The 53,940-nt window shown below is 35.4% G+C and overlaps 2 protein-coding genes across 4 annotated transcripts; both read left to right on the top strand.

The window, feature by feature from the left end:
* The first annotated feature begins 11,243 nt into the window (after positions 1–11,243).
* On the top strand, positions 11,244–17,945 carry LOC127427929 (VIP peptides-like). Its single transcript, XM_051675875.1, has 7 exons — positions 11,244–11,338; positions 11,779–11,891; positions 13,436–13,540; positions 14,050–14,154; positions 16,795–16,926; positions 17,033–17,066; positions 17,669–17,945. The coding sequence occupies exons 2-6, from the start codon at positions 11,785–11,787 to the stop codon at positions 17,034–17,036; spliced, it is 453 nt and encodes a 150-aa protein (XP_051531835.1). The 5' UTR covers positions 11,244–11,338; positions 11,779–11,784; the 3' UTR covers positions 17,037–17,066; positions 17,669–17,945.
* Positions 17,946–19,803: 1,858 nt separating this feature from the next.
* On the top strand, positions 19,804–53,151 carry LOC127427888 (equilibrative nucleoside transporter 1-like). Of its 3 annotated transcripts, none has more exons than XM_051675797.1 (13): positions 19,804–19,874; positions 42,915–42,992; positions 43,514–43,595; positions 43,728–43,903; positions 44,052–44,191; positions 45,710–45,844; positions 46,361–46,458; positions 46,547–46,628; positions 46,720–46,793; positions 47,791–47,899; positions 49,584–49,669; positions 50,233–50,432; positions 52,590–53,151. In XM_051675797.1, the coding sequence occupies exons 2-13, from the start codon at positions 42,967–42,969 to the stop codon at positions 52,699–52,701; spliced, it is 1,320 nt and encodes a 439-aa protein (XP_051531757.1). In that variant the 5' UTR covers positions 19,804–19,874; positions 42,915–42,966; the 3' UTR covers positions 52,702–53,151. The 3 variants fall into 3 exon arrangements, with proteins under 3 accessions (XP_051531757.1, XP_051531758.1, XP_051531756.1); XM_051675796.1 differs by lacking the exon at positions 19,804–19,874 and adding an exon at positions 42,255–42,381; XM_051675798.1 differs by lacking the exons at positions 19,804–19,874; positions 52,590–53,151 and adding an exon at positions 42,254–42,381 and having other exon boundaries at positions 49,648–49,669; positions 50,233–50,426.
* Positions 53,152–53,940: the final 789 nt, after the last annotated feature.

Below are 53,940 nucleotides of genomic sequence, written 5' to 3'. Positions count from 1 at the left end.
GAGTGAAAGTGTCAATGTGGCTTTGCATGGCAATACAGACTACCAGCTTCTGTGTATTATTGTATTCCATTTATTGTAAGTCAAATAAACATTTCTGTTAAACTGTACTTTAACTAAAATAGACATAAAAACCTAACAATAATGTATTAAATGTGACATACTGAATATGCAGTGAGTGAATCTAAACCTTTACTTTCAAATTGTTTACGATTTCCTCAATTGCACTACTTTACACTGATCAGCCACAACATTGAAACCACCTGCTTAATATCGTGTAGGTCCCCCTTGTGCCACCAAAACAGCTCTGACCCATTGAGGCATGGACTCCACAAAACCTCTGAAGGTGTCCTGCGGTATCTGGCACCAATGCATTAGTAGCAGATCCTTTTAAGTCCTGTAAGTTGAGAGGTGGGGCCTCCATGGATCGGACTTGTTGGTCCAGCACATCCCATAGATGCTCAATCGGATTGAGATCTGGGGAATTTGGAGGCCAAGTCAACACCTTGAACTCTTTGTCATGTTCCTCAAACCATTCCTGAACAATTTTTGCAGTGTGTCAGGGCACATTATCCTGTTGAAAGAGGCCACTGCCATCAGGAATACCGCTGCCATGAAGGGGTGTACGTGGTCTGCAACAATCTTTAGGTAGGTGGTACATGTCAAAGTAACATCCACATGCCAGAACCCATGGTTCCCCAGCAGAACATTGCCCAGAGCATCACACTGCCTCTGCTGGCCTGCCTTCTTCCCATATTGCATCCTGCTGCCATCTTTTCCCCAGGTAAACAACGCACACGCACCCAGCCGTCCACATGATCTAAAAGAAAACGTGATTCATCAGACCAGGCCACCTTCTTCCATTGCTCCATGGTCCAGTTCTGATGCTCACGTGCCCATTGTAGGCGCTTTCGGCAGTGGACAGGGGTCAGCATGGGCATTCTGATCAGTCTGCGGATACGCAGTCACACACGCAGCAAGCTGCAATGCACTGTGTGTTCTGACACCTTTCCATCATGGCCGGCATTACGTTTTTCAGCAGTTTGTGCTACAGTAGCTCTTCTGTGGGATCGGAACAGATGGGCTAGCCTTCGCTCCCCATGCGCATCAGTGAGCCTTGGGCACCCATGACCCTGTTGCCGGTTCACCGGTCCTTCCTTTAACCACTTTTGGTAGGTACTAACCACTGCATACCGGTAACACCCCACAAAACCTGCCGTTTTAGAGATGCTCTGACCCAGTCGACTAGCTGTCACAATTTGGCCCTTGTTAAAGTCACTCAGATCCTTACGCTTGCCCATTTTTCCTGCTTCCAACACATGAAATTCAAGAACTGACTGTTCACTTGCTGCCTAATATATCCCACCCCTTGACAGGTGCCATTGTAATGAGATAATCAAAGTTATTCACTTCACCTCTCAGTGGTTTTAATGTTGTGGCTGATCAGTGTATTCCATTAATTGTAAGTTAAGTAAGCATTTCTGCTTACTTCTGCCTGTAAGAATAAATTTATTGTTTGTTTGTTTTGTTTTTTGTGCAAAAACAACACCAAACCATTCAACTGTGGTAATATTGAGAGAAGTATTTTTACAGTTGCTTCAGTGTATCATTCATGTAACTAATGACTAAAGCATTTCTAAAAAGACTTGGAGGCCGTTCAGACCAGACACTTTCTTGCATAAAAAACAAAACAAAACAAAAAACAAGACACGTTTCTTTCTGAAAGTTCTTTTTAACAAAATATATTTTTGATGCTAAAAAGACAGCGATATGCAGTGCAATGGTCAAAGATGTCCACCAAGCACATGTTAGCATAGGAATACAACTGAAAAAGAGCATGGGCAGATGCAAAAACACTTTCGGTGTGAACGGCCCCGTATTCCCATGACAGCATCAGTTGTAGTTTCTCAAATTTACCTCTCAAAAAAGTGGCCTTTTGTTTTAAATGATTGTAGGTAAATATCCAATTAATCCAGCAGAGTGTTCTTCGAGATCTCAATACTGTTTTAGCGTGCTTTCACACTAGCATTTTTGGTGCACACCAGGGTTCATTTAATGTCAGAGTTCGGTTCAATTGGAACGCTGTTTTCTGAATTCGGGCGCACACCAGTGAATCACACCCAAATCACCGGTTCTTTCGCAATCATCCTAAATTGATAAAGTGAACCCCTGTTGATGGTGTATAATTTGTGCATTTACATGCTGCCGATCGCAATTATTATGGTATAATAATTTTTCATGACCAGCGGGTGCAGGGGGAGTTAAAAACCAGGGTTCGGAACAAGCAATCAAACCAAGTGTGAAAGTACCCTTTCTGAGTGAGAAACCGCTGCGAATGATTCAGTGAGATAGTGGTCTGAATGAATCGGACTGAGCTGCTTTCACGATTTTTTCTTCAATAAGAAAGTACACACATTTATACCTCAAACTTACATTTTGAAACCGTTGTGTGCTTTGAAGTTGCTATCACAATATGCTAGCACAATAAACCGTTTAATTATGTACAACAGTCAGATCAAATAATGAATCAAGAAAGAGATGTTAAAAATCACGCCTGACATAACTTCCAGTTCATTCCTCGAATGAGTGCATTGCACTGAATACCATATTCCATGCAGTGTGCTTTCTTGTATACTGTATATTTCAGCAAAAGTTGTACTAGGACATTCATCAATGTGCTCACTGTGCAAAATACACATACTGCAAAAATAGTATGAGTAGTACTGTAGTAGAGATAGACACGTCAAGAGTAGTCTATCATTCCTTGAACTGAATCTAAGCAACAGCTGTAATGTTGTAAGTGGTATGTCTCAGCTCTGAAATCTAATGAAGTGTAATTACAGCACAGTGTTGATCCGAACAGCAGGAGATGACCGCTACATGAACAGCACATCCTGGAACTGGTACTGATACACAGCGTTTTTTCTTGTCACAACATGACAATCAGTTAGGAAATGCAGAAAAATGCTAATATGTGACCAAGAAGAGAAAGACATATTTCAAACTGTTATTGAATCCAATTTTAGACTAATGCCATGGCACAATGCACAACAACAGAATATTTACTGTAGTGAATAAATGTAGGAAATGCATTGGTTATATATTATCCATCCATCTGATTGCTCTCAAAACACAACAGTCCTCTGAGTAAGTATGCCTGAAAGTTCACTGATTCTTGAGATAAGGGCAAAACATGTTTTAAATCTTAGTTTTTGTTATTATTTTATTTTTAAATACTAAATTAATTTGAAATGGATATATTTGTAGACAAAGGTCTCATATAACGAACCATGTAAGGGAACAGGTTTTTAAAAAACCTAAACTAAAATAACAAAATGATTACATAATTCTTGACAGAAATCTTTACAATGGGATGACTGATTTGACATGTTGAAGCTGTGACCGCAGAGACTTCAACAATGTTTGTTTGAAATATAAAAAAAATATCAAACTTACCAGACCACGTGTCCTACTGTTGCATCCACCATGAGCAGGAAGTGGGAAAGGGGTACTCAGAGTAATAGCTGACCATGACATTGTCTAATTTTTTCAGGATTATAAAAAAATCTGACGGAGTTGACGACACAACCTTGATAGGCAGCGTTTTATAGAAAGTATAATTTAAAGTTTACTTAATGTATTGTTTGATATCTTACAGATCTCTACCTTTCATTTGATATTTATATTTATTTTAAAACATTTTGCTTGGCAGTTTAACATCCTCTCACTGAGGACAGGTTAAGTTACATGAACTTCCAAGTATAGAGCATGCATTTTAAAAAATCTAATTAAATTATTCAAAAAATATAAGTAATAAATGCCCTGAGTATACATATTTCCTTTAGATTTAACTTTTTGTCGGGAATAAGAGAGGCTCAGGACCCAAACGCAGAGTTAAAATAAATGAATTTTTAATACAAACAAGAAGGGCAAAAAACAAACTAAAACTCCCACAGTGGGGAAACAAACATAAACAACCCCGTAGGAGAAAACGAATGAACCAAGGCGGGGGCAGAAGGCGGCAGGAAACAGGACCGGCCGCACTGGGTTAGGAGCAGGATAAAAATGAGACAGGAAACTGACAGGCAAGACCAACTGGAATAAATGAGGACACAAGACTGGAAACAAGACGGACTGGCACTGGACAGCAAACACGAGGAGACTAAAATAGGGAGAGAAATCACACGGGTTAATAGGGGACAGGTATGGCAAATTAACAAATAATAAGCAAACAAGGAGGCGGGGTATGACCGAAGACAGAGAGACACGCGGCGATACAGAAACAAAACAAAGCCATGTGCTCTCACAAAACAACAAAACACCTGATTGCATGAGCACACATCGTCAAGACAATGAGGCAATATACGCCCATGCAACCCAACAAACAAGGCAAGAGAATGCGTAGCAATGCCAAACAAAGCGATGCCACGCATTCTCACACTAAATGAAACCTGAGTGTACATCGCGAGGCAAACACCACGCGATGCACACAACAGGTAACAAAAACAAGACAGGACACCTGTGTGAGAGTTTGGCCACACACACACACACCCGACACCTTAGACCGAAGTGACCAAACCTCAGCACAATATGAATACAGACTGCGACCCGGGCGTGCAATGCAACACGAGGCGCACCTGTGTTCACGAGAGACAGACAAACTATTGACATGAGTGCAAGCTGCGAAGATGACATAAGCGAGATGCACCCATGTCAATAACATACAGACATGGAGCATGAGTGTCCGGATTCTGACACCGACCGAAACCGAACCAGACAGGAAGTCAGGACCCAGACACCATGCTCCCAACATGAAACAAGACAGACCGAAGAGCGCACGGCAGGGAATACAACCGAAACCGTGCACCCACACAAAGACAGACAACGAAACACAAGACAGACATGGAACGATAATGCCACGGTCAGACAAAACCTAGACTGACAGAGTGACAGGACCGTGACACTTTTTGAGTATTTTTATTATCATTATTGAATTTCTTGATTTTGTTTTTAACATAAATAGGACTTCTGTATGTATTACATGATTGGTCCCTTATCTCAAGAACTAATGAGTTACTGATGGAGAATATTTGAAGAGATCTTCAATTAATGCATGAGAAACACTTCCACTAATTCAGATTATGGTCCTGATTCATCAGTGATACGTGAGAGAAGTTCCCGTAATGAACAACAAGCTTGCCTCGTCATACTGAGGTCAGAGTCTCTCCATATGCATTGATAAAGACCAGCAGATCTCACTATCATCATCTGCAGAGGACCTGATTGAAATAGGAAATTTGGGAAATTGCATGAGGTTCAATGTGGGAAAAACAAATAGGCACCAAAATGTTTTGTTAGGCCTTGTCTTTCTTCTATATATCAAACTGTTGCCATTTATTTCATACCAATTGAGTGCACTTCAGAGAAATCTGCTGGTACTTCAAAGGAAGCAGCTTAGCTATTAACAGAGGCACAGGTTCAAATGTCACATGAACTGCCCTTTTCACAACCACTCAGGACCGATTTAGGATTGAACCACTTGCTGTCTGTTTGTGACATATAGCGAGACAAGCGATTATTGTGTAATTTATCACACAGTTCAGCCTTAAAGCAGGGAGGAAACTGAACATGTCAAATCTAAAATGCAGCCTGCAAACAGCAACAGAGATTCTGAAAACTAAGAGATAAAAGATTTGGATTCCTTATGGAGGTTGTAAGTGTTTGCTAAGGCAATTATCAATATTATTATTGTTAATAATTAGAACAAAGCCCTAACCATTGGCAGTAAATAGGATCTTTTGGCCCCAGTACAAAAACACTTGATGGGGCCACACAGAAACTTTGAAGTTATTCATAACTTAGTAGTAGTTAAATTACAGTCATGCTACTCTTTTGGAAAGTAGTTACCACACTTCACGCTACTAACAAAAAGTAGCAGGCAACACTGAAGCTATTTAAAGAACATAATTTTAGATGTGTAACAATTGGATTGGATCAGAAGATCTGATTGCAGAATTTGATAATATCACCTAAAATGTATATACTGTATATAAGTGACACTCCCTTATGAAAATTAACCATGGTTTTACTACAGGAACTAGTGGTAGACCGATGTATCGGTTTTACCGATTAACCGGTGCCGATATTTGCTTTTTGGAACTATCGTTATTGGCAAAAATCTGTGCTGATAGTTTTTTAATAATTTCAAAATAAGAGTCCCTGGTGTATTTCAGGCATGTTTATACTTAAGAGTCCCATGTTATGCACCAAATCTTCATTTGTTTTTCAGGTTATTTCTGGTATTTTGGTTTAACAATAAACTGCATCTGAGATTTTATTCATTTTGGACTCTTTGTCTGTGCCTGTCATAGTAAGGAAAGAAGAAGATTTATTTTATTTTATTTATTTATTTTGTAATTTATTTTTTGACATTCTAATAATCCATTAAAAAAAATTATCGGCCGATTAATGGGTTATCGACCTTTCCCACCACCTTGGTTAATGGTATCTGCAAAATACGTTATTGGTTGATCTCTAACAGGAACCATAGTTTAACTATGTTTTTTTTAGCAAAGCCATAGTAACCACAAAATGAACCATGGTTACTACAGTCATGGTTACAACAATATTACTATAGTAAAATCATATTTTTTTAAGGGTTAAACAAATAGGGTGGCAAAATTAAATTTAACATAAATTTGTACTTAATTTACACTAATAAAATGGAAAACACTGTATTTTATATAACTTAATTGAAATATAGTGATAAACAGCAGCTATTTATGAAATAATTTGCTTCAATAAAGAAGGTCCTTTTAAGGCTTCAAGGGACCCAGTGATGAGTGAATCATTTATATGAACTAGTTCATTTACATGAACTGTGTGAAAGAACCAACTCACTAAAATGAATTGCCATTCTCAATGCTAAATCTAAGCAAACTGTTCATTCAATCTTTTACATGAACTGTCTGAAAGAACCAATTTACTTAAAAGATTAGAATTTCCCAGTGCTCCATGAGAGAGAGAGAGAGAGAGAGAGAGAGAGAGAGAGAGAGAGAGAGAGGACCATTCAGGAGAGCGTGTTTGATTTCTCCCTCGGCTGCATTGCTACATTCACAATACAGTGACAAACATAGCATTATTTGATACTACAGCACTGCTCGATGAAAAATTTAGCTTGTTACAAGAAAAGCTAAACTACTGTGAAAATCCTGAGCTACTGTCATGCTACTGACACCTTGGGGGTGGGGGGGTGGTTGTATTTGCTTGTTTTGATTATTGGGGGGGTTACCTCCCCCAACCCACCCCCCCCCATAACCCTATTTTCTTAGTGTAAAAATTTACAATATGCAACAAATGGTTGCTGATACACGTAAATGTATATGACCAAAACAACAAGTGCTAACAATAAGCTGTATTTAGAAAAAATAATCATTCACTACAGAAACAGTAATCTCCTCCACCATGTTGAAAGTTTACGACTCCTCTCAACTCGGAAACTCGTGTATTAAAGTTATCTCACAGTTTTCCTGTCGTTATCCTTAAAGGGTCGTTCATGTGCAATTTCCAAATAGGAAACTCGTATTTAAGATAATTCCGATAACACATGAATGCAGCATTAGCTTTGCTACTTTTAGCAAACTACTCCCCAACACTGCAGACCAGAATATCACAGAGATGGGGTGGGCTTTTTTGACCAGCGCCAGTAAGTGACCACCTAGCAACCATCTCTAACACCCTAACAACCACCTAGCAATGTCCTAGTAATCACCTAGAACATCTTAGCATTGTGGCAGCAAGTTTTTCACAGGCAAACAACACTCACATTTGTTTCATGAGAAAATGTAGTTATCAAATCTAGTTTCAGAAAACTATGATTATGACTACAGCTTAAAGGAATAGTTCGCTAAAACATGAAAATTCTCTCACTATTTACTCACCCCAATGCCATCCCAGATGTGTATGACTTTCTTTCTTCTGCAGAACACAAATGAAGATTTTTAGAAGAATATCTCTGCTCTGTAGGTCCATACAATGCAAGTGAATGGTGGCCAGAACTTTGAAGCTCAAAAAAAGCATACAAAGGCAGCATAAAAGTAATACGTGATAATCCAGTGGTTAAATCCATGTCTTCTGAAGTGATTCAATCAAGCCTGGGTGAAAACAGACCAAAATACAACACCTTTTTACTTATACATCTTGACATCAGCAGTTTCCTTGCCGATCACGATTTCAAGCTCGATTACACCTCCTATAGCGCCATCTAGCCCTGTGCGCATGCATCAAGCACTAAGAAGTGTAATCGAGCTTGAAATCCTGATCATGCCGACTGCAATGGGAAGATGTACAGTGAAAAAGGAGTTATATTTTGGTCTGTTCTCACCCAAAACCGATTGGATCTCTTCAGAAGACATGGATTAAACCACTGGAGTCTTATAGCTATAAGATATTCTTCTAAAAATCTTAATTTGTGCCCAGCAGAAGAAAGAAAGTCATACACATCTGGGATGGCATGAGGGTGAGTAAATGGTGAGAGGATTTTCATTTTCAGGTGAACTATTCCTTTAAGGGTATCGCATTATTAGGACAAAATCAGGCATAAAAACAAAAAACAAAAAGCACCTTCTTAATTAGTGGCTAACTTCCATATCTGGTTTTTCGATCGCTGTAATCCAGAGATCTGATCTGACTGTCCCTTTGATGCAGCCGCAGGAAATGAGGTCCTCAGGGGGTCATTGCAAACTTGCAGGCCATCGTAATAGCAGTCAGTCTGCTACAAGATACCAAACACAGTTCAGACCACCACTCACATACTGATGACGATTTACACCTGTCTATCCATTCCACACCTGTTTCCGATGGATACTTGAGTCAGTTATTACATCATATTGCAGTGTTTCAAAAAGTAACCATATAATAACACAAAACCAACTGATTGTTGATAGTGATCATCACTATTACTATTGCTCACTCAGGGTTAGTGATTTGAACAAACACCTAACCTTTAGTATAAAAAGTAGGTTTGTAAATTTTTCCGCAGCATCTCGAGTCATTTGGTTTGTTGAGGAATGTTGTGCTAGTAGTTTTCTAAGCAATCTAGCAAACGATAAAATATTTACACTGTACGATCGTTCGCATAGAGACATTTTCCAAGACCATGTCATGCGATTTTTATTTTTGTTTTTGTTTTAGTTTAATTAGTCTATAAAAGCAATCAAATCTACTTAAATACCCTCAAGTGCCAATTCACTCATGTGCCATCTGTCTGAAGAAAGATATCCCTCTATCATCATTCTTTTGTCTTTATTCTGCACATTAAAGGTGCAATATGTAATGTTTTTACTGTACTAAAGCATCAAATGATCATAATATGTTATCAGAGATTTAGGAAACTTGCTAAGTTGAAATACTGGCGTCACCGAAAATAATGCTTCAGCCAGTATATTCTACTTTGAAATGTCAGTTCTGGGCCAGAAATTCTGTTTGTGTTTTGGCCTGTGTGATCCCGTCCACTGCCCATTTCCCAATAGTATTTTGACACCCCTAGCTAACGTTGACAGAGTTATAAAAAATCCACATGAGCTGGTTTATAATTTGCAAACAATCAAAACATTGCAAACATATACATTAGCAAATCAATTACAGTGTAAGTCTCGTCGTTTACCATTGTCAGTTTGCTGGTTCCTGTTGCGTGTCCTCAATCTGTTAACCCGCGTGAGCTTAGAGTCTGAGGAAGAGGGGGCGGGGGAGACAACTCTCTCCAATATTTTGAATTTGGACTGCAGTACACATTTTAAATGCTTGATGTCAATGTTACATATTGTTCCTTAAACACTTTTAAACACTCAACTTTTCAATAGTATCAGTGTCATCATAAATCACAATAACAGAGTGTAATCGGTGCATATTATGGCCACATATAGCATGGTAGCGCATTAGCATCATTCATTCAGAATTTAAACAAGACAAATTAAACATTTTCTACTCCAAATATACTATTTCAAATCATCATCGAGTGGTTAAAACAGCTTCTTTTACTGACCTCGTATGAATTCTACTCATAGAATGAGGAATAAAGTCATTGATAATGCATTTTAATGTCACATTAGTTAAGGTTTTACTGAGCATGCACATATTTAAAAGTTCTTCTAAATGCAGTCCCACAGCGGTTGTGGGTGACTAAATGTTTGGAAATAGTATACCGTTGCTCAGCTGTTTAGAAATTATTTTTACCCCTGAAAAAAAGAAAGAAGAAGAACTTCTCTGAAAGTATATCAAGGCCTTAACAGCCACCCAGGAGAGACAAAAATCTGTGGTGTCTATATTGGTTGTATACTTAGGTTATTAAAGGTTTAGTTCCCTCCAAAATTAAAGGAGATGTTAGGCAGTATGATTTTTAGTCTCAATCACAATCACTTTCATTGTATTGAAAAAAGAGGCAATAAAATGTGAGGCTATAATTCGGCCTAACACCTCCTTTTGTATTCCACAGAAAAAAGAAGTTCATATGGGTTTTTCCAAGTACAGCATCAGCTATTCAGTTCATTCCAGACTTTTATAAGCTATTTCTACTTGAAGTAAATTACCTTTCATACTGTCAATTGACCTGGATACAGTGTGTTGAGAGAATTATTCGGCAGTAATATTAGATTAGCAGACCTGCAGAATCCTCTAATATGATTGACTGATGCTTCCATAATGACCATGATACAACACTCATCACGTCATACCTCTCTCAATCTAATGAAGATGCTGAATTACCATCAGAGACTGTCCTGAACTCTGAAATATGACAATATGCATTCAACATTTTTCAACCATCAACACATAGTACCTGAATTAAGTGACTTTTTCCAACAAATTATGCAAAACAAGAACATTACAGACTCTTTCATAAAGCTAAAATCACTAACTAGATGTTAATAAAGTGCATGCCCATGCAAAAGTCACCGCTACAATGGAGTGTAGGGTTAGGGGTTGTTCCAACATGTATGCACATGTTTAAAGGCTTAAGCATTAGCAATAAAAATTGTTAATATAATAATAACGCCTGAGTCTAATGAGTCAGCATCATTCTCAACTATACATTATTCCATGAAATTCAATTTAAGTTTGACCACCAGATCACCCAGTGCATGTATTCTGCTGGGACCATTATGACGCAAGACAGACGTTGAGCGATCTTCAGTAAAGTGAATAATCAGGTGTATAAAAGCAAGAGGCCTGGAGAGAGAGAGACAGAGGAACACAGACAGACAGGAGGTGCAGGAAAACTAGTCTTCATTTGTACAGGTATCAGCGCCGTGGACGGAGCACGTATACTAAAAAAAACATCTCAACCGTGAGTACTGTTGTTCTTGAATGTTAATAGTACTATATAATATATAAATCCATGCTTTTTGAAAACATCTGGGTAAAAAATGTGTTTTACTTTTGTATAACTTGTGTTTTTTTACTTTATATTTGGGAGTCTACATGGAATATTTACAATTTTAAGTCATTTGTCACACTGTGAGACCATTTAATAAGTGAACAGGTAGAAAAGCCTAAAGGTTATTAAAAACGTGAAAAAATTAATAGTGACCTTAAAATATATATTTTCCCATTATCCATTCATACAAATTTAAACCTAAAATCTTGATGTTGAAAAAGAAGGTTCATGTCCATGTTATTTGTCAACTAATGATTTGCAGCAAGGATGAACATTCTTGACAAGAGAAAACCAAACATACATTGAACGTTAAATCTAACTTCATATTTTTGTTCCGCACTGGTCAACAGACAGCAATGACTTCACTAAGCAGTTGTCAGATGCTCCTCTTGACTGCGATCTGCAGCATGTTCTGCTGCAGGACTTTTGCACTACCTGCGATCTCGCCATATCCTGACATGAGGTGAGAGATACAGATATTATCTATCATGGTGGTAATACTTTACAGTGAGGTTCCATTTGTTAACATTAATTAATGCATGAGGTACCATGAGCAACCAATGAACAATACAGTATTTTTTACAGTATTTATTCATCTTAGTTAATGTTAGTTAATAAAAATACAATTGGTTATTGTTAGTTCTTAATGCATTAACTGATGTTAACATATACAACTTTTGATTTAAAAATGCATTAGCAAATGTTGAAATTAACATTTAATGAATTCTGTAAAAGTATTGTTTCATTGTTCACATTAGAGAACATTGAAATGAGTTCACATTAGTTAACAATTCATTGTTAGCTAATGTTAACAAATGGAACCTTATTGTAAAGTGTTACCATCATGTTTATCAATAAATAGCTAAAAATGAACTAGCTACTTTTTAATCTTTACACTCAAAGGTGCCTTTAATTGCATTAATAGATCAATGTGGATCCATATCTATATCACTTTTTGTGTTAGTTTGATGTAATTTACATTTGCACTCTCAAAACAGTAATAAATATTTTGCAAACAAAGATAATTTATCTTTGTTGCAGTGTTTTTTCATAAGTGTATATTAAAGTTTATTTATATTTTAACATATATAGTTTATATTTGTAATATTACTACAGTGATAACACTTTACACTTATGTTAAATAAAGATTTAATTTTATTTAAAAAAAAACACTTTAAATAAAGTTGTTTTATACGGTAACATTAATGGAATGGTTAACATGAACTAAATATGAACAATCATTTTACAGCATTTATTCATTATTAATGTTAATTCCTCCATATAATTTTAACATTAAAATTTGTATACATTATTATTAGATAATGCATTATAAACTAACATGAAATAAGAACAATAGTATAATTATAAAATAACATTAATGAAAATGAATAAATTCTGCAAAAAATGTGGTCATTGTTAGTTAATGAAACCTAAAACATTAACTAGTATGTTAACTCATTGTAAACTGTTACTTAAAGAACCACATTTCCCAATGGTGTATCTGACATCCAATGTTTTGCTCTTTTATAATTTAGAAGAAACTTTAATAAATAAACTTTTTATAATTTTAACACTTTACAATAAGGTTATATTCATTTTTTAGTTAACTACATTATTTAAAAAGAAATAACAATGGACAATACTTTTACATCAGTTTTTAATCTTGGTTCATTTTAACATATACTAAACTTTTTCCCCATAAAAAATGGTATATGTTTGCATAACAATGAACAATTGTATTTATAAATTACACAAATTTAAACTGTCAAAAATATTGTTTATTGTTAGTTCATGATATCTAATGCATTAATTAATGTTAATGAATAGAACATTATTGTGAAGTGTTACCATTAGTATAAAAATATAAACTATATACTGTAAGCTAATTTAGAAATTAGACTTCCTGTACATATAAACATCTGAAAACATCTGCAACATGATACATTTTTGGAATGATCCTGATTTGTTTATGTAATGTTCACGATTTGTCCCTTTAATTCTTTTTAGATCAGGTCTTGATGAAGATGTGGAAGATGACTGGAGCAGAGACCCGTCACTACAAGATCTAGACGCATATAAACTCCTGTATGACATCGCAAACACAGTTGAGAGGTACATGAAAATATAACATGGTATTAGTACCAGCATCCGGAACATTTACTCTAAAATATAATAGATCCATTTTGCCAACTAAAGGCAAAAATAGAAAACATTTCTAGGATTTAACAGTAATTTCTTTCAATAAAATACTGCATTCAGATTTTTACTGTAAAAGCAATGCAGGTTAGGTCATTTTCTGTCATAACACAACAAATTACTGCGAAAAAGAAACAACAATATTGTACTATAATATGGGATAATAGTGTTTCATTTGAAGTCACCATTATGGTGTTTAGTGTTCCCACTGGATGGGAACTTTGACTTATGATAATTTATTTGTTTCTAATTACATTTCTTCCAGCTGGTGCAACTGTGTTTAAAAACACAATTTGTTGCGCTGTAATGTATGGAGAGAATTATTTCAATTACTAACAAGTTATTACAAATAACTTACAAGGGAGTGATGATTAACCATCTCACAATATAATAAAACACAGATTTTATCTATATATTCCTCCTAGACCATCGAGGCATGCTGATGGACTGTTCACCAGTGGATACAGCAAACTTCTCGGACAACTTTCTGCGAAAGAATATCTGGAGTCATTGCTTGCAAAGAGAGTCAGGTAAGGAGAATGAATGACAAATTCTAATTTACGTAATAATGCATCCAGATGTTTTACTTTTTTGGTAACACATTACAATAAGGTTGTATTTGTTAACATTACATAACATGAACTATGAACAATACTTTGAAGTAGGGATGGGCGGATCGATCCTAAAGCAGCGATACTTTCAATACTGATGTTGTATCTAAAATATCGATTCTATTTATTTATTTTTAACTAGTGATATTATTATTTGGTTACCATGATCATGAACAATAATCATAAGCTTCAAAGTGAAATAAAATGGATTAGGCTATATTAGCAAACATTTGTGCAGGATGGGAACTATTTCTTCTTCCGCTCATCTTAACATGCATAAATGCTGAAAGACACAAGCAGACAAGCGCTTGCACCGTCACAAGACTCGTTCAAACAAGAGGGATCAGTGCCTTGTAGAGATAATGATAGAAAATCAGAGAAACAGCTTCTGGAGGAAATACACAATAATATAACAACATATCTAAAGGAGAAATTTCTTATAACGTGTTTGTGGGTAATTGTTGTTAATAAATAATTAAATAAAATAGTTAACCATGGTTTTAATAAAGTAATATTGTAGTAACCATGTTTTGTTTTGTTTTTTTTTTTGGGCTGAAACCATAGTTTTACTACAGTAATATTGTAGTAGTAACCATGGTTAATTGTGTGGTAACTATGGTTTAACGAAATACCATGGTTTAACTATAGTTACTGTAGTGAATCCATGGTTAATTTTTGTAAGGGAAAACAAAACAGAAGTCTAATAATTTTCTCACAAATGTAAATAATAAAAAAAATGACTTGAATTATGACTAAATATTATATTTTAAATTACCCATTTTATCCCAATAAATAAAAAATAAATAAAAAATTATAGACTTAAACAGTATCAGTATCGACGATACTGGACTTGAAATTATTGGTATTGGATCGAAAAGAAAATATGTGTTATCGCCCATCCCTATTTTGCAGCACTTATTTATCTTGGTTAATATTGATTTCAAAATATACTAATACATTATTACAATTCATTTAAAATTAATAAAATAATTAAATTATTAATAAATAATATAATAAACTTTTTAAAATATCTTGCTCATATAATAGGCCTAGATGTTTAAAGTTGTCTATGTTAACACAAGCTAATGCATTATGGACTAACATAAGTAAACAATGAACAATTTGAACATATGAACAAAATTAACATTTTTATTAATTAGGGAACATTTACCATGATTAATGAATGCAGTTAATATTTATTGTTCACATAAACTAATATGTTTACTTACAGTTTTCTTAAAGGTGTATCTAACAACTAATTTCTTGCTCTTTCATGTTTTAGAAGAAGCTTAAAATAGATAAACTTTATATGAAAATCTATTTATTGAGTTACATGTTATCACTTTACAATAAGGTTGTATTCTTTTATATTAGTTAACTACATTAGTTAATTACAAATTAATAATATAGTTAAATGATTCAATAAATAATATTTTTTTTACAGTCTCGCTCATATATAAGATGTTCAAAGTTGCATATGTTAACATTAGCTAATTCATTATGAACCAAGGGCGTAGCCAGAAAATGGGCCTCAATAAAAATGGATGGACCAACTTTTTGCCCAGTTTGTTTTTAACAAAATTTTCCTTAACAACAGAGAAGGGCCGCATTCAAACAGTTCTTTCACACTTTCAGAAATCAGAATTTATGCATTTTTAAAACTATTTTATAAATATATATTTGAAGTCATAGAATAATCTTTAATATTATGGGTGGCGTAGCCAAGGGTGGGCCGGGCCTACCCAAATTAGACCCAGGCCCACCCCAGCCCACCCTTGGCTATGCCACTGTTATGAACTAACATGAATAAACAATTACAATTTTTAATTCATATTAACAGATTAATAAATGCTGTAAATAATTTTTGTTCTTTGTTAGTTCATGATACTTAATGCATTAACTAATATGTTAACTGAAACACATTTTAAACAAATTCTATTTAGAACCAATTTTCTCAAAGGTGTATCTATAACAACAAATAAGAAGAAACTTAAAATAGATTAGCTTTATTTGAAAATCCCTTTTATACTACAACCATTAAGTTATATGGTAACACTTTACAATAAGGTTTTATTCATTAGTACATTTAAATTTAACAATATAATTAAATTATTGAATAATGTAAAAAATAAAAAGTATTAGTATATGTTAAAATCAACATATAATGTATTTAATGTAGTTAACTAATGATAACAAACACAAACTTATTGTAAAGTGTTACTAATAGAATTAACCTTAGAGAGAGAATTTTTAATTAGGAGGGCGGTGCTTATTTGCCATTAAAATAATGTCACAATACAAATTATCTACTACGAAAAGAAGGTGGACATGTTCTTGACAGGTTTCCTGAGATTCACAGTTATACTGTGACGCTGTTGACGCAGCATGTCCTGCTCATATAGACGATTAAATAGTTCTTTGTAAATTGTCAGTTTACTGAATACCACGAGGTAATGTGGAATCTGTTGTGACGTCTGATTCAATTAAGCTTTTAACAGTGAGTTCCCAAAAAGCTCTATTAACAGCGAGATGATGTCATTTCCTGTATATGTGCTATAGTGATGACTTGGGTGTGGAGCAGATGCCAATTAAACGTCACTCAGACGCAGTCTTCACAGACAACTACAGCCGATACCGTAAACAGATGGCGGCCAAGAAATATCTCAACTCCGTTTTAGCAGGAAAAAGGAGGTAGGACTCTGCCACCTTTAAAACCCATTGTGGTCCGATTGAACAATGTGGTCTTTTCAGTATTCAAAGCAATGTCTGATTTTTGTGTATTTGATCTCTTCTACAGGTGATGCACTCATACTGGCTATACTATTTAACATGTAAGTATTTGTATACTATAGTAAAGTACTGTGTACTTCAACCATTCCTAATCCATTCAGAGCTGATATTTGACATCAACATTAACTGTTAATACAACCTGCAACCATCTTACATAATGGCCTGTTCAACATCCTATTGAGCTGCCTTCAAAGCCACCATACTACCAATTGCACCCTTTTAAGTTACAAATTTGGAACGCCCTATATAGGCAGCATCTATGCATCATACAAATAGCACTCCTCACATGAAGCGCAATGGAGAATCGACTCACAAATGATTCCAACAGAGTTCTGAATTAGGATGTTACTTTGTATGTTCCTTAAAATGCTGCCTAAGTAGGCAGCTCACTAGGCTTTGGAAGAGAGCTAAAATGTCTCTTAATTAGCATGTAGTCTACAACTACAATTACCATAGTAATCCTTAGAAAAACTACTGTGCTACTGCCATTAGTATAGCTTTTTTTAAATACTTTAAGTTCATACATTGTGATAAGAATTAAGAATTAAAGTCTGGTATACTTAACCACAGAGAATCTGCACATTTTATGAGTAGTAATGTCATATCAAATGAAATGCTTTCTGTTGTTTTTCCGATTCTATAGGTGATATGGACTGCAGTACGACATACAGTCAACTCTTTCTCTATATTCATATTGTATATTCGAGCTTATCTTTCATGGGCTGAAACACAATTCACTAACACAACACAAACTGATTTAAATGACTATAATCAGACTCTTGAGTATTGGTGTAACAAATACAGTTTGCTAAATAACATTTTCCGGTCTTTTTTGTGTGCGTGTGTGTTGTTGACAAAGCTGTTAAATCTATCGAGATCTATTCCTTATAAATAAATTCAGAATGAAACAATAAAGATGAATGGTTAATAAAAAATTATTTTGTCTATCCCTGTCATTTCTACAGCTAAAAATATTCTGTGATCAGCTTTACAATATTTTGAGATCAAGGTCATAAAATCCATTAAAAAAAGAACAATTTTTTTTTTATGTGTTAAATATTGTTCTGAAAAATACTTCTGATTATTTTATTTTGATTGTACTGTTTAATACTTTTTTTAATTTGACAAGTATATTAATTCATTTGTAAATAATATTTTTTTTCACAAGGGCTGTTAATCGATTCAAATTTTTAATCAAACTAATTACATGTATGCCAATTAATTAATTGAATTAATCACATATTTAAATATTTGGTGAGAAAGCCCCTTAAATAACTAAAATTAAATATATAATTATTAAATAATTATAAATAGTTACTGTATGTTTTAGTATATATAAAAAATAATAACTCATAAATAAAAAGCATTACATTATTGTGGCAGATGACTAAAACATTGATAAGACAATTCAAAAAAAGGCATATAAACATAAACCAATCACTGGCCTACAATCCACAGCAATCCATTGTGCAACTGAATTTGTCAATCAGTCCGAGGTAGAGTTATTAGAAGAGCTTTTCTAAGGACGCATCAATTTACACATGCATCAGATGGAATTGGTTATTATTTAAATTATTTTATCTTTTAAGTTTTTGCAATATGTTTACTTTATTTTTTTTTGTTTTTTTTTAGAATACAGTACTTAAAAAAAAATTAAGTTATTCATTTGAAAGTTTTTTATTTTATTTATTGTTTAAAGTTCAATTACATTTGTTTTTGTATTAGGGTTATTTGTATTAGTACTTGTTTGAAAGCCCTTCTTTTCCTAACATCACAATGATCTTTTTTTTTTTTTTTTTGTGAAGCTAAAGCATTTTTTTATAAGTCGCACTGGATACGATTGCTTGCTAAATGGTTTATAAAATATATAATTAATTGAAAAAACAAAATCAGCCACTGAAAAGCCATATCAGTCGACCACAAATCTGACATTTGGGCAATAGATATACTGTATAACATGACACAAATTACTGTCAAGTGTTTGAATGTCACTCACAAACTGTGAGATATGGGAGCTGTGTTGAATAAATCATATCTTGAAATCTCCTGTAATGATGATTTTCAAAGTAATTTAGTTTTAAATGCCTTGGCATCTATTGTTACTGTGACATGGAACAAATATACTATTATTTCAATAATGTAACCTTTTGACATTTTCAAATTAAATCCTGCAGTCTGCTGTCTTGCTGTACCTTGTTACACCTGCTATCAAGCAGTTTGATCACAAAATAGCACTGGTACCAGTATATTTTATTCATTCTTTTGTCATGTATCAGCATGATGACAGCAGAGGGAGCCATTTTCAGCAAATATCTGAAAGTCTCCTACATGTGTCCTATTGCAGTGGTTCTCAACCAGAGGGCCACAAGTTGACTTAAAATGTATTTAAAATAAATCAATCAGGGCTGCATTTCCCAAAAGCATTGTAAGCTTAAGTTTATCGTAGAGACCATTGGCGCCAATGGCTTCTATGATCTACTTAGGTTTACGACGCTTTTGGGAAATGTAGCCCTGGATGTCACTAAAATCTCACATTTTTAATGCTTCAGATAAATTTGCTTATCTAGTTACATATTTTTAAGCTCTGCGGCCCAACTACAGGTCATTCTGATTGTCTTGTGTCTATGGGAGAGTGGACAAAACGAAGGACATCCTCTCAACACACATTGACCTTTGACCCTCCAGTGATTAGTGTTCTTAAAAACATAAATGAGCTCATGATTGTGGTCAGCGTTCACTTGTGAGCATTCCTGCAGGAGAATATCTACAGATAAAACCCTGATGGTCTTTGAACTTCAGCTGTTGTCATAGACCAGAACAGAGTTCATACACACGTACATTAGTCGCAGGTAGGGCTTTTACTCTTTTGCACTCCTGTATTTGCTTACTCTTACCCGGGACTAATTATTTATATGCTTTCTGTTCTTTTCCAATTCATGTTTTAATGATGTTGATAAAATGTTTGTTAGAGATCTCCCTATATTTTGCTTTAGTGTGTTTTAGTTTTTACCAATACCGATTATTTTTATGTTTAAGTGTCTGATAACTGAAATGCAGAACCGACCTTTAATTGTTTTGTTTCTACTTTATGACACAATAATAAACAATCATTAGTCAACAACAATAAAAAATATCACGTACATATTTTTTAAAAAAAGTAATGATTATTATTATGCCATTTTATCTATGCCCAGTTGTGCTAAATGTTCACAGATTTACTTTCGCCTGTATTTTGGGCTTTTTTTAATGTTTAACGAGAATGAATGGCAATTAATACATTTAACACATTAAGTATGTTACTTTACATTGTGCACAGTAATACCATTGTTTAGCTGTATCTTTAGAGAGAACAACCAAATGGTGCAATTATCGGTAGACATGATACCAAGTAGAAAAATGTAAACATGGTAACAAACACTATCAATCAAACCGATTAAAGGGTTAGTTCACCCAAAAATTAAAATTCAGTCATTGTTTACTCACCCCTGTGTTGTTATAACCCCATATAAATTTCTTTTTTTTTTCTTAACACAGAGGGAGAAATTGTGAAAAAATATTGTGCTCAGTGATGTCATATAATGGTGGTTTATGCTGACCACCTCTTCAAGATTCAAAAGCACACAAAAGTATAATTCAGAAATTGTAAATAAATTATTCCATTAGACTCATGATTGTTATGAAAGCATACGATAAGGTTTGGTGAGAAACAAACCGAAATCGAATGTATTATTTAGTGAAACTGTTGACCGACCGTTCCCCTACCTGCGTTCATGAGACTGCACAAGAGCAAGTTTAAGCAGCTCCAGCTCGCGAAATGGGGCTTTCAAGCGACAACTAGTTTTGTTTATCTAAAAACAGGTCCACGGCAGCGATAGAAACAACAAAACACAACACAGCTGCACACAAACCAGAGAACCGAACTTACTAAATATGTTTGATGAGTTTGTAGTCAGAGAATAGATGCATTTCTATGCCCAGCCTTATTTGTTTGAAACAGAGTACGCAAACAAACAGAGAGATAGAGGAGGCGGGAATGTCTGTCACCTCTTCCCCATGCTGAACCAGTGAGTAGTTGTGACAGACCTCCGACTGAAGAGAGCGATACCCAAGCGAACACATTCTTGGTCAAAACCAAGTAGTTTTTAACCGGTTCATGAAATGTTGGTTTCAATATAATATTATGAGAAAGTGCTTATGACCAAGCGATTGACACAATGTCCTGTTGCTCATCACGGCTGCTTAGGACAAAAACTCTGAATAACATAAGATACCTTTTATCGCGTGTCGTTTGCCGTCAGGTTAGAACACGGTTTGACTGTAGCTGCCTTCAGCCGCCTCTGTCTATTAGTGATGGGTCGTTCATGAACGATTCGTTCATTCTGAACAAATCTTTTATGTGACTCAGAATAACGAGTAATCTTGTTAATTTTGTGTTGCAATGCATGCGCATTGCGCAACCTCTGTTCATTTGTTATGTGAAAACCGCATAGGCGCTGTACAGGAAACAGAAATTATTAGTTCGCCTTTTAACTCTTTTGGTCCGAGTCATTCGTTCTTTTGTCACGTGACAGCCGTATACGCTATGCATTGCTCACACAGGAAACAGAAATTATTAGTTCACCTCTCGAGTCATCTGGTCCGAGTCGTTTGTTCTTTTGTCATGTGACAGCTGTATATGACAAGAAGATTTCAGAGGTGAACTAATCTTTCTGTTTTTCATAATTTGTCCTTGGCTGCATTATCAATTTTTCCTTATTGGGACTATAATCAAAGTTTGCATTTTGCAAACTTTTTCAGTTTAATTCTGCTCAAATGAACGAAATGAATGAAATGACTTGAATAAAGATTCGTTCATTTTGCTGAATGAGACTCAAAGATCCAAGTCAGTAAAATGATCCGATCTTCCCATCACTACTGTCTCTCTCTCTCAGTTTGCTTGAGAACTCAAATAAATAAGGCTGGGCATAGAAATGCATCTATTCTCAGACAACAAGTCATCTCATCAGACATATTTAAAAAGTTCTACTCTCTGGTTTGTGTGCAGCTGTGTTGTGTTCTGTTGTTAATATTGCTGTGGCGACAGTTTCACTAAATAATTAATTAGATTTCAGTTTGTTTCTCACCAAACCTCATCGTATGCTTTCATAACAGTTGTAAAACTAATGGAATAATTTATTAGACCTCTGAATTATACTTTTGCATGCTTTTGAAGCTTGAAGAGGTGGTCACCATAAATTGCCACTAAATGACATCACTGAGCACAAAATTTGTGTTAAGAAAAAGAAAGAAGGCTAAATGAGATTATAACAGCACAGGGGTGACTAAATAATGAATAATGAATTTTCATTTTGGGATGAACTATCCCTTTAATCTGTAAATTTTGGAGCACATTGCTGTTGAGGATTGTTTTGACAGAGTAGAGGATGTTTGATCAGCAAATTTCAAAACAGAACAGTTCAAATGACAGTGAATTCTAACGAATAAACATAGGCCTAATAATTAGTATTCCGTTAATATATTTATGCAAAAAAATTATTATTTTTTTTCTGCAATATAAATGGTTTCAATTTAATTTTCTTCTTTAATTTGGGCTATGTCTAATAAGAATGAATGGTTGTTATTCAATCAATATGGGTTTTTCAAAGGATGATACTGGTATAGAGAGAATGATGGCCAATATAAATGCTAATAAACATAATACAATTTAACAACAGCAAATCAGATGAAACAAACACTTATTTTATGCAACATTTACTCAAATTTGCTTAAACTTGAAAAGGAAAAACCTTGAAAATGGAGAGTGTTGACTATCTATTGACAAATCTTTTGGTAGATTTTAGAAGTTAACACTTCTGTTAATCAGCCATGCAAACATGGTTATCCGATGTACTGATAGCAACACATTTTTTTTTACATAACTAGTGATAGACTGATATATCAGCCAGGCCAGTTATTTGGTCGATATTTAGCCATTTTGCAATTAATTGGCCTGGCCGTTATATTGGTCTATCACTAATTGTTATGTTAATTTTTTTGCAATCAATACATTAAATAAGTACGTTACTTGACTACCACCCCTGGAGTCGCGAGTTCGAATCCAGGACGTGCTGAGTGACTCCAGCCAGGTCTCCTAAGCAACCAAATTGGCCCGGTTGCTAGGGAGGGAAGAGTCACATGGGGTAACATCCTCGTGGTCACTATAATGTGTGGTTCTCACTCTCGGTGGGGAGCATGATGAGTTGTGCATGGATGCCGCGGAAAATAGCGTGGGCCTCAACACGCGCTATGTCTTCACGGTAACGCGCTCAACAAGCCACGTGATAAAATGCACGGACTGGTGGTCTTAGACGTGGAGGCAACTGAGATTCGTCCTCCGCCACCCAGATTGAGGCGAGTCACTACGCCACCATGAGGACTTAGAGCACATTGGGAACTGGGCATTCCAATTTGGGGAGAAAAATAAAAATAAAAAATAAGTACGTTACTGTACGTTGCTATCTGTAATAATCCACAACACAAATAAGGTTTCAAAATTAGAGATTATCAAACCGATTATCAGTCAAATCAATTATCAGTCCAACCGATAATCTTTAAGCAGATTGCCATTGTGGATTGTTTCGACAAAGTAGATGATGTTTGATCAGGATATTCCAAAACAGAGTAGACCAAATGAGGGTGAACCGTAATTTATAAAGGTAAATTATCATAACTGATGAATCGATACGAGGAATCGACTGATAACACTATGTAACGCAATTTTTGTTCCTGGGTTGTAAGTGTTATTTCCTAATTGCTTATGCCTCAAAAGTATATAAAATGGCTATTATTCCCCACAAACTTTGATTTTGTGACCAGGACAGTGATATTTTGAAATTGACCTATTTCTAATGAGAAAACGGGCGAATTTGTGTCTTTTCGTTCACATAAAGTCAGAAAAAAACAACATGAATCAAAATTATATGTATTTATACTAAAGTAATACAAAAATGACTACAAAAGATTTAGAAGTGAGTAGTTTTTCGAGCTTTATGATTATACTGTAAATCACTTTCACGAATCAGCCCCCAAACGTAGTCTCCCATCATGTTCTCGTTACACTGTCCTTGGTAGCGGCGTTCAAAGTCCAGTATATCCTGATGGAAGTGCTCACCTTTCTCCTCCGAGTATGCTCCCATGTTCTCCTTCAATTTATCATGATGAGCATCAAAGATATGGACTTTGAGGGACATCCTACAGCCCATTGTGCCATAGTTCTTCACCAGAGTCTCAACCAGCTCCACATAGTTTTCAGCCTGGTGATTGCCCAGGAAGCCCTGAACCACTGCGACAAAGCTGTTCCAAGCTGCTTTCTCCTTACTAGTGAGCTTCTTGGGGAATTCATTGCACTCCAGGATCTTCTTTATCTGTGGTTTGACGAAGACACTGGCTTTGACCGTTGCCTCAGACAGCTTAGGGAAGAAGTCATGAAGGTACTTGAAGGCTGCCGACTCCTTATCTAGAGCTCTGACTAATTGTTTCATAAGGCCCAATTTGATGTGCAGTGGTGGCATCAGCACCTTCCGGGGGTCCAACAGTGGCTCCCACTTGACGTTGTTCCTCCTCACAGAGAACTCAGTCCGCTGTGGCCAGTCCCGCCTGTGGTAGTGCGCCTTGGTGTCCCTGCTGTCCCAGAGGCAAATATAGCAGGGAAACTTGGTAAAACCGCCTTGGAGACCCATCAGGAATGCCACCATTTGGAAGTCTCCTATGACCTCCCAGCCGTACTCATCATACTTCAAGGCATCCAGCAAGATCTTGATATGTATCCACTTAGGCAGCTGGAACTAAACTGAACTGGTGGGCTTAAGGCCCCTGTATTTATACTACTATTTATATTACTGGAAAGTTCTAGAAAGTTCTAGAAGTTACTCCAAGTTTACTCAGCACTGAATCTATCTCGAATGTTCTGGAAAATAGGTAAATTTCAAAATATCACTGTCCTGGTCACAAAAGCAAAGTTTGTGGGGAATAATAGCCATTTTCTATAATTTTGAGGCATAAGCTATTAGGAAATAACACTTACTACACAGGAACCAATAAATAAATAAATTTGTTACACGGTGTAATTGCACCCAGAATCTTAATGTGAGGTTAATGATTCTCTAAACTATCAGTTTGACAAGCAGCATTGCATCACGTCCCAAAGGTAGAAAGCACTCTGTGTATTTTATTGATTTATTTATTTGCATTTTTTTTCTTTAAGTGAAACCTTTCCTTTTTCCTCATAACAGCATTGTGAAGTATTGTGATTCTACAGTGTCAGTCTATAGTAATTTTGTTGGGAAGTTATTTGAGATTGCAGGCTGTTTTTTGAAAACTTTAAGACTATATTATGCATTTAGTTCATAAAGTTAATGTTAAAACTACTTTTGTGGGCTGTTCACAGTAGCCAAACGGAATATGGCTGGTTTGTGTTAACACATCAACTGCTAACATCTTGTGGAGAGAAGCAAAAATTTGGCATCATATAGCAGCATAAAACATTGCGTAATAGTGAAAATGAAGAGCAAGCTGCACGTTTAGTGTGAGACATCTGCATGAAGACTCAGCAACTAGTTGAAGAAAACACTTAAGGTTGGTGTATGAAGCAAGTAAGAGATCCTAGTGAGTAAATCATAAAATACCAGTCAAAAGTTTGGACACAATTGACTGGATTTATATTTCTTGTGATCTTAAAGATCTTTTGATCTAAAGACTAATGCTTTAAATTTGTTTTGAAGAAGTATGAATATGAAGAGTGTATGAATTTCTCTGCAAAACTAAAATGTTAATTTCTAAAAGTTTTTTTGAAATGTATGAGTAAGAGTGGATACTGGATAGTGAAGAAACAGGTGTCCAGCATACATGTGAACTGCTTCAATACTGTTCACTACATAATTCTCATACTCCCATTTGTTATTTCATAGTTAAAGTACTATTATTCTAAAATTTGGAAAATAATAATAAAGAATGAGCGGGTATGTCCATACTTTTGACTGGTACTGTGGTATATTTTGCTACTGTTTAATAAAAAACCAATCACTTGATGTTTCTTGATGAATGCAGAAATGTCAGTTAAAGCAATATTCTAGGTTCAACATGTTAAGCGCAATCAAGAGCATTTGTGACATAGATTTGATTACCACAAAAAATAATTTAGACTCATCCCTCGTTCATTTAAAAAAAATTAAAAAAAAGCAAAAATTGTTGTTACAGTGAGGCACTTACAATGTATAGTAGAAGGTGCCATTAAAATACAAACTGTTTCAAAAGTATAGCCACAATATGTAAACATTATATGCTCTAACAAGATTTTAATGTGATAAAACCACTTACCAGGATAACAGGGTTTCCCAGTGTATGTTACATCATGACAACAAAGTTATATTGGATATAACATTACACAGAAAAGGTTAGCAAGCGATTTTATCACACTAAAATCATTATAGCACGTATTATGTTTACGTGTTGTGGCTATACTTTTGAAACAGAGTATTTTTTATATTTTTTTATTCCCATTTTGGAATGCCCAATTCCCCCTCCCTAGGTCTTCATGGTGGCACAGTTACTCACCTCAATCCGGGTGGCAGAGGACAAGTCTCAGTTGCCTCCGCATCTGAGACAGTCAATCCACGCATCTTATCACGTGGCTCGTCGTGCATGACACCGCGGAGACTCACAGCATGTGGAGGCTCATGCTACTCTCCGCGATCCACGCACAACTTACCACACGCCCCATTAAGAGCGAGAACCACTAATCACGACCACGAGGAGGTTACCCCATGTGACCCTACCCTCCCTAGCAACCGGGCCAATTTGGTTGCTTAGGAGACCTGGCTGGAGTCACTCAGTACACCCTGGATTCAAACTCGTGACTCCAGGGTTGGTAGTCAGCGTCAATACTCGCTGAGATACCCAGGCCCCCTGAAACAAAGTATTTAAATATTTATGGACTGGCCCAATTCACTTCCATTGTGTGTCTTATTGTAACCATAATTATTATTATTATTATTAAATAAAGAGCTAATTTTGTCCTGCAAAATAAAGGTATATAACATATATTTTTGTTTCTGATTTACATAAAATAAATAATAATTTAAAAAAAACTTTGTTTAATGACAGATTAACATATCGACAAGGCCGATTAAAGGAATATTCCGGGTTCAATACAAGCTCAATCAACAGCATTTGTGGCATAATGTTGATTAACACAAAAATACATTTCATCTCGTCCCTGAACCCGGAACATTCCTTTAATCGACTGACATTTGGCCATTTCACATATATAGACATCAGCTACTTGTGTCAGTTCCAAAATCTACCAACAGCCTTGTCAATGTAAAATTAACACTTACTTTTTACAGTTTTAAAGTGAATAATTGGGAAAATATTGTATAAACGAAGTTGTAATACCAGCCTAAGCCTATAAATACTGTATACTGTACTTGTAGATTTTACTTACAGTTTATCAAAAAACAAAATTATACAAATGAGAAGTATATTAACATTTAATAAGCTTTTTTAATATTGTAAAAATATGCACATAATACGAGACCAATGGTCTCTTACAATTACTGATAAACCGATATATCGGCACGGTTGAATAATCGGCCGATATTTGGCCATTTTATGATTATCGGCATCGGCCGATAACATTGCTCGCTTGGCCGTTTAGCAGAAGTGTTACCAACTCTTTGTGTCAGTTCCAAAATCTAGCCTATCAATAGATTTGCCAATGGATACTCAAAATGTATGTTTTCAAAAAAAGTTTTTGTGAATATGAGTAAACATTGTATATTTTACATTGTATTCGTTTCTCTTTAAAAATATTGTACATCTGATTTGCTGTTGTCAAATTGTTTTATGTATATCTACATTTATATTGGTTATCCTGCTCTCTAGATATCGATCTCGAACACTGAAAAACCTACATCGGTCGACTACTAATTACAATACAGTCCAATCTTAAAAGTAGACAAAAAACATTATGTAAATCAAGGCAAATACAAATATCTATATATAACTTTATAAACATATATATTGTCCATTTTCTAAAATTAAATCTTAATTGATCTGATAATTTTTCTAAAGATAAATTTAAGGGATATTTTCCCACACAAAAGGTGATGTTAGGAAGCAAGTGATCCTTAATCACCATTCACTTTCATTGCTTTTTTTTCTCCATACAATTAAAGTGAAAGGTGACTGAGGCAATCCTCCTGTTTAACATTTCCTTTTGATGAAAGTCATTTTTGTAACATGATGGTGAGTAAATGATTACAGAATATTTATTTTCTATCCCTTTATAGTTCAAAAGCTTAAATCTAAAATAATCTGAAAAAGTATTTTGCATCAGCATTGTCGTAAATTATATGGATCAACATTGGACATTGAAAAAAAAACATATCAGTCAACAATTACTTGTGTGCAGTTTTTGTCAAGAGTTGACTGAGATCAGTGACACTGTCAACACTTGTGTTTTGGGAAGCTGCTTTATTTCCTCTGTACATTTAGCTGAAAGTGTTTCCAGTGTTATTTTGGGGGGGTATTTACACAAGGTTACACTGATCTGATAATGCAGACCTTGTCGAGATAAGTCATTGACAGCGTCTCCTCATGTTTTGATATTCGACTGTGGAATTACAGACGAAAATGTGAAATTCCTGACTGGACATTGAGTGCGTTAAAGAATCACTTCAGTTTGTGTTGAAGCGGCTATCTTACATTTACACACTTCCTAAAAGTCAATCTCACTCAACAAACCGACAATGTCAAGACTCAAGCTTTGTTTTCACTGGCACGTTAGTTAACAAATATATTGTCTTCCTGTAGAATGGCACAAAAGAAGTGTGCCAGGTTTTCGAAGTATTTGCAGAGGTTGCTCTTTCATAGCTCAGGAGATTTCATAGAGTTCTCACTCGTATTTCATTTAAAGAAATAGTACACACAAAAATTAAAATTCTGTCATAACTCACTCACCTTAATGTTGTTCCAAACCCGTATCAATTTCTTTCTGTGTTACATAAGAGAAAAAAGAAAAAAATGTGTATATATATATATATATATATATATATATATATATATATATATATATATTCCGGACCATCTTTTTAATACAATGGCAGTTGATATTGAGTTACTTTAAAGCTTAAAAAAGGACGTAAATGTATCATAAAAGTAGTCCATGCGACTCATGCATCACATTTCAAGTCTTCTGAAGGCATACGATAAGTTTTGGTAAGAATCAACTCAATATTTAAGTTATTTTTCCTTGTAAATCTTGACGTCCGTTGTGTGTTGATGATATTACGTCCACATTAATCTGGATAAATTTGAAAACATCTTTTTCGCTACATTTTGGCCTTCCATTCACACTTTGAAAAACACTCTCCCAAGTCCCACTCTCACTCTCTCAAAACGCCGTATTCACATTGTTGTGTTCACTGGGAAAATGGGAAAAACAAAGAAGTCATGTGATACATCCAACCAAAAACAGTCAAGATGGTGGCCAACATTGTAGCTGTGTTGTTGTGCCAGCTATCCATTTTGATAGCGTTGTTAAAGATCAATGTTACTTTGTACAACCTTCACATTGCATTTCTTCAAAAACAATGAGAAGTTTACTTAGAATTGCGTTTCAGGGCCACGCTTCTTAAAGGAATATTCTGGGTTTAATACAAGTTAAGATTGATTGGCAGCATTGATGGCATAATATTAATTACCACAAAAATGTATTTCCAATCATCCCTACTTTTCTTTGAAAAAAAGCAAAAATATGGGTTCCAGTGAAGCACTTACAATGGAAGTGAATGGGGCCAATCTGTAAATGTTAAAATATTCACTGTTTCAAAGGTTTAGCCACAAGACATAAAGGATATTCGTGTTAACATGATTTGAGTGTGATAAAATCACTTAACCTTTTCTGTGTAACGTTATAGCCAATTTTACAACTTTGTTGTCATGACAATGTAATGTCAACAAGACCTAAAACCCTAAAACGACTGTAAAAATGACAACTTAAAGTGCTTTTATAAAATTATAAGCTCCACACTGCAGTCTTTAAACCCTCCAAAAATTGGCCCATATTTACTTCCATTGTAAGTGTCTCATTGTAGGAGGGATGAGTCAATTTTAATTTTGTTGTGGTCAACAATATGCCACAAATGCTGTCAATTGAGCTTAACTTGTGCTGAACCTTGAATATTCCTTATAACAGGGCTACTCAACTTCAGAAAGTTCAGGGGCAGCAAAGCTGGATCCCTGATCCCTCGAGGGCTGCACTCTTAATTTTTATGATATATATACTGTATCTTGGGTAGGCCTAGCCCACCTTTGTCAATCAGCCTATGCAGCTTACTGAAATGTAATCTGGAACATTTACCATTCCAAATGAAGGACTTCACTATGCTATAATTTCTTGAAATAAGAGAAGGGGACATCTAGAGGGAGATACTGTAGCAGGTAGTTGAATTTTGGAATACTGTTCATTTTAATAACATTAACATTCCCAATCATAGATAAACGTAATGAAGCCCACCAGCCCACATCGTTCGAAAACCTTTTTATTAAAGGGTCAAAATTAACTCTAACTAAATCACACAAATTTGCTGGGAATAAAATACCCAAATACTTAATGTCCTGTTTGGACCACTGAAAGGCACCTGGCTGAAAAGCCGTTACCGGGGGGTACGCTGTCAGAGCCAAAGCTTCGGATTGAGACCAATTAACTCTGTATCCTGAGAACTTAGAAAATGAGTTAATAATTCTGTGGAGGCAAGGCATAGATCTAGTGGGGTCAGAGACGAATAATAAAATATAATCTTCGTAAAGCAAAAGCTTATGCGCCATACCTCCCGCCACAACCCCTGGAAAATCATCTTCCTTTCTTATTGCGGCTGCTAATGGTTCCAGGGAAAGACAGAACAATAAAGGGGAAAGAGGGCAACCCTGTCGAGTGCCCCTATCCAGAGTAAAATAATCTGAAATTAATCCATTTGTTTGTACCACCGCTACCGGGTGTCTATAAAGTAACTTAATCCATCCAATAAAAGTATTCCCAAAGTATTTCCAAAATCTTAAAAAGATATTCCCATTCTACCATATCAAATGCCTTTTCAGCATCGTGAGATGGCAGCGACCGGAGACTGATCATTCGCACTGCCCACATGATATTGATGAAATGCCTAATGTTATCAGAAGAGCTGCGGCCCTGAATAAACCCCACCTGATCTATATGTATAAGAGATGTCATAACTTTACTTAATCGGTTAGCCAACATTTTTGACAATATATTAATGTCTAGCTGGATCAGGGAAATTGGATGGTAACTCTTATACTCACTTGTCCTTTTTAAGAATCAGAGTGATACGGGCTTGTGTCATGGTTGGCGGAAGCTTTCCATTCTTTAATGATTCCGTATAAACTTCTAGCAGTGGAGCCAGTTCTGCAGCATAAGATCTAAAAAATTCAGCGGCAAAACCGTCTGGCCCCGGAGCTTTGCCTGTAGGCAAGGCCTTAATTACCTCGCGAAGCTCCTCCAATGTTATCTCAGAATCAAGAGAATTTTTTTTGCTGCTCCGTCATCAGTTTAGGGAGTTCTAATGGTTCCACAAAGTTTCTAATATCTTCATCAGTAGACGAAGATGTGGAATTATAGTGATCAAAATAGAATTTCTTAAAAGCATTATTTATATCATTGGCCGAGGTAAAAATTTCACCACCAGCAGATTTCACTGAGGGAATAGTAGAAAAAGATTCTCTCTGCTTTATATATCTAGCCAGAAGTTTTCCAGCTTTGTCCCCCGACTGTCTTGCCCTGAATAGCCAAAACTCCACCTTCCGCAACAAAATAGTGTTATATCTGTAATTCAATTGGGTAAATTCTCTGAGGCCATCAGACGATGTTCGACGCTTCAGCTCTGCCTCTGCACTTTTAATAACCCTTCCAACTCCACGAGTTCTCGTGCTTTGGACTTTTTGATGAATGAGGCATACTGTATGATCCGGCCCCTAAGGACTGCCTTAAGTGCCTCCCAAGCCACGCCTACAGAGGATAATGAGAACCAGTTGGTCTCCATATAAACATTGATTTCAGCCTATAACATTTGTTGGAATTCAGGATTTTGCAAAAGGGATACATTAAAGTGCCAACTATACGATTTATTTTTCTCCGTATGTGGCAACACCTCTAAACACATCAGGGCGTGATCTAAGACTAAGATGTTTCCAATTGAGCAATCCACAACAGATGAAATGAGAGACTAAGATATATATATATATATATATATAAAAAATCTAAAAAATTCTAGAATAAATCTTGTGGACTGCTGAAAAATTTGTTATAGTCCATACCAGATGGGTTCAAAAGTCTCCAAATATCTGTAAGACAAGATTTTTACACATCCTGTGAAGCGTCAATGTTGCTCTAGGGGGCTTACACACTTTTGCTTCACTATGATCAAGGACTGAGTCCATCAAAAGATTAAAGTCTCCTCCCAGTATTATATCATGAGGGGTGCCAGCGGCTTGCAGCATCCCTTCAAGATCTATAAAAAAGCCCTGATCATCAGCATTAGGTGTGTAAATATTAGCCAAAATAAGACTTTGCCCCTGAATTTCTGCTAAAACAATAATGACTCTACTAAATTTATCTTTGCTCTGTTTGAGACATTTGAATTGTAGATGCTTACTTATCAATGTAATGAATCCCCTGCTCTTACTTGAGCCAGCACTAAACAAAACATGTCCACCCCATATCTTCCCAAATTTTTCAGCTTCCTGTGGGGAAAGATGCATTTCTTGAAGAAATACTATATCATATTTCTTACGTTTAAGAAAAGAAATAACCTTCCTTCTTTTTATGGGGTGTCCCAACCCATTCACATTCCATGTGGAGAGAGACAATCCACTCATATTAACATTTGACATTTTGACATATGAGAAAAAATAGATTGTGTGTCAAAAGTCAAATTATAAAGACCACATTCCAACATTGGTGCAACAATCAACCCCCGAACATCCCCCAAAACAAAGAAAAACAAAAACGTGCACATTTACCCAGCGCACTGGCGTCCATCCTTCTAAACTCAAACAGTCCATGTATGCCTTCGAGAGTCCCCATGACAACTCTGCAGTCGGATTGCTCAAGTCCGGTGATTCTATACAAATTTTGTGAGACAGAATTACATCAAATAATCTATAAAACAAACTCCAGCCAATAGGTCGGAATAAGCATAAAGAACGTATAGATTTATGGTGTGTTCCTCCACAAAACAATCTCCAGCCACTAGCGGAACCAGCACAAAAAAATAAAAAATAAAGTTCAGTTTCCTCGGGCAGTCAAACGAATGATCAGTGAGTCGGCCCATTTGGCTTTTACATGACTGTAACAAATGCCCTAATCACTCTAATGATTTACAAGAAATATTCCACAAAACAAACTCCATCCAATAGGAGGCATAAGCACAAAGAATGTGCAGATTTATCCACAACACTGTCCCGAAGGAGTGTTATTCCACAAAACAAACTCCAGCCGCTAGGCAGAACCAGCACAAAAAGAAACAAAAAAGGCACTCAGTTTCCTCGGATGGTCAAGTGAATGTTCAGTGAGTCAGGCCCACTCGGCTGTAACATGAGAACCACAGATAACTTACTCAGTCATTGACTTTATGAAGGACATCGCTTGTTGTGGGCATGTAAATATTTTGCGGCCATCCTTTGTATCTATTCTCAATTTGACTGGGAACATCGGTGCAAAAGCGACCTTCCGTTGATGTAAGAGTTTCTTGCATTCCTTGAATCGATCACGTTTCTCTCGTCGAATTCGCAAAGTCTGGGAACAAGAAAATGCTGTGGTTCTTCCAAGAAAGCCTTCCTTTACTCCTCGCTTCGCTTTACACAAGATCTTTATTGGATGATCTCAGAAATTTGGCCAGAATTTGGCCTGTCTCCCTCAGCGGATCTCTGAGCTCGCTCAATTTCCAGCTTATGGCCTGTTATGTCGAGCAGACTCGGGAGGAGCTTGTCTAGGAATTTCACCATATCTCGGCCTTCTTCGTCTTCAGGAATTACAACAGTTTGGATGTTGTTTTGCCGGTTACAATTCTCAAGGTCTTCCAACTTTTCCCATACGCACTCCAAGTCCGTTTTGGTTGCTAGCGGGTTAGCAGCTAATTCCCTCTCCGATGACTCCAGATAATCGATCCGTTTTTCAACATCCAACACTCTTGTAACCTACTCAGTGAATTTCATCTGCATGGCAGTGATCGATCGACATATTACAGCAAGATCCTCCAAGTCAGCAACGACCTTCTTCAGCATTGCTGTCATGTTCGACAGTTGATGCTGAATCTTTTCCACCTCACCGGCCAAATTGCTCAGGGGCCTCAGCTTGAGCACATAAGTGTCTTTTAATGTGTCCAGAGCCCGAGGATTTTAAATTCTTTGACATATTGTCTTCATAAAACAGCTATGGAACAGGGTGTATCAAATCTCACCGGTTTATGAAACAAAAAGTATTAAAAACTTGCAAAGTGCACAGAGCTCGCTGTTCACACGTCTGAACCTCGCATGGCGCCACATGACCACCCAAGAAAATTTCAATATTTATATAAAAGAAGGGACAAGGCAAAGTTATTTTTGTGGTTATCAACATTACGTCACAAATTCTGTTGATTGAGCTTAACTTGTAATTATTTTTTTATAATTATATACGGTTTGATAACAGCAATATGACTTAAATTTCGCTTAATAAGTATTTAATAAGTAGGCCTATATATAATGTTTTCTAAATAAGGGGTGTGAATAACCAGATTGTTATATCATTAAGAATAGTGATGGATGTAGAAGAAAAACTATATTATATATATATATATTTTTTAACAAATATATAAAATCTTATAAAAATATAACATATTACATTTTAAACGTTTTGTTTTATCATTAGCATAATCAGGGTTGGGATTGTTACTTATTTGATGTAATACATTACAGATTACTGATTACTTCACAATAAATGTAATCAGTAATGTAATACAATTGCAGAAATATTAAGTACTTTTAAATACTTTTGGATCACCACAAGGGCACATATGTAAATAAAGTCAAGATAAAATCAATATGAAATTTAAATTATGCCTTGAATGCAAACAGAACATGTTTGAGTAATATTATGAGTACTGTTGTAGATGTTATTATATCTAAGGAAAAGAAATATGTACACTGCACCTACCAAGAGAACAAAAAGTGAGCTGTTAACGTAGAACAACTCAGTATTTTTAAAGAAATCAGATAAGCTCTCTGTCTGCTACAGAAAAAGAACATTTCTCATAAAGCAAATAGAATCAGAACAGATGCACTGAATTATGCCTTGGTTAACATTAAACTAAATCTGACAGGATATAAATCAGATTCAAAAATACTGTAAAGTTTAATTCTACCATGCATTGCAGTTATTGTGTAGGCAGTTGTGTATCGGCCCTTTGGCATCGAAAGGAGGAGGCAGAGAGGTTCCTACAGATGCCTTTGTTTATTCAGCTTTGATTGCAATAAACTTTAACGTTAAAGAATGCTTTGGTTTGAATTCAATAATTTCCATGCAACACATTCCTCTGCAGCACTGTAATGAACACAGTGATTCGCTGTATATCGTATCACAGCAACTCAAAGCACCGTAAAACTATACAGAAAGACAAATAAAGAATAAACAAATGTAAATACATATTCACAATGTGAAATTAAGCGTTCACAGCATAAGAAACATATGTTATTAGCAGGCCGAGAATCATTAACATGTGCAGAGTTTTATTAAAAATATTATGCTCAAAATAAGAAATCAAATAACTATGAAATTATCATGAAGTAAAACGCAAAACATAACATACCTCGCTCTGCTTTCCAAAGGGTTACTAAAACAAAAAATATTCTCATCTTTAATGATATTTAGGGTATGTTTACACGACAACGATGTACTAAAAATGGAAAAGTTTTTCCTTTGCGTTTTTGAAAAGTTTTGCGTACAGACGACAATGTTGTCAAAACGATCCCCGTTCACATGGATCCGCGAAAACGACTAAAAACGCTGTATTATGCATGCCAGGCCAGTAGTTGGCGATGTCACTTTGTAAAGAAACACTGCACACATAAGCATTCTTCCACAGAGCGGTGAATACAAACAATGAAGATGGCGATCGCTGGTCGTAGTAGTGATGCAGTAAATCTACACTTTGCTGGAGAAGTGTCAATAAACTCAAAATCTTGAGCAACACAAACACAATCCTGTAGTCCGCCATTGTAGTTTTGAATGTCTCGCGCGTTATTTTGAAGTACTCGTGCGCATGCCTATAGACTGAACACGTAATATGCGTGCGCATGACGTCATCATTTTCACAAATTCGTGTTTTTGTATGTTTACATGGAGACGATAACGGCATCGTTTTCAAAAACTTGCTTTTTCCGGCCCCAAAACGCCGTTGTCATGTAAACGAACAGCCAAAACGCATGAAAAGTTTTCCGTATTTGGTTGAAAACATTGTCGTGTAAACGGCCCCTTAGAGTTCCTTTTTGTGAGCTTGTGTAACACACGTGAACTCTCTTCTGTGTTGCAAAGATCCCTTACGTCCTTTACGCCCTCTAGTGGAGACGTAAAGCAAAAACAAATTAAAGGGGGTGGTCATTGCAAGTTGTAAATTGCACTATTCATTAACTTCAGACTGTATTCAATAGGTAGATCACGTTATCATCATCATCATTACTGTCATAAATAAATGCTGGAGAGTGTCTTTCCTCTGCTTGCTCATGATCCAAAGTCAAACATCACCAGCTAACAGTTTATTGCTAATTTCTATACCATACCAGCAATGATGCGCAAATTGTATCAGTATTGGCAGCTATTCCTGGTCCCGCCAAATGATGAGGGCCACGGACTTGTGGTGCTTTTCCACTGCACGGTACAGCTCGACTCGATGTGGATAGTACCTGGTACCTGGTACTTTTTTTAGTACCACCTCGGTCGAGGTTCCAAGCAAGCCGAGCTGATACTAAATGTGATGTCAAAACCCTGCAGATCACTGATTGGTCAGAGAGAATCGTCACTACCAGCGTCACTGGATTTGCGACACGGGACATCAACCCACTAGTTTTAAAGTTAGCAACGGCGATAGCAGTATCATTTGTTCACGTGACTTTCGAATTGTAAAAAGAAATGGCTGTGTGCAAAACCACGCCGTGGTCAATAAATGAGGTGCAGATGTTCCTCTCGTTAGCGACGAACGAAACGACGCAAAACAAAAAAGTCTTTCAGGAAGTGTCTCAGCTGTTGGCCACACACGGCTACCACCGGACATACCAACAGTGTAGGGAAAAGTTAAAAAAAAACTTAAAATTGACTACAGAACCATCAAAGATTACAACAGCTGGTGTGGTTCAAACAGAAGAAAATGGGAGTGGTTCGACCAAATGGACGCTACTTATGGCAATAGACTGGCGAGCAATGGCAGGGAGAGTGCCCTGGACTCGGCCACGGTGCTGTTGGAGTCCACGATGGAGGATGGTACGTTTTGTTACGTTTACTCTATATTCTGCTTGAAAGCTTCATTTTATTTAGTTGACCAGCTACTGGAAAGCTTGCTTCTAAAACAACCAGGCTAATTTAACTGTTACACTTGTGTAAAATCACCATGCAACAACTGCTTTATGCAGCACAATGAGCTAGTAGCTAACAGCTAGCAGTCGTATTATTGTTTATGGCTAGTAAAGTTTGTGTCGCATTTAAAATGATGTCACGGCAGTAGAGGCAGCGCAACTATGATGCTCAGCCTATAATCCCACCCACGTTGAGGCGGCACTAAACTGCAGTGGAAAAGTAAGCTCAGAAAAGTAAAGGGAGCAGAGTCGAGTCGAGTCGAACCGTAACATGCAGTGGAAAAGTGCCATTAGTATGGTTCTCTTGGCTAGTATTTGGTTATCTAGGTTACTAAGTGACACTTACGTAGCTACTAGCTTGGCCATCTGAAATTATATTAATTTAATCTCTCCCATGTGTAAAACTTCTATCTATCCCGAAATATATTCTGAGAGAGCAGTTTATTAAAATAAATGTGACCAGATTACAGTCTACCATGGAACAGCAACCACTGAACCTTCTTTTTTGTTATTATTATATGACATATTATTTTCTTTAATAAACATGTTATTTAGTCCACCTTCTTTAGAGTGTACTCTCCTATTTTTTCGACAGCCTTGTATATTATAAATATTATGAATATTATAAATATTGCCTCAATTAACATTCTTTTCTTGATAATAAATTAGAAAAACTGTTTATGTTTGCATTTCAAAGCTGTGGGGTATCTTGAAATGTTCAGTATGCTGTTTTTATGACGTTTATGCATTCTACCACAGCCCTTCTGGCAAAATTGACTCAAGACAAGAAATGTAAGAAAAGGAAAAGAGGCTAATTATGTCTCCTGTCATAGTTTTGGGTAAATTAAACGTTCAGTTTGATGAAACTGAAGTTCACCAATAGTGGCTCTTCCAGCAGCAATGACATATTAACATGTAGAGACAGTGCTCAGAGTCACTCACCCAAACACTAAACATCATCAGGGTAACACATGTGAAATTGAAATAATACAGTAAACATTAACTAAACTACATCACATATAACACAGAACACCCCAATGTACGTAACTGATATAAAAAATAAGAAGAAACACAACTATTCCCATAAAATATAATGAAATATGATGGGTCATGCAGGGAATTGTGGGAATGCCCGATTATTATTTTTTACCATAATTTAAACAATAATTTATTGTAAAAAGTACATGTACTCTCTTGTTAAACAATGTAAATTTTTACCATTAATTATACAGGTAAATCATAATTTTTACATCTAAAAATTTTAATTTTTACAACAATTTATTGTATAAACTACTATACTGTCTTTTAAAATATATAAAACAATTTTACTGTATATTTTACAGTTAATACTTGCTAATCTATTAATGTGTTATTTCTGTAGCATTTTTACAGTCTTTTACTGTTAAAAATCACAGAATTTTTTTTTACAGTGTAAACAAACAGCGGTCTGTATCACTATGTCAGGAAAATTCAATATTTCTTTTGTCAGAAATTAAAATTTATAATCCTGACAGTAATTCCAATTTTTTGAAAATGTAACTGTAATCTAATTATGATGGTTTTTATGTAACTGTAATGGATTAGTTACCTATTTTTTGTATCCTGATTACCGAACACCATTACAAGTAATCCGTTACTCCTCAAGCCTGATCATACTATTATATGGTTACATTAATAGCACAGTATTACTTTTACATGATATCAATTATATATTAATATTATCATATTGACTGCATTTCCAAACATTTTGTCACAGAAAAGCCCAGGAGGACAATATCTTTAAAACTAACCTTGACTTGGTCTCAGAGATAATAACACAAATATATTAAAAACAAACAAACAAATAAACGGGTGGGTATATCTATATCTTTCAGGAGAATATATCTTTAAGGTCCCAGAGATATTAAAAAAAGATATGAAAAACAGACAAAAAAAAAAAAAAAAAAAGAGAAATGGAAATCTCAGAGATATTAACAAAAATAAATTAAAAAAAAACAAACAAACAGACAAACAAATAAAAATAAATAAATGGGTGGGACTCAAGAGAATATATAATATATATATATATATATATATATAGTGTGTGTGTGTGTGTGTGTGTGTGTGTGTGTGTGTGTGTCTCAAAACCTCTCCATCCAATACAGGGTGTGGTAGCGCTCTTTAGAGTAATTTACTTTTACATAGAATGGATTTGCCAAATTATATTTCTGTCAACTCTTGTCTGTAAGAATTTCTGTGGGGAAATCATTCCTTGACTGGACTGGGTCCATCACACATTACTTATCTTACCAAAACTTGGGATGTGTTGTTGGCCAATCAAAGATCTCCATTTCATCGAGCAGTAAAGAGCATTGCAGGTCATAATTCACATATAATATGAAAATATTTGCCAGTTTGTTGGCTCACAGCCTGTGTATTGTGGAATTTGGGCTGCTGAAGCTTCTGTCTCTGGTATGTTCCTCCCTGGTACAGCAGAGAGCCGCCAGGCCCATCAGAAGTTCAGCTGTAGTGCTGATGTGTCTTTGAGTTGAACCAGAGTCCTCGGGTCGTGCTGTAAAACACACGTGGGCTGTTAACTAAACCCACTTCATGCTACAGAGATTTAAGCTGAACTCCAAAAGACTTACATTTTGTTCATGACATACGAAAAAAAGGCCACTCCCTGTTTTTTGACACATATCTCGTGGTTAATCTTGTGTGGTTCAGCATTTTTAAAATGCAACTTACAGGTTTTGTTCTCAATGAGGCCTGGATTTTCAGAGACGGAGTTAAAATACATTTAAAAGCTTAGTGATGCAGGTTTGGAAGATTGGAACAATATGAGGGTGAGTTAAAGGACACAAAATGATGAAAACTGGGGAAAACTAAGGTTGCTGCTGGAAGAGGTATTAGGGAGGCCAGCAGGAGGTGCTCACCTTGCATTCTGTGTGGGTGCTAATACCCCAGTATAGTGATGGGGACACTGTATTGTAAAAAGACACAGTCTTTCGGATGAGACGTTAAACCGAGGTCCTGACTCTCTGTGGTCATTAAAAATCCCAGGGCACTTCTTGTAAAGAGTACAGGTATAACCCCAGTGTCCTGGCCAAATTACCCCCCATTGGCCCTTCTTAATTATGGTCTCCTAATAATCCCCATCCATTAAATGGCTGTATCACTCTACTCTCTCCTCTCCACCAATAGCTGGTGTGTGGTGAGTGTACTGGTGCACTATGGCCGCTGTCGCATCATCCATGTGGATGCTGCACACTGGTGGTGGTTGAGGAGTGTCCCCTGTTCACTGTGTAAAGCGGTTTGAGTGTAGTGTCGGAAAAGAGCTATTTAAATGGAACATTCATTCATTCATTCATTCATTCATTCATTCATACAGCATTTGCTTACATCTGACTTATGATTTACAGTAGAAATTGTGTAGAATCTTAAATATTTATTTTTCATTTTACATATATTTCTTTCTTTCCCTTTTATCAAAATCCCACAGCTTTTCATTTATTTCCAGGTTTAAATAAATTTTCAATCTCAGACTTTTGGACCCCGCTAAAGGACAACTTTAACTAAATGTTTGGCCAAATTTATCTTGTGGCACAAAGTTCAACGTGAAAAGTCAAAGTCGTTTATTTGTGACAACTATTGTACATATAGTACATAGACAGTCAAATGCTTTTTCTGCAAGTTAGCTTTACTGAGCACTTCTACTTTAACTAAACTTAACTAGAAAATAAGTACTATAATAAAGTTAAAATAACAGAAGGCTTTGTTTCTTCTTAAACATATTTCCTTGTATAACTATTTTTTATATATTCGGAACTGCAACTAAATATTCATATTTATAAATATATATATTCAGATTTACAATGTGATATTTTATATTCGGGTTTACAATTGCATTCATGGATTTATAAATATATATATTGAGATTTACCATTACATATTCAGATTTTCAATAATATAATATACATTCAGAATTTGCAACTATATATTCGAATTTACAATTATATGCAAGTTACGATTATATAGTTAGATTTATAATTATATATAATAAAATTAGATTTACAACTATACATTTTATATCCGGATTTACCATCATAAATATTTAAATGTTTGGCTTCTCGTAATATGAAATAATTGTATAAAAAATTATATTATTTAAATAATGATATTACATAAATAATTATAAGAACTAATAATATAAAATATGAATAATTCTAAATCTGAATATGTAGTTATATACAGAATATATATATATATATATATATATATATATATATATATATATATATATAAACTATATACAGTAGTACAGTATATAATTGTAACTATATATTCAGATTTTAAATTACAGTTTACACTATAGGTCCTATATGTAAGTGTGCAATGTGCAAATGTGGCGAGTTGTCCTAGTTTTGATGCGGTGCAATGTTTCAGTTTTTTTCTTGCTGGAATATGTGCGTTTATGCACAAAAATAAGGTCTGTTCTTGATAAGCAACACTATCAGTCCAAAGAAACTGGCAGACTTCATTGCATATGCATGAGGGGGTGGAGTCAGATATGTAAAGTGCAAGATCACTCACATAGAGTCTTGTAAAGGGGTCTTCTAGTTGGACGGGGTGTGACTCCAGCTGGAGAAAACAGATGTAGTGTGAAAGTTACTTTAATGCTCTGTGTAAATGTTGTTGAAGAGCTGCATACAAGTGTCAGTAAGTAGTTTCTCATTATTTGTTGATTTTAATAGCTAGTAACTTGTTTTTAAAGCCTGTCTTTGTATGCGTACAGTGTATAGGATATTCTAATTATCTCAAATATGTGTATATTAACATCATTCATTTAAAAAAACTCATTTTGGTCTGTTAAGAACTTAGTTTTTTTTCTTTTACTTCTACACTGGAAAGGTTCTTGAAAGTTTGGCTGGAGTTTATGTACATTTATTATTATACATGTATATTATTGCAAGATAATTTTATTCATTAATTATTTGGTGTTCATTATTTTAATTATAACTTTCTTCATCACATTGTAGTCATGTTTTCATAAGCACTGATTGTCATTATGAACTATCAATATTCTTTCACTGAAACTTTCTCACTTTTTCCGACTTTCTCAACTTTTAGAATTTACAGTTAGGTCATTTATATTTACATCACAATTTATATATATAGAAAACACTTTTATCTAAAAAGAATAATGTGTGCAAAAATGAAAGAAAAAATGAAGTTTTGTGTCTGTTTTCTAGGGGAGTTGTGTGTTAGAAATCCTAGGGTCATTATTCTGAATCTTCGATAGCAATGGACCCTCAGGTGCCCAAAGACAAGTAAGTTTAAAAACAACCTTTTTTAAAAACACTTAAACATTAGTTAAAAGGTATCAGGGTCACAGCTCTGTTCTGCCAGCTGCATTGACTTAGACCTGGGGAAATCAGATAACAAAAACTGTTTTTTCCCTTCTGTAACCCAAAATGAATTGAGGCGGAAACTTCGCTGAAGAGTTAAAGATTTCACATCAGGTGTGCAATGGCAAGTTGCAGTCAAATTAACACTCTTAAAAATAAATGTTCAAGAGTTTTAAAGCCTGATGCCATAGGAGAAAATGTGTATATTCTTTGGTTCTTTTAAACGCTATCTATATAGTGGTGCTTCAAAGAACCGAGAAACCAATACTGATATAAAGAACATAGAATGTAACAACAAAACATTGTCTTTTGGCCATGGCTGGGTCTTAAGTGGGGTTAGATTTTCCTTTTGCACCCTCGCCACCCTAAAAATATGAACATCTGAAGACCAGACAGGCAGATGTGTGGGAGCCCTCATGTTCTTTTGTGTTTTCTCTTGACAGATATAATGGCGTGTGGTTGATTTTCTTCATGTTGGGGTTAGGCACTCTTCTGCCATGGAACTTCTTCATGACTGCAACCATGGTAACCAATTTGCATTGAAATTCTTCAATCTTGGTTTGTTTTTTGCCCTATAAGACCAGAAATGATGACTAAGTGTTGCGATACAGCAACCGACCATTCTCCTTTTTTATCAGATTGTTTTCTGTCTTGTAGTATTTCACTAGTCGCCTCGCAGACCCTCAGCCTTTGAATGAAGGAAACTTCTCGGCCAGTCAGACTGAAGAAGACACACGGAGTGTTTTGCAAGCGAAATTTAATAATGTGATGACGTTGTGTGCTATGGTTCCTCTACTGGTGTTCACCTGCCTTAACTCGGTTCTTCACCAAAGGTGAGACCAAAGCGACTGAATATTCAAGGGGCAAATTCTGTTTTATGCACACAGAAATGAGTATGTTGATTAGTTTTTGGCTAGTTAATGGCATCATGGATGGAGCAGAGTTAACTGTGGCTCTCTTAACTGTGATCTTGCATACCAGAATTCCTCAGATCATCAGAATCGCGGGCAGTTTGATGGTGATTCTGCTGGTATTTTTGTTGACTGCCATCCTGGTGAAAGTACATTTGGAACCGTTGCACTTCTTTGTGATCACCATGATCAAAATCATCTGCATTAACTGTGAGTTGTTTGAAATACATGCATATGGGGACAGGAGTAGTTCCTTTGAAACTGGAATAAAATGGACACCTTCATGATCCAATAAATCCAGATGTCTAATTGAATTTTAATTTGGAAATATGTCACATTATGGAAGTAAAATAGGTAGCAGATGCCATTTAATGTTTACTGTAAAAGAACTGAGTTGATGTCATATAGTGTGTGAAGCTTATGGATTATGGAAGCCCATTTCTGCAACATTGATTTTTTTGTTTTGTTGCATATTTATGAGATTAAAAGCCATAATTATGATATGGAAAAGTCAAAATTTTGATACAATTATTAGATAAAAAGTCATAACTATGATAAAAAAATCTAAATTATGAGATACTAAGTACATAATTATGGCATAAAAAGTACAAATTATGAGACAGAAATATTGTCATATTTATGACAGAAAAGTCATAATGATCAAAAGAGATTAAAATTATGGTTGAGAATTTAAATCATAACTGACATTAGAATCTTAATTATGAGATACCAAGTAATTTATTAAAATGTGCTTTGATTAGTCATATTTATGATATTAAAAGACATAATTATGATATGGAAAAGTCAAAATTTAGATACAATTATGAGATTAAAAGTCATAATAATGAGATCCAGTCAATTATTAGATTCAAAGTCATATTTATGACTTAAAAAGTCCTAATTAACTATTATGATTAACCTAATTATGATTATAGTAAATTCGAACTGACAAAAATCAAAATTAAGAGATTAAAACTCAATTATTAAATACTAAGTCATAACTGACATAAAGTCTAAAATGATGAGATACAAAGTCATTTATTAGATTAAGTCATATTTATGACATAAAAAGCCATAATTATGAAAAACTAAATAATAACTATGACATAAGGTCATAATTATGAGATACTAAGTAATAATTATGAGATTAAGTCAATTATTAGATTCAAACTCATATGTGACATATTATGAAATACTAAATCATAACTATGACATAGTTATGAGACACTAAGTCATAGTTATGGCATAAAAAGTAAAGTTATGAGAAGTCATAACTATGATAATATGATACTATGATAATCCAGATTTTGTGGTAGTCAAAAGTATGTAATAGTAACTCATAATAATGGGATTTAAAGTCAAAATTATAAGAAATCATAACTGCCATAAAAAAAAATCTAAATTATGAGATACTAAGTAATGCATTAGATTAAAAGTCATAATTACGATATTAAGTCAATTATTAGATTCAAACTCATTTTTATGACATAAAAAGTCCTAATTATGATATACTAAACTATAAATCTAAATTGAGATTAAAAGTAAATTATGAAATACTAAGTCATAACTATGACATAGTATATTATAATTAATACTGTTTTAGCTCATATTTATGAAAAATGACTTCTCATAATCATCATCAATCTAAAAAGTGGCAAAAATGGGCTTTCATACACAATAAAGGGTAATAGAAATGCAATGGATTTGTGTGTGTCATGTTCATCTCAGCATTTGGAGCTGTCCTGCAGGGAAGTCTCTTTGGAATGGCTGGACTCCTACCGGCTTCATATACAACACCAATCATGAGTGGACAAGGGCTTGCAGGAACCTTCGCTGCTTTCTCCATGATCTGTGCCATCGCCAGTGAGTGTTTACATTAGAATAATACTGTAGTTGAACAACTGCTATATATGTAAAGTGCTATATTTATAACTGCAAGGTTATAGGTTTGGACTTCTCAAGAGTTGATCCATGAACTATAATATATAGTGATAAAACGATAGATACATGCTGTAGTATAAGTGTATTGTGACACTTTGTGTTTGTCAAATGTTAGTGGAACGTGTCCATAGATAATGTGCTGAACTACACCTGTGGTTACTCAGCTAGGACACGTGTGTGAACTGACTTCAAATATCCACTAAAAATCATTGCCACACCAGTTGGTTAAAGTCATTTTGCAAAAAAAAAAAAAAAGTTAGTCCTGAGAAAAGCTCTAGCAGCAGTTGAGCACAGATGACACTTTTTTTTGATTTGCTGTTATCTAATGCAATCACATTTCCAAAGACTTTTTGGGGTCACTGTAAATGTATTTGTTATTTTATAAAGAAAAGTATAATTTCATAAAAAACCTGTTCTTTCTTGCATTCTCTCTTTCAGGTGGCTCTGCTTTGCAGGACAGTGCGTTTGGATACTTCATCACGGCATGTGCTGTTATCACCCTTGCAATCGCATCATATGTTGCTCTTCCTAAACTGGTAAGATTCGAGTGCCTGCACGACTCGGAGGGCCGTTAGTTTAAAGCATGAAACATTGAGAAAATCTGTGCGCTTCTTGTTTCTGTAGGCATTCTTTCAGTACTTCCAGGAAAGTAACCAGAACAAACCATCTGAAGATGAAGAAAACAAGATGGATTTGCTGAAAAAAGGTGTCACATAATTCAGATCAGATGTTGATGTGAAGTGTGAGAGATATTATTGTCAAAGCTCAATGTGTTTAGATTTATTGTTCTTCTGTAGATCAGAGCAAACAGGGTGTCAGTACCGCAGAGGAGGACAAGCAAACACCTTCCTTCTTGGGCATCTTTAAAAAGGTAAACGCACTTCATCTTCTGCGACTGCTATTGGATTTGAAGGAACCCCACAAATCTAGTTTTAATTAGAGACCAAGCACCGAAGGTGCTGTAGCCCCTGTTGTATACGTTGCATCATGAAAAATTACGCTAACATCGTTAACAGGGTGGGCTTGAAAAAGGATTTGAGGCTGTTTCTCGGCAATGCTTTGTCCTATCGAAATTAAACTTGGTATGCTTCATCAGGAGCATGATCTGAGGGTACATGCAAAGGATGGAGACAGCGCCACCTATGGGTCAAGAAACCTTTGAACTGTATGTCTTAAAATCATGAGGTTGGGTTCTGTGGGTCATGAAGATTTCAACGATAACAATTTTTCCCATATTAGCTATACTGTCTCTCCGCCATATTTAATTTTATTAAAAATGTGATATGTTTTTTAAATGCCTTGTTTAAAAGAAATTTGGTATGCATCATCAACATCATGTCCTGAGGACACCTGAGCAGTTTGGAGACAGCGCCACCTATAATTCAAAAGATAACCCACACTTGAGTGCTGACTCTATACTCAGGTTGTCTCTTTGCCACTCACTGAACATATGAACTGAGTGGCACAGTGTGTAAAGCACTGGACTATACTGTAGTTCCAAAGGTTGTGGGTTCAAATCCCCACCTAGGCAAGTCATCTGGCTTGTTGGCTGCTGGGCTTTTTTGTTGAAAATTTACATGAATACAAAGTTGATTATGGTGACTGCTTGGCTGTGTTTGCTTTAAGCTTGGTATGACCCTTTGGTGACTGTCAGTGTTGTGGCTCTGTGGTGACCTGTGGAACGGAGAGGCGTAGGTTCGAATCTGACCTAGAGCGACTTGTAATGTGATGTGCAATTGCTCTGTATGTCATATGTGCTCTGTGTAATCTTTGGGTTGTGCTTAGTGTTGTGCAGTGCTTGGCATGTTGGTGCTTGGCCCTGTAATTGCTGCTTGCAGCTATATTTTAATTTTAATTTATCTTTTCAGATATGGGTTATTGCTCTCTCCGTGTGTTTTGCCTTCACGATCACTATTGGCACGTTTCCTGCTGTCACCGCTGATGTTAAATCTACGATTGCTAAAGGTGGAGCTTGGGGTAAGAGACGTGTTTGATTAACTAAACTTACCTAGTATTTGCACATGCAGGACTCTTAAGACTCACTTTGACTATGAAATTACATCTAAAATTCTGCATTATTCCATCCAAGTTGCAAATTTAATTAACACGAAAGTTCAAATATCGCTAAAACAATTTGCGATTAAAGGAGCATTTCGCTCCCATGTGTTAAGGATAGCAAAATACTTCTGGGGAAATTAGTGCAAAATTTAAATGAAACTGGGAGTTGTTTTTATTAAATGTTATACATTTTTATATCCGGTTTAGAACGCGCAGACAAAACGTTTTGATGAACTACAGTTTGAACTTCAGCATTCTGCGGCAGATGCTGGAGGTAAAAGTAGTAGTCATAGACCGATATGTTGGCCAGGCCGATTAATCGGCCGATATTTACCCATTTTGCGATTATCTGTCGTTAACTGTGTTTGCTTGGTTGATTAACAGAAGTGTTAACTTTCCCTTGTGACAGTTCCAAAATCTACCAAAAGATTTGTCAATGGATAGAAAAGGTTTTTTTGTTCAAATTTAAGCAAATTTGAGTGAATATTGTATAAAATAAGTGTTCATTTCAATTTTGAAATTTTGTGAACGTTTGATTTGCTGTTGTTAAATTGTATTATGTACAGTATATCAGCATTTATATTGGCTATTGGTTATCCTGCTCGCTAGATATCATATCAGCCATTGAAAAACCCATATTGGTTGACTACTAATTAGTAGCCAATCATTTTGATGACAGGCTTTGTGTCTGGAATTTCAAAATAACCATAGCAACATTTCAGACTCATTTGTAATGATACTGATAATATTCTCTGAGCGAATTATGTATTTACATGACTTTCTTGATGCGCATGTACAGTACATTCCAATATAAATTCTTAAGGAATATATTTGATAAATGTGTTTTCGTCATAGTTTATTCACGTCTTCTTACTGAATAAAAAATGTATCCAACTCAAGCGAGCATGTATGTTTTTTATGCACATTTTGAAAACTTTATTCGCATTTTGAGGTTTCCATTCAGCAATTTTTAAGTGATATCCCAAAATTCGCAAAACAAATAAGTGGACTGAAACTCAACAATGACACGAGTGAAAGTTGTGATATGACTGTATCCAATAACATAAATGTGGTTTGTCTTTAAAATTCTATTTTTAGGATCTGAAACCACTCATTCGCTATTCATTGCAAATAAAACAAAAAACAAATAATAATTCTGATCTGACAGTTCACATTGCGTTTACATGCACACCAATACACTGATAACTACTTAAAATCAGCTTCTTTAAAAAAATAAGACAATGCAAGAAAACCACGTTTACATGAGATTTGAAATCATGGGATAATTCTTTGGTTTTGACATCAAAACTTAAACAGTTATGCATACAACACTTCACATCGGAGCGCTTTTACACTGAAACACATTAACAAAAATCAGATTTGAATCAGATTTCAGACTACATATGGATATCGTTTGGATCGGGTTTGTATGTTTACTCTATAGACACAGCTGACATATTCAAGTCAGATATGCCAAAAATTGCATTTTTACTACCTGTCTTAAAGCCTACATGTATCGCAAAAATCGTTCTAAATTTTTCATTTAAATGTGTATAATGCATATTTGTATTACAAGCTAAATGTCTAACTTCTCTCTCTTTAGAAAAGTATTTCACACCTGTGTCTTGTTTCCTGTTCTTCAATGTTTTTGACTGGGCGGGCCGCAGTCTCACCGCAGTGTGTATGTGGGTAAGACACATTCATTCACCTTTAAATGGTTTTGTCCAGTAGTCACATCTGCAGATGTCAGATAAATTGGCCCCAATAAGTATTTGGACACTTTAGTCACACTTAGAAATGTTACACTTAAAAATGTTTTGTTTTTTCTGAAAAGTGTGCTTGTTCTATCTTTCTTTAAAATAAAAGCCACTTGGTTTGATATTTTGTTATCTTATGCAATGACATTCAGACATTTTTAAGTGTGAATTAAGTGTCCAAATACTCTTTGGGGTCACTGTATCTTCAGCTGGCATGATTTGAGATTTAGAGCACATAAACATAAAAAAATGAAGACATTCTAGGAAGTATCACAATCATTTTTATAAATTACATAAACATGCATATATTCATTATATATCATATTCAATATATAATTCAAAATATATCATTCCAAAATCAACTTGCATAAAAATAAATACACTGAGCCATAAAATTCATTGCCACTGACCTTCACACAAAGAAATTTTATGGAATGTGATGTTTGTGTACTTGGTGTCTTTATTTCACCTCTTTTTGTATTCTCTCTCTTCTAGCCTGGTAAAGACAGCAAACTGCTCCCCGGTCTGTTATTGGCCCGTGTGATATTTGTCCCTCTGTTTATGCTGTGTAACGTTCAACCGCGGTACAATCTGCCCGTCTACTTTACGCACGATGGCTGGTTCATTGCATTCATGATACTCTTCGCCTTTTCCAATGGATATCTGGCCAGCCTCTGCATGTGCTTTGGACCCAAGTGAGTATCACCTAAAGATTGGTCATGATGGTCAACTAGTCCAACAACCAACTAGTCGATTAGTGGGGTAGACTAGTTTTTTTTTATTTTTTAGAATCTTTTCCCATTTAGTTTCGATATCATGGCAGTGGGATGGTCACTGCATAGCTGTTTTCGTGCACTATGTTGGCAGCGATTGGCCTCTTCAAGATTTTTAGGTAGTTGTTCACCCAGAAATTCAGCTATTAGAATAGGATCCCCCCCAGTTTAGTTTCAATATTGTTATGGCTGGCGATTTAATTAGCATGCATTGTATCATGCCTCACATTTATTTTATTTTTTTTTTGAGCATCCTGCGACGACCGTTACAATTTAAGGCGGACTGTCAAGTTACAAATTGTTCAACTTTCAGGCCACTTCTACAAGGTTTCTCGATTAGCCGACTAGTCGTTCAGGCAACCTACCAACTATTCGATTTTGAAAATGTGTTGGTTTGGTGCTGCTGTGGACAAGAGGTTGTTTGAGTGCTGCTGCGGAAATAAGAAAATACCCCTTAAAATGTTTAGGGATTATTAACACAGAATACGATGGGTTGACAGCACTTAACAGGGGGTGCTGCAACATCGACCAGCACCCCTACTTTCCGTGGTTATGCTAGTGTTGCCACAAGTTTAGCCTGAGAAATTTGTTTCAAAGAATTGCGATGCACTAAAACTAAAGACAGATTATGGTCCTGCGAGGTAAGGTTGTGCAATTAATTACAATAAAATGGCAATATGAGCATGTGCAATTTTTTAAACTGCAGCAAGCTGAATTTTCATTTTTTATGTTTTTTACTTTACTTAATTTTGTGGTGTTTAATTTGCTATTCTGATTGGAGCACATTTTTTGCACACAGATGGCATTTCGCTAATCAGATTGCAGTGCGCACAAAAGTTACCAGTGAGATAACAGATCACAAATCGGAAAGGTGAATAAAGAAAAACAAAAAGGCATAAAGAAAGAAACCGTATGATTTTTTTTTGTCCATATTGCACAGCTCTACTGCGAGGTCCTGGGATACCCTCTCATTACAAATGTGACTGAGATATACTATAAATGTCCAAATAACAAAAAATTATAAATCGCAAATATGAAAAATAAAGTCGCAGTTGCAAGATCTTAAGTCTCAAGTACGTGAAATTAAGTTGGCATTGCGATAATGAACACTTCATGTGAATACATTGCAAAACATATCAGTACCATGACTTGTGCTGTATATGATGTAAAAATTGCACTGGATCTGGGCCTCAGGGGATTTAATATTGGTCTGGGTCTGTGTCTTGAAAGGTGTGGATTTGACTCCCAAATTCCAAATGGACTCACTGCGGGTTGATTTCCCCTACTGGTGTAAAACTAATCCTAAAACCCTTTTTATGGCAATACAAGTACCAAAACTCCAAGATATATGCAATTATAAAGGCCTCTACACAAAGCTAATTCTCATTAATCACATTAATATTGATTCTGATGTATAATGTAAACTTATAGAGAGCAGCAGTTTCTGCCCACTTTTTCAGCCGTTGTGGTTCTGGGAGTTTTTTCCCCATTCATTTCTTCCATAGGGGTTTCTTAAAAGTCTTAAGCATGTTCTGAACCAATCCATGAAACAAAGCAACCAGCTCCGAGGTGAATCACATTAAAGCAAATTTTAAATTTAAACAAAGAAGTATTTGAAAATCAGACAAAAGGCAAAAGGTACATGATTGTGTACTTAACATCTGTAATGAGGGAATGAACTACAATCCCAAGAAGAACTGCAAATTATGTAAATCAAATTGAAAATGATGGAAAAATATAAAACTACTAAAGTTGATGATTCTTAGTATAGAAACAATACATTTCAAGAAAAAGTTCTTCACCAGAAATTCCGCTATCAAACACGTTTTTTTAAAAAATGCAGTTGTACTGATGGCTTCAACAGACGTATTATTGATTACCAACCTCAGAGCTCATGGTAGGTCTGTCATTAAAGGTTTTTAAGTTATCATTAAAAATAAATTCGTCACTGGAGAAAATAGATGCATTTCTACTTAGTGGAAGTAGACTTTTTGAGGCTCTAATGCCAAAACACTTAAAAATGTTTTTCTATTAAACTCACTCAACTCACTTGTTTTATCTTTTTTCTTCTGTTCCCAGGAAAGTGGATCCAAGTGAGGCGGAGACAGCTGGAGCGATCATGGCCTTCTTCCTGTCCCTCGGGCTTGCTCTCGGAGCATCTCTCTCGTTTCTGTTCCGTGGGCTCATCTGAAGTCACTGCGGACACCACACCTATCCTCCACATAAACAGACTGTGAATGAATTTATAGAGCATTACAGCTGTTCTCCTCGGCTGTTTGACTGACAGATGTTGAGTGTCAAAATTAAACCCTTAAATCTGTGTGTCCATATACTGCCTTAAGAGTATTTTAGTTTTTTTTTAATTAGTAGTACTATTATAATAATGTTTAAAAATTCTTGTTTTAGCACCCATCAACATTTTTAAATTGATTATACATAAGTATTACAGCTGCATTAAAAATATTTTTGAATCGAGGCATACTTAAAACATGACTTACATTGTAATACATGCAAATACGATAATGCATTATGTTTACGATAATGCTTTTGTTTAGTTTTTTCTTTATAGAAGTTTATGTAAAGAAAATGTCATGCCATGTGATATTTCAGTTTTTTCTTTTTAATAAATTTATCAAAAATCTGTTTTTTGCTTGGTCATTATGGGGTATGAGTGTAGATTGATGTGGAAAATAAAGCATTTTAGCATAAGGCTGCAACATAATAAAATGTGAAAATACTTTCTAAATGCACTAAAGAGTTGTGCTCAAAAGTTTGCATACCCTGGCAGAAATTGTGAAATTTTGGTTTTGATTTTTAAAATATGACTGATCATGCAAAAAAAAAAAAAAAAAGGATATTTAAGGATAGTGATCTTATGAAGCCATTTATTATCACATAGTTGTTTGGCTCCTTTTTAAATCATAATGATAACAGAAATCACCCAAATGGCCCTGATCAAAAGTTTACATACCCTTGAATGTTTGGTCTTGTTACAGACACACAAGGTGATGCACACAGGTTTAAATGGCAATTAAAGATTAATTTTCCACACCTGTGGCTTTTTAAATTGCAATTAGTGTCTGTGTATAAATAGTCAATGAGTTTGTTAGCTCTCACATGGATGCACTGAGCAGGCTAGATACTGAGCCATGGGGAGCAGAAAAGAACTGTCAAAAGACCTGCGTAACAAGGTAATGGAACTTTATAAAGATGGAAAAGGATATAAAAATATATCCAAAGCCTTGAAAATGCCAGTCAGTACTGTTCAATCACTTATTAAGAAGTGGAAAATTCGGGGATCTCTTGATACCAAGCCAAGGTCAGGTAGACCAAGAAAGATTTCAGCCACAACTGCCAGAAGAATTCTTCAGGACACAAAGAAAAACCCACAGGTAACCTCAGGAGAAATACAGGCTGCTCTGGAAAAAGA

Source organism: Myxocyprinus asiaticus, chromosome 37 (assembly GCF_019703515.2).
Source record: "Myxocyprinus asiaticus isolate MX2 ecotype Aquarium Trade chromosome 37, UBuf_Myxa_2, whole genome shotgun sequence".
NCBI lineage: Eukaryota > Metazoa > Chordata > Actinopteri > Cypriniformes > Catostomidae > Myxocyprinus > Myxocyprinus asiaticus.
This window is presented reverse-complemented; position numbering and strand designations above follow the sequence as displayed.

Excerpts from the sequence above, each read along its gene's own strand:
- LOC127427888 (XM_051675797.1), top strand. The coding sequence starts at position 42,967 with ATGGACCCTCAGGTGCCCAAAGACAA. Across the intron at positions 46,459-46,546 it reads ATGTTGCTCTTCCTAAACTG|GCATTCTTTCAGTACTTCCA; the intron begins GTAAGATTCGAG and ends TTGTTTCTGTAG. Across the intron at positions 46,629-46,719 it reads GATGGATTTGCTGAAAAAAG|ATCAGAGCAAACAGGGTGTC; the intron begins GTGTCACATAAT and ends GTTCTTCTGTAG.
- LOC127427929 (XM_051675875.1), top strand. The coding sequence starts at position 11,785 with ATGACTTCACTAAGCAGTTGTCAGATGCTCCTCTTGACTGCGATCTGC. Across the intron at positions 11,892-13,435 it reads TCGCCATATCCTGACATGAG|ATCAGGTCTTGATGAAGATG; the intron begins GTGAGAGATACA and ends AATTCTTTTTAG. Across the intron at positions 13,541-14,049 it reads ATCGCAAACACAGTTGAGAG|ACCATCGAGGCATGCTGATG; the intron begins GTACATGAAAAT and ends TATTCCTCCTAG.